This window comes from Rhinolophus sinicus, chromosome 14 (assembly GCF_057876585.1).
Source record: "Rhinolophus sinicus isolate RSI-liver-muscle chromosome 14, RSI-T2T, whole genome shotgun sequence".
Taxonomy (NCBI): domain Eukaryota; kingdom Metazoa; phylum Chordata; class Mammalia; order Chiroptera; family Rhinolophidae; genus Rhinolophus; species Rhinolophus sinicus.
The window spans coordinates 61,588,277-61,660,365 of record NC_142514.1 but is presented as its reverse complement, the minus strand read 5'-3'; the positions used below and the strand labels follow the sequence as shown (position 1 = coordinate 61,660,365).

Here is a 72,089-nt window from a genome sequence, read left to right as displayed (position 1 = left end):
AACAATATTTTTTTTCAGATTGTTTCATTCCATTTGTTGTATAATTTTTATTTTAAAGTGTTCATTACAGATATATCTCTCTTAATCAATCAGATAGATGTGAACTGTATTAATGAGCAAAAGACCCCAAACAGACTGTTCGTGACATTTTTACTTTGGCTGACTAATTGGGTAGCAGATAATTTACTTAATTGAATTAGGAAGGATTTGGAAATATATTTAGCAACACGAAATGCCAGAAAGAAGAGATGGCTAAATATAAATCATGGGCTTAGACTATGTCATAGTCTCATCTGCTCCCTAACATAAAATTAACTTAGTCTTAAATCATTTATACCATCCTCATCATATGTGATTGGCTAAGACTGTTATGAGCAAGCCACGTAAAATATTGGAATCCCCGGTTTAAACCCATTTTGAGAGGATAGTAAATATTGATGCCACCATGCTGTGTACACATGAAGAATGCCAAACACATGTGTACAGCATCCCCAAGGGTGTTGATAAAACTCCCTCAAAATATTCAGGAAAATAAAGCAACTTGTGCAGTACAAGATGAGACAGGCTTAAAGGTTCTGTGTAGTCTTCAGTACACCAACTGTGTCCCACTTATTAAGGCACATTTGAGACTGAGTGAGTGAGAGCATTGTAGGGATAAACGTGTTTCTCACGATTTGTTTTAAAAACTTATTTAGAAAATAAATAATAACGATTTATTTGTTGCATATGTAGTAACTAATACCATTAAATTTGTATATAGCAATTCCTTGGATGAAAAGTCAGGAAATGAAAGACACTCTAGAAAGATACTATGATATCGCTAAAATACAGTATTGTGTGAAGTCGGGATCAGGTCATGGAGACTGCTTAAAGAAGACGGTTCCTTTGCCCAAGGGATGAAGGAGTTGGGAATCACTGCTATTATGAAAAAGAGGAGGATTGAAAGAAAGAAGCTTTGTGGGAGTCAAAAATAGAAGAAATATTTCAAGATATAGGAAGAAAGGAGAAGCCAACATGTCAAACCATGGAAGAAGTTTTTGCAGGATGAAAATCGATAGGAATTCAGTGATTTATTAACCATATGATCAAAAAATACCTATTTTACTTATTGTTACTATTCTACTGACATTAATACTTAATTCCAACAGCTTTTATAATCATTAAACTTTTTTGTTTCCCATCCCTGCATACAGAATTATTCCCTTGTCTTTGGCACTCACTTTATTTTATCCTTTGCAATATTTCTCAAAGTCTGCCTTCACTTACATGATATTATATTTAGTGCATGAATGTCTCCTCCACTAAATAGAAACTCAGAACAGAAATCATGAGTTTGCCTATATCAGACATAGGTAGAACAAAAAATGTGGTCGGGTTGATTTCAGTTTTTTCACATTCTTCTTCACATTTACATGTATCCAGTTATTCCAACCAGATGAGAATGGCAATGAATGGAAGAGCAGAGAAAACATAATGGGGTGTGCAGTAGCGGCTGCAGAGCTGTGCATGAAGCTGTCTCACCTCCTCACTTCGAGTTCATAAATAGCTCACTCTGCCTTTGCTGTGGTTGCTGAAAAGCAATATAGACACATTGGAAATAACCAGGCAGCAATTATTTTTATGAATTTAGGATAGTCAGTTTGAGCTTAGGGGTTATGTTCATAATGCTTTATATGCTCAGGAATTGCAGAGAGCTGGAAATACAGGGACTTAAAATTTAGGCATTAGGAAACAGAAGGGAAGAAATTTTCAGCGCAGCACAGAGCATTTTATCAAGTAAAATGAGCTGCTTTATGAGGAGTGAGCTCCCCATTGTTTAGTTTTCAATAGGCAAATGAATAACCATTTCTCATAGTTACTATAAAGATAATTTTTAAACTGAGAAAATGTGTATCTTTTAAAATCTCTTCTCACACTAATATACTATTAGGATGTGCATTTTAAAATTGAACATAGTAATTATATTTAGAAAATTTCAGGGCAAAATTTGAGAAATTACCATGTACAGAGATTTGAGAAAGAAATTTTTTAACCAATTTACCATTTATTTACTCATTCATTCAACAATGACATAATACCTCCTTGGTGTCAGGCATTAGTTTATTCCTGGAAATACAATAGTACACGAGGGAAAAAAAAAAAAAGTCCCTGTCCTCAAGGGGCTCACAGTTAAGACAGAAAATGTATTTCACATTTTATTGATAGTTCCTATTAGAAGTAAAGTTTTGGAGATATATATTTTTGTGGCAGACACGTAAGGGCTATGTCAACCTCTGCCAGTTGGAAGACACAAATGCAAAGAGAAAATGTGGCTAAAGAAATTGCAAAATAATTATTGCATTTTAGAAGAAACACAGAAATAATATGAATCAATGAAATTATCTTTCATCATCATCATCATTATTATTATTATTTATCTTACCAATAACTATGATCTTGGTAGTCATTGAAACTAACTGACTTTCTGAGATCATATCCCTAACCAATTTCAAAAATAAATGTAACTCAGTTTTTTTTTTCCTTCCAGCATAATCTACTCTACAATCTTTAAATGATTACATGCATGCATATGTCTATATATATATGTTCTATTTTCACTGCTAAATCCACAGTTTACAAAAACCAAAAGGATAAAAATAAAAAAAAGTCATCTCTCCTTATATTTAATTCATTTTGTTGTTTTGTTTTGTTTTTGTTTGTTTTGTTGTTTTGTTTTTGTTTGTTATTTTTTTATTAAAGTTTATTGGGGTGACAATTGTTAGTAAAGTTACATAGATTTCAGGTGTATAATTCTGTATTACATCATCTATAAATCATATTGTGTGTTCACCACCCAGAGTCAGTTTTCCTTCCACACCACGTATTTGATCCCCTTTACCTTCATCTACTACCCCAAGATAATCGTACATTATTTTGGTTTAGGAACTCAAAATAGAGGATAACATGCTAAGAATAGAATCTTTGACATCTTCAGGTGCAGTGTTTCTTAGGACCGTTGGGGTTGCATTGATCATTCCAGAGGATCTGTAAAGTCCAAATATTTTTATAATAATAAGAGCATGTTATTTGCCAGTTTTATTCTCATTTCCTTACAAGTGTGGAGTAAAATTTTCCAGAAGCTACATGCATGTGATATTGCAATAGATTGCATGCAGAAACAGGTATGAGAATTCAGCTGCCTTCTATCAAGCAAGATAGTAAAGAAATTTGCTAAAATGTGAAGCCATGCCATTTTTCTTACTAATTAAAAAATATATATATATACGTATTATTTCAAAAATATTATTTATATTTATTATTGTTGTTTACATTAATGAATAAATATATAATTTATTTGTTTTCATTTTATTTTGTAATATAGTAAATGTCAGTAGATATAACCCACATAAACAAACGTTCTTTGGAATCTTTAGAAATATTTAATACTAATTTAAATGGTCCTGAGATGAAAAAAGTTAAACACCATGGTTGGAGTAAAATTTCTTGCCTATCTGATGCAGTCTGAATATCATACATCAAGCTGTTTTTTTCTTTTAATGAATGAATCTCATCCCTTCTCAAATCAGATCTATCACTTTTCAGGAATAGTAATCAGCATTTTCCTATATTGAATCAAAATCTCTTCCCCATCGTTTTCAACCATTGATCCAGGCCTTATCACTTGGGGAGGAAAACATTTACTGAATTAATTAATTCATAACTATTAATAGGATGAAACTTTATTTTGGTAGATGTATTACATTTCAGGCTACTATTAACCATTGGACCACTTTTCTCCACTCCATTCATTTATTTATGCAATTGGAGATTTGAAATCATGCAGATTTCTGCATTTTATTGTCTAAAATTAGTTCATTGTATAGATTCTTTCATTCTTTCACGAAGCATCTGTGTCTAAATTTACAGTAAGCATGATTACAACATTTCTTAAATTTTATCTCAATGTGACTTAAAAAATCAAATATATATATATACACACACACACATATGTATGTATGTATGTATGTATGTATGTATGTAATCTACAAATTTAAAGCAATTTGACATTCTTGATGGGGATTAAGTTGTGACAGGTCAAATGCCAAGTAGTTTTCAAATGAATATTGTCAGTGAATAAAATTGAAATCTCTTGCTATTTCTGCTCTTATCTCTGAACATAAGTATTATAATTCTTTTCTCAGCTAAATGCACATAACATAGGAAAAAAGCATTATTTTGTAGGACAGAAACGATGGATCATCCAACCATTAAAACAATTCTTTATTAAAAAACACAACAGTTTTCTAATTTGAACTTCAGTCATTAATTATTCATGGATTAATTACCTAACTTTTTCTCTAAAAATTGTTTCCAAAAACGGCAAGAGTTTTCTTAAACTATACTGCTTTATTTTTCTGACATTAGATGTCTGCAGATGTTATTGTGAGCTAAAAAAAATATATATATATGTGTATATATATATATATATATATATATATATATATATATATATGACTTTCAAGGCCAAGTATTAGAAAAAGGACGTATAACATGACATTACTTTCCTATTTCAGTGTGAGTTCCCTGGCAATTCAAAGTGGAAACCCACAGGGTAACCACAGGAGGTAACACCTTCCTGGATCAATATTTGTGCATCAGATGTTATAAGAATGTTTTGTAAAGTTCATAAATAAAGAGCTTTCCTTTTTTCCCCCCAGAGTCAGAAAATAAAATTAAAAGGTATTTGGCTGTCAAGGAACTTGCCTTTTCTGGAGCAAATAACTAACCCAAGGAAGGCTTTAAATTAGTCAATTAAAGGCAAATGTTAGTGAAAAAAAATGCCAGAAATATTCCTTATTTGAAGGGCACTTTCTTCCCAGTCAATTGGTGGTTTCTTAAAAGCTGTGTTATTTCAAATAAAGTCAAATCCACAGACCTTTACTAAGAGTAAAGTTTAACACAATTCCATTCAACAAATATTTATTAAGTACGTTCTATTTATGCATCAGAATTATACTAGGCTCTGGATTTGAATCCATAAATAAAACACAGGCCTGGCCCTCTAGAATCTTAGAATCAGAGGGAGCCAGAAAACAGCAAAAAATGTTTTCATAATTTGGTAATCTGTGCATATAAAAGAGGCAATAATGACTGGACTGAGTGTGGCAGAATGTGTAAGTGTCAATGAGGTGAAGCAAGAAGGGAAGGGCGTTCTAGAGAGAGGTATTAACCTAAGCAAAACATATTGTTGTGACCAGTATGACACTCTTGGAAGACTATGAGAAGCTAGACCTGGTAACAATGGGAGAAGAGACTGAGGAGGTAGTAAAAAGCCCATTTTAGATAGCTTCATAAGGCAAGCTGAGCAGCCAAGTTCAATAAGACTTATGAGCTATAAAAGAGTTTTGAGCAGAGAGTGATATGATTAGGTTGAGTCTCAATAACACCTAATATTAAGATTGCCCCTACCACTCTCACTTGGTCCCTACATAAGATGTCATGTATGCCACATCAGTAACTTGAGGGATGAGTGAGAGTTCCACAATGAGGAGGGATTGACAATGGAACAGAGATTTATTCATTGGCTTATTACGTACTCTGAAGTAGTGCTTTGTTAAGTGGATTTACAAATTACATTACTTAAATAATAGAATCATAGTAGTTTCTAATGAAATGAGGACTGACTGAAAATTTACTGTACCCAAAAAAAGGTTTTGTGGTTATCTCATGGCAAAGTACTTAAAAAGAGCTATTGACTCATGACTCATTGAATTTTATTCCAGGGAGGCAAAGGTGGTTCAATATTAGGATAGCTATTAAAACAATTCATTATTTAATAGAGCAAGGGGAAAAAAAATATTATCTCCAAAGATGCCAAAACCACATTTGAGAAATCATCATAGTAACTTTACATTGGAAAAACCTGGAAGGTACTACCTTAAATACTATGTGATCAAGATTGATCTAACCAGAAATAAGATATATCACATATCCACTAATATGATCTGCTAAGAATTGCACAGCATCTCTCTGGTATCCCTCACTCAATCTATAACCTCAATCTATTCATGAGTAAACATCAGAAGAATACAAATGGAGTGACAATCTACAAAATAACTGACTCATTCTCTTCAAAAGTGTCAAGGTCATGAAAGACAAGGCAAGACTCAAGAAATGTTATAGATTACAGGAGACTAAAGAGACATGGCCACTAAATGAGACATGGGATCTTGGGTTAGATCCTGGAGCAGAATAAGGACATTAGTAGAAAAACCAGTGAAATCTGAATAAAGACTGTGGCTTAGTTAATAACATTATACCAATGTCAAACACCTATTTTTGAAAAATGTACTGAGGTTATATGAGATGCTACCATTAAAGAAAGCTGGATAAAGAATATAAGAGAATTCTCTGTACTATCCGGAAATTCTTCTGTAAGTCTAAAATCAATTCAAAATGACATTTTTAAAAAAACTTATTAAACTGTGTACTTAAAAATGATGAATTTGATTGTGTGCAAAATATAGCTCAGTGAGACTAATTTTGCTAAAAGAAATTGTTAATTTGTTACGTATAATGTGGTTATCTTAAAAAAATAATTGTCTACTAAATATACATCCTTAAGTATTTATAGGTAAATAACAAGACATTTGGGATCTACTTTAAAAATATTTTGTTCAAAATAAGGGCAAAATAAGCAAAACAAAAATTGTTGAAGTTGGGTGATTGACTCACTAGTGTCATTTATACTATTTTCTTTACTTTTGTGAAAGTTTATTATTTTCCATACTCAAAATTTTAGTCATTGAATGTTATTATTTTTCAAAAAGGCAAGAGTTCCAAATTCATGACTTTTATTATAATAAATAGTTGTCAAGAGCATGTATCCTAGCAAATATTTTTGGGGAAAAAATACATTTTGCTCAAGGTAAATATGATATTTTAATGAGTCAGAAACTGTTTTTCAAATGAAACTTGTGGTATGGAAAGTGGATGAGAATGTTTAGAAATGTTTCCATTGTTGTATGATGTTGTAAATGAAAATGTTGTCTGTCTTCCACAAAAATTTCAGTATCTAAATGCATTAAAAAGTTGGAAATGGAATTTTTAAGCTGTTTTTAAAAAAATCTTCTAACTGAAAGGTTTTGTTGGTATTATCAAACCATTTTCAAGAACTGTTTTGTATCAGAGAAGCTAGATACTCACAATAAAATTATAAACATAAATTTAAGAACCATTTTTGATAAAGAATGAAAAATGATTTAACACAAGTGTATTTCTTCCATTTTGATCTATAAATTTTAACAAGTATTTTTTTCCAGCTATAACAGACATTTAAACAAGGATTGAAACAAACTGTGTTTCTAACTAGGTCTTTCAATGATTGCTTCACAAAGATTTAAACCAAAATTAAAAAAAAAAAAATCAAGCACATTAACTACATTTAAAATTTTTTTTAAAAAGAATTTTAGGCAGAGCAAAAATATTTTTGACATGAATAATAAACCAGTTATTGCATCTTTTTCTAATATCTCATTTCATGCATAGTTTATAAGATATACAATATATTAGCCCAGTAGTGCCTGCATGTAATTTTTGAACATGGATTTCTGTTTCTGCAAATGTGATAGGTTAGATAACCTGAAAAGACTATTTCTATAGGATGCCTAGAAGAGGTAGATGTTTTATAACAAATATCCTTTTAAATGCATAGCTCTATTCCCTGGAAAATAAGGAAAACATTTGAGGTAAAAAATGAGGAGAGACTGCAAAAGCAGGGCGGAGAGCAGGTAAGGAGCTGCTGTGCCAGTTTTTTGTAAACTTGGAGCTTTTGCCTTAATGTATGTATAAGAATAGGAATGGAGACACAATCTATGAAAGTCAGACCCCTTGGAGGGTAAACAGGGAAAAATATGACCAGCATCTCAAAAAGACAGTAAGAAATCTTGTGTGTCTCAGCTTAGAAAGTGTGTATAGGAAGAAAAAAAGAAAGTTGTCCCTGAGAATTTCTAACCACAGGCCTACCAAAACACAGGTCTGTGATCTGACTTTGTGCTGACTCTTTTACTACTTAGTAATCCTAGAATACCTCAAGAAAAGAAATCAGCATAAAAATTGCCTAGGCAAGTTTTACGTGAGTGCTTGGAACTCTGGCAGAAATGAAAGCCATGTTTTGGAGAGACATGCCCTCCACTTATACTTTACAGGACTCTATAGAAAAAGTCTCATTGCAGATATGCAAAAATATCAAAGTGAAACAACATATGAAAAGTATTCAATCATGACAGAAAGTCAGCAGACAGGATAAGCAGAAGGTTTAGACCACTGAAAAATTTCAGATAATAGAACAATTCGAAACTCTGTAAGACATCATTAAAATCACACAAAAAAGTAAAACAAATCATGACGTTATAAAATTCATAAAACAGAAGAAAATAAAAAGTGAAATATAAATATGCAAGACAACAAAATATGAAGATATGTCAAAGAATACAATAGAACTTCTAGAAATTGAAAATATAGTATTGGAATATAATTTATATGTAAAAATATCACATATGAGGGAATGCTGAAATATTTTGCTGTACAGTATATTGCATAGTCTAAATGTTTAGTTATCTGGTTTATAGGATGAAGGCAAATAATGTAAAGTGTGGAGTAGGTTGGCTGCAGGTCAAAATTAATAAGAAATGGATACTGCATGACTTGTGTAAAGTGAAAGTATTTATTCTGCCAATTTATTCTGCCAATTTTTGGCATGGGAGTATATGGACACAGTGTTACTACCATACATTCTGATTTCTCAAGAGAAATAGTAAATTCCAAATTTTTCTGTGAAATTTAAATATTTTAAAATATTGGTAATGATTTTAAATCCTTTTTAAACACTATGTGAGCCTAAAGAAACATGTTGCATTTTTTATTTGAAGGGTTGGTCAGAGAAATGACCTATTAAAAAAGACTGAGAAAGAATGGTCAGAAGTTCAAGAATAATTGAAGCTAAGAGAACAGAGTTTTTCAGGTAGGAGTGAGTGGTAAACAATGTTCAACGTGGTAGGAAGAGACTAGAATAATGACTGATTTTATTTCATTTGATTTGAAATGTATGCTTTAGTGATATTTAGAGAAAAGTTTCAGTGGAGTGTTGATAACTAAAACCATATGCCAGTAAATTGAAAAATAACTATTAATCAGGAAAATTGAGTTGGCATGTATCATCTACTTTTGGCTTAGAAAAGAGTTACTGACTCAGGTCAGAAGAGGATTATTTGTTAGTCTTATATATATATATATATTTAGGAAGGAAGAGACTGGAGCATGCCTGTAGTGTAAGGGCGAAGATCCAATGGGGAGAGAGAGAGAAAGGAAGTAGTTTATGAGGTAGCTCAGATCTAAAGTATTGGCCTTGAGCAGGGGAAGGCCTTCTGTCCTCTAAGATTAAAGAAAAAGATGGGTGGTCTTTTATATACCTATGAGAGGTGGGGATAGCATTTAAGGTAAACCCATTTGAGCCCTGATTACCTCTTTTTTCTTGCTGAACTAGGAGACAAAATCAACAGCCAACGAAGAGGTTAGGGACTGGCCTTGAAGAGAGTGGTGAACACTAGAAATATTTGCTGCATTGAATGAGAGCTCTAAAGACCAAAGAAGAATTGAAGAAAATGGGTACAGATGTCTATAAATCTGTTGTGAAGTCTGAAGGAATTAAAATGAACAAACTATTGCAAGGTTTAAAACAAAAACAAAAACAGAAGAGAGTAGTAAAACATTTTTTAAAAAGATAAAAATTACTCACGGCACAAATCATCAATTATTAAAAAAAATGCCTCTTTGCACACCCATAGTGTCTTACCTCAAAAAGTAACCATAAAAAAAATAGAGTAATCATAAAATAATTTCTTGAGCTTCATTTTATTAAAAGATATTTTTGCCTGTATAATTAATACACATACACATTTACTATTAAAAATGACACAAGCAGTATCATAATATACATACTTTCATCTTCTCCAAGACTTTCCATAGAAACATACTGATATCTTCTACCTAGTATTTAAATGGAAAATCAGTATATGAATACATAATAATCATGTACCCGGTTATTTGTTGATGGACATTTAAATTGTTCACATTGTTTTTGACACTCAAAAGAAGCTTGCAAAGTCCTTTACGCTGATCTTGTTTTACTTATGTAAATATGCTTGAAGAATAAAATTTCCCAGTGGAATCTAAAACAATATTTTCATTTTAAATTTTGATTGAAAATCCCAACTTATCTTCCACAAATATTACACTAATTTACACTCTCATGTACAGTGTTTCAGAATTTATTTCTATGCATCCTCACCAGCACTGAGCAATATAAAACGCTATTTGTTTTGCCACTGGGAGAGAAGAAAATGATAATATTGTTTTAATTTGTTTCTTTTATAATGAGCTGAAAAAGTGATGATGAATAAGACATGGTCCTTGATCTGCCTGAGACTTCTACTGAAACAGGAAGATAATTAAATACGAAATTACATTAAAGCAAGTCTAAGAATGGGGGCAGTCCAGGGTTCTACAAAAATACAAAAACATCTAATTAAAGCATAGTAGAACATGAAAAGACTGTAAGAATTGATGACTCAGCTGGGACCCAAATTATTAATATAATCCATCAAGATGAGGTTTGGATAAATTTTTTTTTTTTTTTTTAAATTAAATTTATTGGGGTGACAATTGTTAGTAAAATTACATAGATTTCAGGTGTACAATTCTGTATTACATCATCTATAAATCCCATTGTGTGTTCATCACCCAGAGTCAGTGACAACAAAAGAACAAGACAAACAAATGAGAAACAGAAACTCATAGGTTTGGATAAATTTACTTTTTTAATTAGAAGACAGAAGGCTTGCAAATCCTATTGGCAAGAGAAAGTATGTTTTTAATGGTCAGATTCAGATATTGCTAAAATATCGAGTATTAGTTATCTTCAATGTATATGTTAATGATTCCTTCATTCTGTTTCCAACAAAATTTTTGTTGACTATCAACCCTGCATTAAGCACTTTTTTGAGAACTAGGAACATTTTGGTGTGTGAGACTGGCATAATACCTCTCTTCACAGAAGTTAGAGCTGAATAGTGAGCAATTGAATACATAAGCAATTATGTAAAAACATAGGCTTATGAATACAGAAGCGATTATAATCATACATCTTAACTTCATAGTGTATCTCCTCAGCTACAGTGACCATTTCCTCTACTCTAATTTATCCATTCAAACTCATAACCACTGCCTTAGATCCCGAAATTGTTCTTGTCAGACATTTGCATCATTATTTTTCAGTTCTTTGACATCTATTCACCTTTCTCATTCTATGATGCCAACCAACATTCTCTTAGATTCATAGAAACAGTCTATTGATTGCTTCATTCACTCCAAGTTACTCTGGTCTTGGCCTCTTCTACTTCTCTATTCATCTTAGACTGCATGGATTATCATCTAAATCACCCTCTCACTAACACTCTTAATAACCATGAATACTTATACTTAGGCCTAATTATCCAGAAAAACCTGAATCCTCATTCATCCTGAACTCTGTCATCTCCTGTAGGAAGCTGAGTGCTGGAAGAAGAGTTCATACAACCATGAAGATTTTTGTTAGCACAAATTCATGTTCTTCAACCTCAGCTGGACTCATGGCACAATTCACCAACCATAGTGTAGTGACACTGACTATTGAAATAAATTAATATTCTCTCGTTCTTAGAGTCCCTTTGCCATCATGTGCTCCTAATGAGCCGGAACCACCCATGAGTGCTGTAATAACTATTTTGCAAAGATAAAAAAATAAATATATTTAGCCTTTTACCTTAAAATTAGGCTCTTGAAGCTCATTTCAAAAAGAATATACAGTTATGGAAATGAAGAGTCATGATGTGTAAAAGCAAGGATTTTTTTGTAAGAAGACAACCACTAAAAGCATTTTGCAAATGAAAAAGCATAATTCAGTAAGAGCCTGTCCTATTATTTAAAGATAATTAGCCAATTAGGAAGAAAGCTGATGAAGAGTTGGGCTACAAAGTAACAAGAGAGCACAGTGTGAGCAGAGCTCTTCCTTGCACTGAGGAGATGCGTAGGGTCCCGTGGCTCTCTGGTGAAGGCACATGGCAACAGCCAACTGCGTATCACCTCTCTAGTGTTTCACAGTTAACCATGCCTCAAAACTTTCACAGCTCATCCAAATACTCCCAGGCCCACCCACTTCCAAAGCTCCTGATACCTGTGAGCACTGAGAATCACTAAGAGGGACATTAGATGGCCAAAGAGGGCAGTAGAGGTACCTCAGGGAAAGCTTCCAGAACCTGTCCTTGATTGGATTAAATAGAAATAGCTCAAGAATTCCTCTCAGACCCCGGAGAATAGGGAAATCCAGGACCTCATAACTCAATCACAGGATATGATACATAATAAGTATTCAACAAATAGTTATCCAATAAATGCATGTGTGAATGAATATACAAAAACATGATGAAGTTGATGGGATAGATATATGCTCAGGAGATGAACAGGCTGAGCAGAGATAGAGGGGTTATAACTAGACAGCATGATGTCAGAGGAAGCAAGTTTTACATAAAGGTGGAGGAGCTGATTTGGAAATTAATAGGTTCTTTTAGTGAGGGCAATTATTGGTTTAGAATGAACATACATAACGCACATCTCTATGTACATTGATGGATGCAATTTTGGACCAACAGTAAAGGATGCAGAAAAGGTAACAAAGAGAGAGGGTATAAAATGGGTATACATTCATTCAATAAACATATACAGGACACCTAACATACTCCAGGCACCAACTCAGGCTCTGGGAAATGGCAGCAAACAAAACAGATGTGGTTTCTGTCTTTTTGGGACTTACCATCTATTGAAGAAAACTGACATTAAGCAAATAAATTCAATTTATGTTTATGCAGAATATAAATTATGTGAAAACTTCTGTGAAGTAGGAGAACTGATGTCATTGGAAAGAAATTTAAGGGGGTTGGGGAAGTCTTCTCTAGGAAAATGACCAATGAGTTCAGGCTGAAGAAAGAAAGAGGAGTTAGCCAGGCACAGAATTCAGATCTATTCTTATTTCTCTCAATCCAGGTTAAAAAGATAATATTTTGGAAGGTAGAAAACAAGCTGAAGAACTTGCACCAAAGTAAATACCTCAGGTTCTCAAATAATGCCATTCTGTTCAAAGTCGTTTCATTAAAATGTTGATGAGATGGCGTAGGAAATTAACTCTTGTTTATATCAATTAGCCTATGATAAAATTGTTTTTTTTTATATGTTGTTTTGCTTAAAGTTGCAGATGATATCAATAACATTAAGTGAGGACTTATATATCTATACACACACATATATATACATACTCACAAATATACATACGATGTACATATATGTGTGACACATATATAAAACATAAGTGTATATTGTGTGTGCATGTATGTATCCCCATATATATATGAGTAGATATGGATATTGACCTATTAAGAGAATTCATTCACCCTTATGAAATTGTGGTAGCTCCTTGAACTGTCTATAAGAAGCTATTATCTGCATCTGGTACAAAGCAGGTGGTTCAGGATGGAAGATAGAGGTGAAGTAAGTGGCAGCAATGAGAAACTGTAACCCACTAAAGTCAACTAGAATCCATGTCTTTAGACTGGAACCTTTGTTCTCCTCACCTCCACCTTCCATCATGTTGATGTCCTGCAGAATAAGTTGGCTTACTTTCTCACAAACCTAAGTACACATCTGGCCCAAGATTCAGAGAAACTGAAGGATGGTCAAGAAAGAGCTAGAGAATCCACAGGCACAGCTGCATCCCCACATGGACAAGGTAAGCCAGGAGATATGTGAGCAAGTGCTTTGAGTTGCAAAACAGTTTCATGCCCTGCAACCCGTCTTCCCAAATGTGAAATGAATATGGCCACTGATTCACATTTCCCCTTCCAAATCCCATGCATACCCACAGGGAATTCTGAGAACTGTCATTCCAGGTTGGTTAAATTGACACAATATAAATCCACTACAGTAATGATCCTTATTATGTTTTCTTTAAAAACACTTTCGGAAGGTCTTTAAAGACAGGAGAGACAACTGAATGACTGTGATTGCTAGGAAGTGAAGGTAGCAAGATGAAAGACTTGGCCATGTGCCCTGGTGTTGTAATGAGAGCAGGCTCAGGTGTAAGACAAACAGAGGGAGAATATTAAAAAGTTTTAAGAATCCGAGTCTTACAACCAAGGATAGCCCTGTCAATTCAGGTCTCTTATCGGGAGGAGGTATTCAGTCAATATAGTCCCAACCAGGCTGTTCTCTAAAGGAAATGGGGGAAGAAAGGAAATAAAGACAACCATAATCACACCAATTTAATAGGGAGTTCACCTGGGGAATACCACAAAGAAATAAAAGAGTTTTATGCCTCCAGATAATGTTTCCTATAACCCAGCCAAAAAAATCCATTCCTTCACGAAGCATCTCCAAACTAACCCCACTTGGTTTCTTTGAGTTTCAGTCACCCTAAACTTCTTCCTGTGCACTTCCCTGAATACTGAACACTCACTAAACATCTCTTTACAGCTGTGGACTTCCATCTGGCAGATGTTTCTGTCACTTCAATTTATAATTTTATAGGTCTACCTTGTGTTTTCCTGGGGCCATAAGCTTCAGGGGAACAGCACTGGGATCCTTGATCCTTTTACAGTATTCTTTCAGATCTTGCTCTCCACATGTGGGTCTCTTATAAAATGCCGTTGATTGATTCAGTGATGGATTAAAGGATTGTCCTGTTTGGAGAATCTCAGTCCAGTCTGTGCAATCTGACAAGCTCTTGCTTACAAACTGCTGAAATAGTGTAATAAAAGTTAGACTTAAAATATATAAAAGGTATGTAAGGAGCTGTTTTCCTGGAAAAAATTGTATAATTTCAATGTGAGAAGTCCTTTACTTCCAAACTGATTTTTGGTTTGTTTGACTGATTGATTGATTTGTTACATCAGCATGTCCTTATCATCATATTCTATTCTTAAAAGGTTGCCCCCTCCCCAAAAACAGTTTCTGTGAACTTCACAAGAAGAAAACTCTGCCCATGTACTCTGTCTGAATTCCTCTTGGTAAATCTTACTTCCTGGTTATCACTGGCTTTTGAAATCTATGCAAATTTACTAACAATTGTCACCCCAATAAACTTGAATTAACAAAAAAAAAAAAGGAGCTACTGCCATTTTCTTCCCCATCAGAAGTCAGTTTCCCTTCCTGATAACATAGGATATGTTGTATATTTATGTGTCTATTGAACTTACTGCCCTATTCCGAATACGTGCTAGTATCCTTTGTACATGGTAAACAGGTCATTATGCTTGGTGCTTTGTGTCCTGAATGAAGGGACGTTTTAAACCACCCATAAACTGGTTTTATATGTTTTATCTCTATACAGAGCAATGAAATATATATATAAATGAATGAATACAATGAGGACAATCAAGTAAGCTATATCCTGGGAAAACAAATGTCCTCCCACAGACCAAACTAGTAATAAATTATATAATCCCAAATCCCTGGGAATGCCTGGAGCAGGCGTGAGACATGTGTGCTACTGGCCTCAGTCATATCTCCTTCCATTGTTTAGTAGGTGTTACCTACTTGAACATGTTAACTCATCTCTCTGAGCTTCATTCTCTATTTCTTTAGCATAGGTATATTGCTACTAAACCCATAATGATGTTAAAATGAATATATACGTTATCATATAAAATTCTTAGAATGTCACAAAGCACTTAAGGTCTCAAAATTTACAAATGCTATATCCATGTATGATGCCCCTTCATCTTTTCTGTTCCCAGACAAAAGCTAGTCACTTCTAAGGACCCACCTCAAATTTCATGTTCTCCTGGAAGTTATCCTCACATACATATGATTTCTCCTTTATTAATATTTCTAATATACTTGTAGCATTTCCCATTGTGTTCTGTTTTGAAAGGGACATCTTTTTAATGAAAAATAATTTTTTCCCCATATGATAATAGTTGTTTTAAGAATCCACTAATTAAGGCAATCCACATTGACAAACATATCTGCCATTCATTAATATCATCATTAGTTATAATGTCATTATACATAAAAGAAAAAATTATTTGCATATGTATGCATTTGTCTATTTAATCTCTAGGCACAACTAGAGCACATGAGGATTTATTGATTCTCTGAAAACTCTGAACAATTATGACCTGGCTCCATCTCCCAACCTCTATACTTGTTTCTATCCAATTAACCTTTTCCCACCTAAATCCATTCATACTCATATCACTGAGTCCAGAGTTTGTCAAGTCACTAGACTATATTTTCCCACCAGTTTCTACATATATATTGCATTTACATATGTGCCCCATCTGTTTTACCAATTATTAAAGAACAATTGAATGTGGCTTTCATGATGGCAGTGAATTTATATAATTTACTTCTTCATTTATTCACTATGAGTCACTTGTGTAGTGGTGTTTAATAAATAAATAATTCATTCATTAATTTCCAATATACTTTATCCTAAATATCAAAAATACAAGATTTGATTAGTTAAGATTGTTGGCATAGAGAAAGTGATGTTCTAGCTGGTGAGATGGGGTGGGAACTTGGGGAGCTAGATTAATTCAGATCCTTCAAAAACCTAATTTTGAAACAAATTTAAAACAAATACCAAGATGGGGTTAAATGATCAGGATTTTATTAGGGAAAATGTTTATGAGAGAAAACAGATAAGGAATCACAAAGAGCTCGGAGAGCTGTCAGACTAGGATGTAGGCTTACGTCCAAATGCAAGAACAAGGAAAGGGAGGTTGGGAGGGTACGTCCTAAATTGCCATACAGTGTAAGGACTGTTCAGCAAGGTCAGAAAGGGGCTCCTCAAGCCAAAGTCAGAGGACAAAGGAGTACTACATCTCCTGGGAGGGGACCTGCTTTAGTAGCCCCGTCAAGTGCAGTCACTGACTGACTCGCCTGAAGGAAGCATGGGTGGCCTCAGAGCAAATGTTGCAGATTTCCAAGTGGAGTCTCTGGGGCTCGTTGGTGAGGTGTAGTCTCATGTATGTCACAGGTGGTTCATAGAGGAACACATACTCAGTAAAATAAATAGAGCTCAGGTTAAATGGGTGGTTCACAAACATTTTCTTTGTACTTGCCACTGCCTAACATATGTGAATAGTACTATACACATAAGACATTTGTGTATATGTGTGGAGCCCTTCTTCCAAACACATATTTTTATTTTATTTTGACTCAACGGAACTTACCTCAACGACGACTTTTTTTAATTCCAGGCTATTCTTCTGATGTTTTCAGCAACCAACTTTTCTCTGAGAATAGTTCCTCTGTGAACAAAATTGAGTATAAATCTAGCTGATCTTTAAAATTCCCTCTTACTTCTAATGACGGAGACTAACATTTGTTGAGTGCCTACATTATATCAGTCAGGTTTTGTACCATCAAGATTCAAATACATTATTTTATTTTACTCTTTAAAAAATCATTCAAATAGATATTGCCAGTATTGTCATCTTCATTTGGACATATATGAATTCAGATAAGTTTGCCCAGGGTCACATAGCTAGTGGTAGATCTGTGATTCAAGCAAATCTGAATGAATTCTTTCATGTTTTTTGAGTCAAAAACAGAAAAAAAGCTTTAACCTCCAGATTTCTCCCATTAATCAAGAATAGTCATAGCTACCTCAGCAGAGGTTTTCAAATCTTAAATCACATGAGAACATGCAGGGAGCTTGTTAAAATTGTATATTAATAGAACTATCTCACTCTCACAGTGAATGTTGGATGGATCTTCAAATCTGCGTTTGAAGAAGTGCTCTAGAGATGTTGATGCAGCTGGTCAGATGGACCATGCCTTAGAAAATATGGGCACAATATACATTGTTGCTAAGTAAAGAAAAAAAACAACAACACAAGACAGAGTCATCAATTCAGTATAACAAAGAGCAGAACTGATAAGAATTATGAAGCTACCACAGGGCTGTATTCCCCACATTCACCCCACTCCCCCTGTACGTACTTTCAGTCTTTCTCCCCTAAAATTGCTTCCAGATATCTACCCTAGGGAAATAGAAACTGATTCATAGAAAAAATGTTTATATAAAAATTGTATTGTGATTGTGATATGATATATTACACTCATTTTCTATCATAATAATACTACGTGGTATTCAAATTCAATTTAACACTATATTTCATCTGTAGTAAAAAAAAATACTGGAAGAAAATGTGTCTGCTTATTAAAGTTGGTTACCCATAAGTGTTAGCATTTGGGGGGTTTTTATTTCCTTCTTTGTAACTTCCTATGAGTTCCAAATTCTCAATAATACAAACATATTACTTTGTATAAGAATAGTTCTTTTAAAAATTGCTAAACTTAAGTTTGATTATTTCCCTGAATATTTGAAATGTACAATCCTAAAACATCAGAGCAGAATATTTGATAGAAAGTTTCATTGGCACACAAAGGAATTGTTCTAATCTGTGGAGATAATCAAATAGTGACATTGATTTCTACAATGATTTTGAAAATAAATTCATTTTTCTTCGGCAATATGCTCTGATTTAATTAATATTTAACTAGGTGTAGTGAATACAACTAATTATAGTAGTTTTCCTATAAAGTTATTAAAATACTAACTGTAGTGTCTTGGGAAAATTCTCAGTACCCATTTCTACATCAAATACCTTTTTTCTATCATTGTTTTCCAAAGATCCAGGCCTGTTTTTGAGATCTAGTAGAGAATTTTCTCAGTGGAGAAAAAAATGGCAGATTTCATTATTTTGATGTTTCCTTTTTAATTTGCATCCTTAAAGAAGTGTTACTTCATTTCAATTCATGAGTTTACTCGTTTGCATTAAGTTCCATGTGTCTAGAATTTCATGACAGTGCATTTAAACTATTCAGTCACATCTACTTCTGGGAAATTTTGACATCTTTCTGTAGTGTGCTTGTAAATTTTTTGTGGTTTTTCCCTTTCAAATTCAGTAGTAGATCATCAAGCCTTTGACTATGGTAGCTCTGGCAGTTGTCAAAGCAAAAAGCCATATATGTTTCCAAATATAACTGATGCTCTTCCAGTGAAATGAAAGCTGTATTTAATGAAGAGTAAATTAATCAAATTATTTTTCTGTATTTCAGAGGATTAAATTACTACAATTAAATTATTCATGGACATTAGGTTTAAACAGCAATAGCTATACTATTCAGAAATATGGTAAGAAAACTATTTGAAAATTTAAATACTAGAAATAGAATAGAAAAGCATTTCCCCAGGAGAAAATACATGAACACTAAATGAAATTAGAGTACTTCTAACTAATGGATTTTCTAACAATTATTTCTCCAACCTGAATATTTCCAATATTAATAGTAATGTCCTGAAAAACTAGAGTTATTTTTTTCTTATTTCTGATCTTATATATGCATGAGTATCTTTCTTCATTACTTAACATTTATTAAGTACCCACACTAAGTTAGGCCTCTATCAATAATACATATAACGTAATCATGCCAGGGTATCAAGAGTCAAAACAATCCAGGTATCATATAAATACAAACTGGTAATATTGTGTATTTTTAGTAGCCATATAACTTCTATCTTCCCTTCTGTTTTTGTTTTATTTTGTTTTCTGAAAAGAAAAAGAAAGATTTCCCTTTTTGAATAGGAGAGCCTTGAGCCCATATTTATTTTTATTAAACATGTATATATGAAAAACTTATTTAACTTGATTGAACTATAATTTTCTTACCCAGAGAGGAAGATAATATGTAGCTTACTTTCTAAGTGAGTTATTGAGAGGATTAAGTAAAGAATTATGTACTCATGCAAAATGCATATGTACAAGGATATTTAACATATCATTTTTATATTAACAAAGATATGCACAGATCAAATGTCTATCAGTAGGAAATTAGTAAAATATATACAACGAAGTATTATGCAGCCATGAAAAAGAAAGAATATATTATGTGTTGATATAAAATGATCTCCAATATAAAACAGTGTATGAAAAAGTATTAAAAGAATATGTATATGATAAACAGAATTTTTTATGCAAAAATTTTGTCATTAGTCTACTTTTCATATATAAAATTTACATTGTTAAAATTTATTCATTTCTGTAAGATTGTTTCACTGTTACTAAAAATTGAAATGATTATCACAAGTCTATCCTGCATTAGAATAATCATTTACCATAAATACTGTTTATGCTCTTTCACAGTAATTTCAGTGTAACATTTAAATATTCTGCAAATATATAAAAATTAGCATTATCTGAGGACTTACAAAAATTACATTATCATATAATTGCAATTTTGACAATGTCTAAAATAGAACTCTACATAAGTACTTATTTAGGGACTTCTACAAGTTGTTTAATTGGCATAGTGGAGCCATTCTTATCATGTAAATTCAAGTTTAAGAAATTTGAAAGCATATGTTAAGAAGAATGTCCATTTCATTCTATTACAGAAGTATTAGTGTGAACTATGCAGATTAATTGTCCACACCAGGTATGAACTATGCAGAATAATTGTCCACACCAGGTAGTATACTCTTAAACTATTTAAATTGATTAGATAATTGCACCAACCTGGTTGAATTTCTAATTTTCCAGATACTAATGTATGCTATCTATGGAGTAAATTATGGGGGAATATTTCATGACAAGAAAGATAGTGAACAGGGCAATAAAGACAGTGGAGTTTACTGATCTCTTCTATTTTAGTTGGAGTGAGTGGGGATTTTTTCTAAAGTAGTTTAATATATAAAATTATTACTAAAATCTACAAACTTAGAGGCATATATGTGGGGACAGAGCCAGGAGTGCACTTTCCAGGCTCTCGGCCTCACATGGAAAGGTGCTAGCTCAGGTAGTAAATGACCATCAACTGTGCTTAGATGGCCATCAGCTGTGGCTTGTTGGCTATCAGCTGTAACCAGTGAGCCATTGGCCACTAATATAACTGCCGTGGCTATGCTAGCAGAAAATGGGGACTAGCAAGAAGATGGTGGCTGAGCTAGCAAGAGCAGCGGATTGCAGTTAGGGTGAATTACAGCTACCAAGTCAGGTTGGTTGGCAGTGACAAATGGGCGGTGGTTTGAGGATTGTGTGGCTCCTGTTTCCTGTGTCTCCAACCCAGCCACCAGCGAGACTATGGTGGTATGACTCCCTATTTATGGCTCCGTGGGTGTTCCTTTTTGGCCTCACCATATCCTGTGTTCTTGTGTGGGGAGTGGGAGCTGAGACCCCGCCTGCCGCCCTGCATGACAATATTTTCACTTTGTCACTTTTTAAAATGTAGAGATTGAATATTTTAAACAAAAGTAGAATGTACAACTTGTTTGCCATAGTAAATACAAAAGGAAAATATGTCTTCCAAAGTTTTATCGTTTTCTTCCCCATATGACAGCCTTTCCGGAAGTGCAGTAAATTAAATTTCTTTTGGAAAAATTATTGGAACGAGTCTGAATATTTTCAAATTCAAGTAGCACTCCTAAGTGAAATTACTTTAATATTTTTTCACACAGAAGTTCTTCACTCAACGCATTAAACATAAAATGGCAAAGTTACAAAAGAGATCATTCACAATATGACTTATTTAATACACAAGAGGACTTAGTATTATGCATGTATGTTTGCTATAAGATGACTTTAAATATTAAATTGCTACAGTATTTAAAATAACATTTAAGTCTTGATTTACACACTTATATGTATTAAATACATAAATGACCGTGACATTTATTTTAAAAAAGGAAATATTTTGCCCACCAATTATTCAACTCTATATTAATATTACATATATATGTATTTACACATTTGTTTTAAACATATGTGTAAATTTGAGGTACACTGGCCTTAATTAGTTATAAAGACCAGTACTGACCACTATGCCAACCTAAAAGAAAACAGCCAAATCAAATAAAAATCACTTAATGTTATAATGAGCTATTTAATTTTTGCTTAATGCACAATGTATGATTAAAGAATAAACTCTAAGTAGACTCCATTTTCATACATATATTGAACTGGAACTAATTTTTTTTTCAGACAATTTGAAATATTTCTAATTTTTACAAGCAAAATTGTTTTATTTTAGTATCTATAGCATTCTCAATTGTTTTATTCATTTGATAGTGAGTTTGTAGAAAGACATAGACCCTTAAGGAAAGCCTGTTCTCCCAAAATGTCCAAATGTCTTAATTAAGTTTACAAATAAAGCTAAAAAGAAAATAAAACAGTGATTTGAAAAATGGGTATTGATAACTGGGGAATGAAATATACATAAGTATTGAGGAACAAGTAAAACTAATTTAGAGGCCAAATAATATTCTGAGCGACTCCTTGAAAAATGAAACAAACACCTCTTTTACATATTTTAAATATATAATTTATATAGAGAGAAATGTGCTATAATTTAGCTCACTTCAAATTACCTTCCATTAGAACTATAGGATGTTTGATTAGGAATGCAAGTTCAGTTTAAGACAAGTCTAAGTGAACCATAATGAAAATAATACACTAGATTTTGGATTATCTACCACTCTACAGCAGACAACTAAAAATTTATGCCACAGCATACAGCACTGTATTTAGTTGTCTCACAGTTATAGAACCATCTCGAGCTCTCCTAATTGTGGCAACCAGGTGATTCCCTGGAGGAATTCTTAATTGTAGAGGTTCTATAGATAAGAGGGTGTATTTTATAAACTCATCCTTAGAGACCATCTATGGTGTCTTACAATATAATTGATTGTAATAAACTATGTTTCAAACATGTTGCAACATCCAAGGGAATGCTTTAGTAGTCATAACAGAAACATTATTCCAAGAAAAACGAGTCTTCAAACAAGTTTTATATAAAGGCACTACAAAATATATCCTTCTAATTTCTCAAATCTATAGAAATTCAAAATCCCATCAGGTTTCTTAGTCACAAAGAAAAGCTATTAACTTTTATTTCGTTTCGAAACTGCATATTTGTGTAGGTCACTTTTTAATTTAAACTGCTTACCTAACCTATAAAATGCAGTTAAACTAAGCGATTGTTATCAATCATGACTTTAGAAAGGTAACCTTTAATTTTATTTTTATTACTTGTTCAAAATGTAAAACTTTATTCAAATGTCACATTTTCCCTACCCTCATTTTCATGAAAAGTAAAGCTGTTTTAGTAAATAGTATGAAAACCATCTATCAATGCTCATTATTGCTGAAACTGTGGGAAACTACCCTGAATTTAAAAATTCACAGTAGGCTTCCCTTATCTGTTTATTTATAACATGTGGTGGGGTACATGTTATTTTGCCTCAGCGGTAATCATTGTCATCATAACTTATAACTGAACTCTAAAATAGTAATTAATAAGATATTTGCAGAGAAGATTTTTTAACACCTCAGAGTTTTCCTGAGGCAAATACATAAATTCATTAGAAATATGATTTTACCTTCTGAGGACAGATTTTTAAGTTCCATGATTTTAAAATGCCTGATAATTTAAAAATAATATATTATAATAAAGAAAACATAATTATATTTCTAAATCCAGAATCATTCACATGTGTTTTCTAATGAAATGCCCCAGAAATTAAAAAATATATATTCAAATAATATGAATATTGACTTTAATGTGGACAGGAACACAAACAGAATCTTCTAAGAGAAAAATAAAACTAGCAAAATTATTTTTTATGGTCCAGAACTAGAAAGGGGAAAAGCAACATTTTCAAAAAGATGCTTCAAAAAGATGTTTAAGAGTAAAAGTTATTGACTCTGTCGAAGATATCTAAATATAACAAGAAGCACAGTCTCCTTAGTACATAAAATTTTAAAGTTTCTTGTCAAGACAGAAACTTCACTGTAATAATATACGTTGTATAATCTAAAGAATCAGCTATATCTCCTTTATATAAAAATCCATTTGGGAATCAAAGATTTCCATCTTGTAGTTCCACCATGGAGGCTCCATCTACTCTAAAAAAATGTTCAGCTTCTGTTACTTACTAATTAATTATTCAAATAAGTTGACCAAATGGTGATTGTCAACTAGAGCTATTATTTGAGGGAATTCTTAGTTGTCCACTCTATAGATTAGTCAGTAAAATTCCTCTCCCTATTAAATCTCTTTTCATTTCACACATTTTTATTTAAAGTCTGCTATGTTCTAGGCACTCTCATGGAACACGGAAGTTCATAATAAACAAAACAGACTGAAGTTCCTACCTCAAGGATCTTATATTTTAGTGGAGAAAAGGGAATAGAAAATATTGAGAATGAGGTAGTTGAAACTTTAAATTGGGTCTCTAGAGCTGACATCACTGAGAAAGTCTTAATTGAATAAAGATCTGAAAGAAATAGGGAACCAACCATGTGAACATCTGGTCAGAAGAAACAGCAAGTGCAAAGGTCCTGAGGCAGAGATTTGATTGTATTGTTGGAGAAAGAGCAAAGAGGCCAGTGTGGCCAAAGGTGAGTGAGAGAGAAAGAGAGATGTAGGAGACAGAGTTAAGGGTGTCAGATAGCTCAGTGCTTTACCAGCGCTTGTAAGATTTGTGCTTTCACTTTGAGACAAGAAACTTGAAGAGTATTAGCAGAAAAGTAAGAGAATTTAACTTCATTTTTAAAGGATTATTTAGGCTGCTGGAATGAGAATAGACTGCAAAGGACCGAGTATTGAAGCAGAAAGATGACTTACGAGACAAGTGAACTAATCTAGGTGAGAGACAACAGAAACTTGGACCAGGGTGATATTAATCGAGTATTGTAAAATAGTTGAATTTTTAACATATTTTGGAATATGGGATCAATAGAATTTCCTGATGATCCAGATGTGGCATGTGAGACAAAGAAAAGTAAAGGGGATTTCAAACAAGGTTTTGTACTTGGACTACTGAAATAATGGGGTCGAGGTTTACCAAGATGGGGAAGGCTGCAAGAGGAACTGGTTTGGGGGAAATACCATTTGATGAATTTGTGATGTGTAAAGTTTAAAATACCCATAACACACCCAAGTAGAATGTCAATTAAGAAGTACAATACTTGGATCTGGATTGTAAGAGAGAGGTTTTGGGGGTTGGGGAGAGTCATCAGTATACAGATTATATTTAATGCCATGAGAATTGATGAAAGCACAAAATGAGATAGTGTGACAAAAAAATAAATTATCTAAGGACAAAGCCTTGCTTATTTCTTTGCAATTTCAAGAAGAGAAAAAAGGAAAGAGATAAATATGTTTAATCATTTCAGATCCTAATAGTATAGTTTATAATTTACATTAGCTAGTGAATGATGAATTATTACTTTTTGGTTGAGTTGATTAATTATTCAAATAAGTTGACCAAATGGAGAAATCTGTATATTAAAATGAAAAGCAATGTCAGTCTATTGGGGGAATATATAAACAAATTAATGACAATACAATTATAGTATGATGTTGAAAGAGCTATGATAGAATATTAAACAATGTGTGGTGAGTAAAGAGTGGCTTAGTATAATCAAACTGGGGATTCTGAGTAATCCATATATGATGAAATTGATTTGGACTATTTTAAAAGAGCTATCACTTGTTTAATGGGCACATGATATTTTAGGGGACTGTAACACTGTAAAAGTTTAGAAGCATGAAACATCTGTATCTTTGAAGTAACATATACATGAAGGAAGATGGTGGGAATGAGACTAAAATGTAGGTAGAAATGGAACCAGTAGGATATATATACATACAAATAAGAGATTTATTGTAAGAAATGGCTCATGTGGTTATGGAAGCTGAGAAGTCCCACCATCTGCAGTCTGCAAGTTGCTAGGATAGCTGGCACCATAATTGAGTATGAGCTGGAAGGCCTGAGAGCCAAAGGGAGGGAAGCAGCTGGTGTAACTCCTGGAGGTCCAAGAACTAGGAGCTCTGGTGTCTGAGGGCAGAAGAAGATGGATGTCCCAGCTCAAGAAGAGAGAATCTGCCATTCCTCTACCTTTTGTTTCCATCTGGGCCCTTACATGACCAAATGATACCCACACACATTGGTGATGGTGAATCATCTTTATTCAGCCTACTAATTCAAATGCTGATCTCTTCCAGAAACACACTCATAGACACACCAAGAAATTATGTTTTACCAGCGATCTGGGCATCACTTAGCTCAGTCAAATTGACACATAACCTTAACCATCATTATGAGAGATAGGAATCAAAAATTAGGCTTGCTGTAGGATGAACAGGTAAAACATTTTATAGTATTTCAGACAAGAAATGAAAAGTGTCTGGACTAAGAAAATAGAAACTGAGTTGGAAAAAATTGTACACATTTGAGATTTATTCAGAAGGCAGAATATACACCCATGAGAAATAATATGGTTTGGAAGAAAAGGAATACAGAGGAGTTCAGGAGAATAACCAGGTTTCTAACTGGATGGATAAAATATGGAATGGGCAGGGGATGTTTGGGGGAAAAAATATGAGTTTAGTTTTAAACATATGGAGCTAGAGTTTGCTTCGGTGACTTCTAATTAAAGTTGTGTGGTAAGCAGTGCATATTGGGTCTGGAGTACAGCAGAGAGTCTAAGGCTAGAAATATATTTGTTGGGTGTTTGCAAATAACTAGAGTTGAAACAATGGCTTTATATAGGATTGCCCAAGGTAAGAAGATAAAAAGAGAACAAAGGACAAAAGACTAAGAATGCACCAATATGACAGGGGCTTCTCAGCCAATAATATTTCTATTCTGTGATCAAACAAGTACCAAATCCCTCACAAATGGAAATGAGAGCTGTTTCCATTTTTCCATACATTCCCCTGCCTTTAGCACTTTCCCATTGTTCCTAAAATTGTCCATGTCCTTTTTTTATGTGTCAAAAATTATCTTTTAAAATTATACAATACAATTTCCAAATTTCTTTTTTTCCATGTTTTCATACCCTTTTTATTTTAGACACCGCAAAGATTGACTAGATGTCAACCAAATGCAGACGCATTTCTGCATGGTAATGTTAAGAAAGTATAGCATGCAGCATGACTACACAGGATAAGACCCTATGATGCTTCCTCCACTCAAACACACACATGGAAAAGGAAACCTGAAATGACACCAACTATGTCTTAGGTTATTCTTTCATTTGCTGGGAATAAGTTACCTCTTTCATGGAATCTACAGGTAACTTACCAGAGATTTTAATTTTTTCTATAAATCAAGTTTTGCAAAATTCAATAAAGCAACTAAGCCTAATATATATAGGAATCAAATAAAACAAAAAGAACACTATTTCCGTGCTAAACCAATCATGGTCAATTTAACGTTGCACCTTCAATATTTCATAGATAGACTCGGCTGGCCAATGGTTCATGGAATATAAATGGCTTACTTCATACTTCCCTGATCTTACTACAGTGGTTTTCAGCAATGAGGTTTGGTATTCTGGGCAATTCCCTGTAACAATTTTATTTGAAAGCTTACACTGACAGAACACTTCATCCCTGCTCCCACATTTACTTTGGGGTTTAGGATACAGTGACTCTATCCACACTAAATATTCAGACTTGACACTTTAAAATATGCTTGTGGAGGGTCTGCTTCTCTCCTGCTCTGAGACAGAAGCCTTTCAAAGGTCCATCGGAGGGGAAGCAGTGAAGAAGGCACATTTTTTTTTTTTTTGGAGAGTGACGTCATAGGAATGGCAGCAGCGGGGCGCACTTTTTGAGTTTTCCTCCAGATCTTATCACAAACGAGACATCTATAACCCATCAAAGGACTCTCTGCTCATCACGCAGAACAGCTAAGAGACTCGTGCAAGGATTACTTGAAGGTGGGCAAATTGGGTGAGCAGGGTAATAGGGAAGGGAGCGGAGTGGAAACGCGGCCCACATCTGCGGAGGTGGAAACGCCCACAGCATCCGCAGCTGCAGAGATGCAGGGGATCCAAGGACAGAACAGAGAACACAAAAGCCAGGAGGTAGGCTCTTTCCCTGTGTCGCACAGCTGATCTCTCCCAATGAGGGGGCAGCCAGTTGGGCCCTAGGTCGGACAAAGGACACAAACTCCATACCTGGGCCCCTCCCCCCAGCTCTTCCAACCCTACCCCCACCCTTCCAGAGATTTAAACTGGCCCCTGAACTGAGGCGTAGTGTCAGATTACAGAGGAGCCTTAGTGCTCAGGCTTTGGGAAGACCGGCCTGCAGCTCTGACACAGGGAAGAGGTTGGGAAGAATGTGATTTTTGCTGGGCTAGGAGAGAAGAGACTCCTTCACCCCAGACACCACTTTTCTGGCCTGCGGGAGGAGTGTGACACAGCTGGGCTGGGAGAGAGACGACCCCTCCATCCCCAGCCCCCACCCTTTCTGGCCTGCCTAGGGCAGGGCAATTACAACTGCGGAGGCATTCCCAGGGATCAGCAGTAGGTGGCAGAGGCAGCTCCGGGCTTTCAGCAGCTCAGAAATCTCCCGCCCGCCACACACACACACACACACACACACACACACACACACACACACACTCATACACACACAAAAGAAGTTCCCTAAGACTCAGGAGAACTGACACAGGGCTGGTGGTGCTACTCTCAGTGCGCATAGGTGCAGGCAAGGGCAGAAACTGCACTGACTTTGTAGAAACTACCATCCAGACCCCTCAGCCCCATGCATCTAAATCTGCAGTCTCAATGTCACTCTGGGTACCAGGTGACTGGCTCTGCCTGCACAATACACAGAGGACTCTTTGGTACAGCAGAGGACAACCTGGAGATTACTTGGTGGGCTTAAGCCAAGACTGGTACTGCTTTTGTTTGTTTGTTTGTTTGTTTGTTTGTTTTGTTTTGTCTTTATATCTTTGATATCTTTGCCTGTGTTGAGTGTGGGTGTCGGTTGTTTTTACATGTGAATGTATTTGATTTTTTATTTGTTGTTGTTGTTGTTGTTGTTGTGCTTGGTGATTAGCTTTGTTCTGAAATTGCCCTAACAGGGCCCAGCTTAAGAGGCACAAGATTCAACACACCCAGAGGCCAACTCCACACCAAACAAGAGTACTGTCGGGTTTGACCTAAAAGTGACACACCCAGAGGGAATTCTCTACAGGCACAAGAGCCCAAAGAGGCCAAACCACATTTAAGTGGTCAACCCTTACGCAACAGAACACCCCGCGGTGGGCAGAGCAAAGTCTCACAACTAGTCAGCCTAGGAGTTAACCCCACCTACTCACAAGCGAAAAGCAATTAAAGATCTTCTTTAACAGGACAATATTCACAATGCAAGAGTCACCTTTGGAGCACACGCAGAGGAGAAGAATGAAGTAGTGCAAGTCAAATATAAAGGACACATACTACATTAGATAACCCAGCAAGAACTAAGAACTCTAGGGGATCTACCTAATACATCGAAGCAAACACAGAGAGTCAGCCAGAATGGGGAAACAAAGAAACATGTCCCAAATAAAAGAACAGAAGAAATCTCCAGAAATGGAACCAAATGAAACAGAGGTAACCAAACTAGTAGAGAAAGAGTTCAGAACACTGATGATAAGAATGTTTAAGGAGCGTAGAGACAACATAAAGAAGGATAGAGAAAGCATAATGAACAACCAGTTATAAATAAAGAACACAATTACTGAAATAAAGAACTCACTTGAAGGAATTAACAGTAGGTTAGATGAAGCAGAGGATCGAATCAGCGACTTAGAAGACAAGTTAGCAGAGATCACCCAAACAGAACAACAGAAAGAAAAAAGAATAAAAAACAATGAAGACGGTTTAAGAGACCTCTGGGATAACATCAAGCGCAACAATATGTGCATCATAGAAATACCAGAAGGTGAAGAGAGGAAGCAAGGAATTGAGAACATATTTGAAGTAATAATGTCTGAAAACTTCCCGAACCTGATGAAGGAAACCAATATACAAGCCCAGGAAGTGCAGAAAGTTCCAACCAGGATAAATCCAAACAGGTCCAAACCAAGACACATTATAGTTAAAATGGCAAAGGTTAAAGACAAAGAGAGAATCCTAAAAGCAGCAAGAGAAAGACAGAGAGTTACATACAAGGGAACTCCCATAAGACTGTCAAATGACTTTTCTACAGAAACACTGAAGGCCAGGAGGGAGTGGCAGGAGATACTCAAAGTGATGGAAAACAAAGGCCTACAACCTAGATTGTTTTATCCAGCAAGGCTATCATTTAAAGTTGATGGAGAGATAAAGAGTTTCCCAGAAAAGAATAAACTAAAGGAATTTATTACCACCAAGTCAGCATTGCAAGAAATACGAAAAGTACTTCTGTAAATAGAAGAAAGATGAAAACAATCTAACTACAAATTTAAAAATCACAATATGTACCTATTAATAATCACTTTAAATGTTAACCGATTAAATGCTCCAATCAAGAGACATAGGGTGGCTGAGTGGATAAGAAAGCAAGACCCTTGTATATGCTGTATACAAGAGACTCACCTCAGATCAAAAGACACATACAGGCAGAAAGTGAAGGGTTGGAGTAAGATATTTCATGCAAATGGAAATGAGAAAAAAGCTGGAGTTGCAATACTTATATTATTATAAGTATTATATTATTATAAGTATTATATCTGACAAAATAGACTTTAAAATGAAGAACATATTAAAAGACAAAGATGGGCACTATATAATAATAAAGGCATCAATCCAATAAGAGGACATAACCCTAGTAAATATCTATGCACCCAACATAGGAGCACCTAAATATATAAAATAGATATTGACTGACATGAAGACCGAGATCAACAGTAACACTATCATAGTAGGGGACTTCAACACACCTCTGACAACAAGGGACAGGTCTTCCAGACAGAAAATCAATATGGAAACAACGGCCTTAAATGACACATTGGACCACTTGGATTTAATCGATATTTTCAGAGCATTTCACCCCAATGCTACAGAACACATGTTCTTCTCAAGCGCACATGGAACATTTTCCAAGACAGACCATATGTTAGGCTGCAAAACAAGTTTTGATAAAGTTAAGAAAATTGAAATCATAACAATTGTCTCCTCTGACCACAGTGCTATGAAATTAGAAATGAACTGCAGGAAAAAAACTGGAAGACACACCAATTCATGGAGGCTGAATAACATGTTACTAAATAATGAATGGGTCAACCAGGAGATCAAGGAAGAAATCAAAAGATATCTCGAGACAAACGAAAATGAAAACACAACAACCCAAAATCTATGGGATGCCGCAAAAGCAGTCTTAAGAGGGAAATTCATAGCATTGCAGGCCTACCTAAAGAAACAAGAAAAATTACTAATCAACGGTTTATCTTCACACTTAAGGGATCTGGAAAAAGAACAGCAAAACAAGCCCAAAGGGAGTACAAGGAAGGAGATAATAAAGATCAGAGCAGAAATAAATGAAATAGAAACCAGAAAAACAACACAAAAGATCAATGAATCCAAGACTTGTTTCTTAGAGAAGATAAACAAAATCGACAAACCTTTAGCTAGACTCATTAAAAAAAAGAGAGAGAGGACCAAAATTCATAAAATTAGAAATGAAAGAAGTGACAACAGACAACACAGAAATACAAAAAATTTAAGAAATTACTATGAGCAAATATATGCCCAAAAATTTGACAATCTGGAAGAAATGGACAATTTTCTAGAGGCGTACAACCTTCCAAGGCTAACTCAAGAAGAAACAGAAAACCTGAATAGACTGATTACCATCAAGGAAATTGAATCAGTAATCAACAATCTCCCAACAAACAAAAGCCCTGGGCCAGATGGCTTTACAGGTGAATTTTACATACCGTTCAAAAAAGAATTATCGCCTATTCTCCTCAAGCTCTTCCAAAAAATCCAGAAGGAGGGAAGGCTCCCAAACACTTTTTACGAAGCCACTATCACCCTGATCCCAAAATCAGACAAAGACACCACAAGAAAAGAAAACTACAGGCCGATATCTCTAATGACCATAGATGCAAAAATCCTCAACAAAATATTAGCGAACAGAATTCAGCAATACATTAAAAAGATCATACACCATGATCAAGTGGGATTCATCCCTGGTGTGCAAGGGTGGTTCAACATCCACAAATCAATTAATGTGATATACCACATTAACAAAATGAAAAATAAAAATCACATGATCATATCGATAGATGCAGTAAAAGCATTTGATAAAATCCAGCAGCCATTTATTATAAAAACCCTTAAGAAAGTGGGAATAGAAGGATCATATCTCAACATAGTAAAGGCCATATATTATGATAAACCCATAGCTAACATCATACTCAATGGGGAAAAGCTAAAACCATCCCCCTTAAGATCAGGAACAAGGCAAGCTTGCCCACTTTCTCCACTTCTATTCAACATAGTGCTGGAAGTTCTAGCCACAGCAATCAGACAAGAAAAAGAAAAAAAAGGCATCCAAATCGGTAAGGAGGAAGTCAAATTGTCATTATATGCAGATGACATGATACTATATATAGAGAACCCTAAAGACTCCACCAAGAAACTATTAGAGCTGATAGATGAATGTAGTAAAGTAGCAGGATACAAAATTAATTTTCAGAAATCAGTTGCATTTGTATATACCAATAATAAAACATCAGAAGGAGAAATTAAAAAAAAAAATCCCATTTACAATTGCTTCAAAGACTATAAAATACCTGGGAATAAATTTAACCAAAGAAGTAAAAGATTTGTACTCAGAAAATTATAAGACAAAGAAGAAAGAAATGAAAGAAGATACAAATAGATGGAAACACATACCATGTTCATGGATAGGAAGAATTAATATAGTTAAAATGTCCATACTGCTTAAGGCAATATACATATTCAATGCAATTCCTATCAAACTACCAACGATGTTTTTCACAGAAATAGAACATATAATCCTAAAATTTATATGGGACCATAAAAGACCCCAGATAGTGTCAGCAATCTTGAGAAATAAGAACAAAGTGGGAGGTATAACAATACCTGACATCAAATTATACTACAAGGCTACAGTGATCAAAACAGCATGGTCCTGGCATAAAAACAGACACATAGATCAATGGAACAGAATAGAGAGTTCAGAAATAAATCCATGCCTATATGGCCATTTAATCTATGACAATGGGAGCAAGAATGTATGGTGGGGTAAAGACAGTCTACTCAATAAATGGTGCTGGGAAACCTGGACATACATATGCAAAAAAATGAAGCTGGACCACCTCCTTACACCATATACAAAAATAAATTCAAAATGGCTTAAAGACTTAAATGTAAGATCTGAAACCATAAAATTCCTAGAAGAAAATATAGGAAGAAATTTCACAGACATTATCCAGAGTAAGATTTTGACTGATATATCTCCTTGTGGAAGGGAAGTAAGAGAAAAAAATAAACATGTGGGATTACATCACACTAAAATTTTTTTCACAGCAAACAAAACCATCAGTGAAACAAAAAGGTACCCTACTGAACAGGAAAAGAGATTTGCCAATGATATATCTGATAAGGGGTTAATATCACAAATTTATAAAAAACTCACTCAACTCAACTCCAAAAAAACAAACAACCCAATTAAAAAATGGGCAGAGGACATGAAGAGACATTTTTCTTAAAAGGACATATAGATGGCAAACAGAAATGCGAAAAAATGCTCAAACTCACTAATTATTAGAGAAATGCAAATAAAAACCACAATGAGATACCACCTCACCCCAGTCAAAATGGCTATCATCAATCAATCAACAAACAACAAGTGTTGGCGCGGATGTGGAGAAAAGGGAACCCTTGTAAACTGTTGGTGGGATTGCAGATTTGTGCAGCTACTATGGAAAACAGTATGGAGGTATCTCAACAATCTGAAAATGGAACTACCTTTGATCCAGCAATTCCACTCCTAGGTATCTATCTGGAGAAATCCAAAACTCTAATTCAAAACACTTTATGCACTCCTATGTTTATTGTAGGACTATACACAATAGCCAAGACGTGGAAACAACCGAAATGCCCATCGGTAGATGACTGGATAAGAAACTGTGGTACATTTATACAATGGAGTATTATACAGCCATAAAGAAGAAAGAAATCTTACCATTTGCAACAACATGGATGGACCTAGAGAACATTATGTTAAGTGAAATAAGTCAGACAGAGAAAGAGAAATACCATATGATCTCACTTATATGTGGAATCTAAAGAAAAGAATAAGTGAATGAACTAATCAGAAACAGTTTTGGAGACATAGAGGAAAAATTGAGGGTTGCTAGATGGGAGGGGAGTGGGGATAAGGGGTAAGGTGAGGTAATTGGAAAACTGTCAGTAACCACAAGATGGCCACTGGGTTCTGAAAATTAATTTGGGGACTGTAATCAAAATGTAAAGATTTTGTAGGGTATCCGATGGACACTTGTCTCATTAGGGAGACCACCTCAGGGATGATGTAGACGCTTGATCACTGCATTGTACACCTGAAGCTGAAGCTGAACAATAATGAATGTCAACTAAAAGTTTGTATGTATATGTATATATGTGTGTGTGTGTGCGTGTGTGTGTGTGTGTGTGTGTGTGTGTGTGTGTATATGCATATATGTATGTACTTACAGAAGCGGAGTACAGCATTAGGAATAGAGACAGTGGAAATGTAATGGCTCTGTGCGATGTCAGAGGGATAGTGGATGGGGGGACGGAGGTTCACACAGTGTGAGGGATATAAAAGATAAACGTCTAAGTATTACTTTATCTTGTGCACCTGAAACTAATAAAAAAAAAGGCACATTTTAAAATGAATAATAAAAAAAGAAAGAAAGCACATTTTAAAGTGACAAGTCTATATCCAAAATCTATGGTCTTAATTAAATATATATTTAAAGAACTGAACAATGTATCTCCGCTAGAACCACCGTGGTCTCTAGCCTTGCTGTCTTCATTTCTAAACCACGTTCCTGGGCAAGAGAAACATCTCCAGGATAGTCCTGAGATGAGGCTGAACTCAGCAGTGAGTGGAAGCAGTCACCTCTAAGCACCTTGAAGAACCTTTTCAAATATATTAGGCTTGCAATTTTGAAGATTCTCTTTGGGTTTCTGTTATTAGGAGGAAGAAAGCAGATTTGCTAATGGAAGTTTTCCAAGGCCCTTGCATTACGAAACCATAAAGAATATTCAGCATGGAGTCAGGTGAATATTTTTTCAATTCTTACATTTTGTCATGGGGCAATTAGTTTGGCAACATTTGTTTGTGAAAGAGCATGGTCGCTAACAGCCAAGGATTATAAGCCGACATTGTGAGTCACTGCCAAAACTGCCTGGACACTGCTCGCCTGAAGCTTGGAGCCAGTCCAGGTAGTTAGTCCCTAAAGAAGTTTATGTGAATAATGCTCATCCTCAAATTAACCTCAACGTTTTTACACTGTGGCAATGGAAATGGTTAATCCCAGACATTCCCTCTTGTCTGAACTTTTGCCAGTCGCTGACTGCAATGCTTTATCTTGACTCGCTTACAATTGATCACATGCATGAGCTGACCGGTGCATAGATGGCCAGATAACATTTGAAGTAGCAATCTAACATTTCTGTAGACGCTATAAAACTAATTCAAGTGCACAGACAGTTGGAATCACCGGAGCCAGGCGTTACAAAACAGTCAACTCACTGTCATAGCACAATCTTCTGAGTTTACTGTCCAGTACTGAGTCTAGCAACAGATGCTAGATTGTGGTTGGTGGGTTCAATAGCTAGAAGTGGGAGATAGAAACTGAATCACTAACAGATTGAGAAGGTCTCTAGACACCTTGACCCATCTTTGCTGCTTTGTATATTATTACTCTAATAATAATGTCTTTTTCATTGAAGGTAAGAACTCTTTTCTTGGTTATAGAAAGAGTATAGTGTGGATGTGAGGCATGTGATCAGTAGAGACAGACCACCACCAGTTGAATTTTAGTGCTCACCTTTCTAATTATATGATCATGACCAAGTTGCTCTCCGTGCCTCAGTTTTTTCATTTGTAAAATGGACTTGGTGTGTGGCACTAGGTATAAAGTATTTGGAATAGTATCTAGGACACTGTAAGTACCATGTACGTATTAGCTATTATTGTTACATCATTAAGGATCATTTTGTTGTTGTTTGATTCCTCAAATCCATAAGAGGAAAACAAACCAACATGGCCTAAAGGTAAAGAAATAGGTCACATGGTAAGGTTGGATCTGAGTGTCTCATCTGAATTATTTCATAACGTTGCTGTGAGACTTAGTGAATGTATATAAAGTACAGTGCTTGAACCTACTATTGACAAATAGTTTTATCAATAGTGCTATTATTATTGTTAACATTTTCTGCATAACCTATAAAGATCCACCCTGATTATTGGTGAAAAAATGGATTTAATTATAATGAAATTGCAAGAAAAAAAATCACAAAACATTAGCGTTAGTAGGAACCCTAGAGAAAATCCATGCCAACCTATAACCCAAAAGATGCTTTCCCTTTTCCCTTTTCTGCTTTTCCCTAACTCCCTACCCCTGTTCCAAAAAAAATACTGTCTTTAAATATTTCCAATGAAGATATAATCATTCTTTTTTGAAGCGGTCCATTAAAGTAGAAATCATTTTTAAATATTTTAAGTTATTTACTTTATTTACCTGTAATTACTATTTTTTAAAAAATTTGTTGTTTCAGCTTCTGCCCTAATGATTCGTTCAGAATCCTTTAATTCCTTTTCTATATCATGTCCCATAGTCTATTTTACAACTCATCAGGTGTTTCATTTCTTCTCCAGGCTAAAAATTTCTAGGTTCTTTTATTAACTCTCAGATAACCTTCCTTTGAGTTTCTTCTTCACTCTAATTGCCCTCCTATGAATATGTTCCACTTTGACTATTTTTCTCCTGAAATGCAAGGCCTAATGGAATATAATACTCTATATGTAATCCCTTTCAGTACATGGTAAAAAGAAAATATAACTTCTCTTCTTGGACATTGCATTCCCAGTATGTAGCCTGATACCAAATTAGCATTGTTGGCAGCTGAATCACAATCTTGACTTCTTGACAAGCTTATAGTCGAGATGCTCCTAAATATCTTTCTTACAGATTGCTCTTAGTTGCCCCCATCTTGCACTTTTATGTCTGAGTTTCAGAATCTAAAACTAGGGCTGTACATTTATCCCTAATAATTTCCAACCTGTTAAATTCAGCCCATAGTTCCATCCTGACTACATTACTTCTTGCAGATTTGTATCCAACTCTCCCAGCTTTTTACCATTCACATATTGTGAGAAGTTTATTATCAGTGATATCCTTGAAATGTCTAGAGCAGGGGTGTCCAAACTTTTTTCAACGTTTTTCACCAAGGGCCATATGCGGTAAAATACACAAACAGCCAGGCCACTCACTCGAGGTGAAGTACATATTGCCTCACCTGGTTTATTTAAGTAAACTAAATATATTTTTGGAATTTGCTGCTGGCCAACAAAAAATGGATTGCAGGTTGCAGTTGGCCCATGGGCAGCAGTTTGGACACCCCTGGTCTAGAGTATTGTAAGTGACAGAGCTAGTGGTTAATGTAAATTCTTCAAATAGTACTTTAGTGAATTAGTCATTCACTAATTATAAATTCTCTGAGTATTTTAACGCCCAACTCAGTTACACTCAATGATGCTATGGGAACACTAGTCAACTGCTTATGGTGGCATTCCTCTAATTTACTAATGGTAACCCTATTATTAACACAAATAAAACACAAAAATGAAAATATCTGTACTGGCAGTACCTGTACCATGAAGCCTCCATCTACAAACCTGGAGAAATGCATTATGAGCTGATTCAGTGCATCCACTTACCATCCCACTCATCTCTCTTGTTTGGCCTCATAGGAAAAAATGAAGACATTTCCTTGATTCTGTAGGAATATACATACACTCAAGTAAAAATGCCGTGTGAATTTTCACAAGACAACACATCACCTTACCTTCAGAATTAATTTGTATTGTGACCTATGAGGTGAGAAACTGAAACCTAGTCTGTGTTCTGGTCAAGGAATAGATAGCTCACCCTAGCTTAGATGTGTTCTAAATTTCTGAGAATGAAGTTGGGTATTCCTTTCCTAAGTGACCATGACCTTTCTGTTCATGAATTAGAAAGTCACTTTATGTATATATTTTTGTTTTACACTTGAAGGTATTTACTCATTTGGTAAGCACATATGGACTGTTCAATGTAGCACAATACTTTGGGCTAGGTATAAAGAATTTCAGTTTCTTTACAATAACTTTGTGGAGCTGATGATCTAACTAGGAAGACAAATACATTAACAACTGTACATAAGGCATTGTGGTAAATACTGTACAATAGAGCACCCATGAAGGAGTAAGCGAGCATGGCAAAACTTGAAGCACTAAGGTAGAACATCAGGGAAGACCACTGGAAAGATGATGTATCTTTGTCAAGGAGATATCCATGGTTTAAAAACAATATTTCTGGCCAAAGATGCACAAAAAAAACATATGTAGTCTTCTACCAACTGAGGCTACCGGTACACTATCAACTTTCTCCCAGATCTTTGCAATGGACTAATTGTTCTCCCAGCTTTTGTCCTTACCTCCTAAAGTCTATCCCAAACATGGTAGACAAAGAGGTCCTTATAAATATAAACCCAATCATGTCACTAAAGTGATCAAACTCTTCCAATGATTCCTACAATAAAATCAAAGAATAAATATGCTAGAGTAATATCCCAGAATAAAATCAAATTATAATAGTCACTGTTTAAAATCCCATAATAAAATCAAAGACCTGAAAATGTCCTTTCAGTCCCTACTAAATCTCCAGTCCTTCCCTTTACTAATAGTCTGACCGCTCTGTCCTAGAGGTGCTGACTACCTTGATGTTTTTTAAATACCGCAGACTTCTACCTCATGACCTTCTTCAGCCTGTAACACCCTTCTGACAGAGAGTCATATATCTCATTTCCTTCTTTCAGCCAGGTCTCTGATCAGTTGTCATGTAATCTAAGGGCCATCTCTGACCACGTTATAGAATACCCACCACCCATATTGGCATTCTCTATCCCTTTCAACCTACTTATGTTTTCTCTGCAGCACTTATCTTCGGTCAGTCTATGTATTTACTTACTTGGGCATTATCCACTTCCACCCTCTAGGATGTAAGCTCAAGAGGGCATGGATTTTGTCTGTTTTGTTCTATACTCTATCTCCAAGTAGTTTCACAGGACTGAAATGTCAAATACAGAATCAGAAAAGGAAAAGTTGTATTAGTGTCATTATATGAAGAATCAAGCAGTATATGCTAGGGAGAATGGACTTTATCTTTTAGGCAAAGAGATACTGTTGAACGATATGGAATCCTTTGGAAAACAGAAGTGACATCTTTGGATTTTATGGGCCCTCAGGGGTAAGGATTCCAGGTGGGAATTCCTTCCCATTCTCAGGAATTTTTTTCACTTTCCTGAGAAAAGTTGGTCAGGATATTGGGAAAATCAGCTCCTTGAACCCAGGCGGTTGGTAGTATCGGCTGTCACTTTGATGAATAGTGGAAATTATTCATGGTGGAGAACAGAAAATCTCGGGATTCGGGAACAGGAAAGCGAAAAAAATTCCTGAGAATGAGCGGGAATTCCTGCCTGAAAACCCTAACAAAAAGGAAGCTCTGCTGCAACTAATTGGTGTTATGAAGACTTTAATAGTCTATAATAATATCCAACATAGCCTGATTAAACTTACCAGCTCATTTTACTGGCTACTAAGAAAGCACTGAAGCATATGAAATTGGCATCATTGCTATTTACATATTTGAATCAAGAATGAGAAATTAAAAGAGTCATAAGTTAACATAATTTTAAAATTAAGTAAGCCTGTTTTTGTCAGTGCTGAACAACATGAAAAAGGAATTTACATATTACAAGGATAACAGGCCGGCTATACAGTAAACTGATGTCAACACAGAGAGTTTCAAATAAACAATAATGAGCACATAATTTGAGTTACAATGCTGACTTTGTTGTGCTTGTTACATAAAATATGTAAAACCGAAGTCTGCAAACAGGGATGTGTAGGGGTTTCTTGCAGCAACAAAAGAATTTGTCAAGGAGATTGCAAATAAATAGCAGTTGTAACTCAGCAGGTAACCTAAATTCAAGGGGAGATTCTAGGAAGAGATGAGACATTTGTCCTCTCTATGAGCTGAGAGCTATGAGTTACAAGAATTATAAAAATGTTAAATTGGTTTCAGAAAATACCAAAATTACAAAAAATACTCTTAAAGTATGTTGATAAACTTTCTCAGATATTTGATTCACTATTTTCAAGGTCAATATTTAGTCACCAGACGATCTCATCTCATTAATCACTCATTTAGTAGACATTCAGTCAGAAAGGTTCATCTCTTAGATTCTAAAGGAAAAGGTAAATGGGAGCTGTATACATGAAGAGCTACATTGTAATTTGCAGGACTAATTTTTTTTCATAAGTTTAGCCAACCATAAACTACAAGAATTGTGATTCTCACATTTCCTTCTACCCCTATCAAAATAGCAATCTAAATCTATTATTTCCTATTTAGGGATATGAATGCTATAAAAGGAAAAATAATTGATACAAAAGGAAAAGATATTGCAAAGGAATTTCATGTAAAGAACATTATGTTGAGGAAAAGTAGTACACATTTTGCTTTAGACAAACAAAAATAAATGATTATTTTGTAAAATACAGGTCTTTTTTCCATTTATTTGTAAGAGTTTGGACATAGTAAGGAAGTTAGGAACTATCTCATGTTATCCTCTGAATGGTTAAGCTCTAACGGTTAGGTTATCACGTCTTCTTTTACAGATGAGAAAAATAAGTAATTGGGAGAGCTTAGTGACTTGCTCAAGGTTACAAAGTTAAGTTAGAAGCAACATCGAGATATGAACCCAGGGCTGTCTGACTCTAACATTTTTTAGTTCTCCAGTAGTGCAGGTAATATTATGCAGTTGCAGTGTGTACTATGCTGAAAAACAGATTCATAATTTTCATCAGATTTTTACTGGCATAAATCATGTGAAAGACACAGTAGTCTTAGTTTTCCTTGGGATCACTGGGGCCAATGTAGTGCAGGTGGAGATGAGGCAGTCTGGCTTAATCTCACTGGCCTCAGGATGCCTCCAGCATCATGGAGTAAATGAAGTGAGCTTGGAAGCTTCCCTCTTAGCTGTAGGGTTGGTACTGCCCAATATGCTCCGGTATAGACAGAATTTGTTCTGGTTGGTTGGGTGTCTGACCTCATGGTTTAGGTATAGATTCTGATTAGTCAGTTGCCCCCGCCATGTTCATTGAGAAATATTTTGAAAATTTAAAAAGTTTTCCCAAATGTTAAACAATACAAACACCATTCCACATTAAAAACGTCATCTGCAATCAGCCCCACACTGGAGCCTCCTATCACCATCCAGAGAATCTTTTTCTTCATGGGCGTCTCATCTAAGAGTCTCCTAGCTCTCTTGTGGGATCAGTTGTTGCTTTAGCATTCATCTGAGAGACCATGAGGTAAGGGCAATTCCTGTATCTGTCCCAAATGATACTTCTCAGAAAAATGAGTGTACTCCCCAATACTCAACGTTATCTCTTTGAACACTGAGATTACATCTTAAATGAAAAAATGCAGGATAACTATTCCATTAAAAATATACCCTAATCTTTCAAGAATATTATAAAATTGTATGAGATAAAATGGAATAAAGAACATCACACAGTGAGATTATTTTGAGATATTCATACATGTAGACCCTCAGCCTGTTAAGAGTGGAGTTCCAACAATATCACTCACTCCATTTCACTTGAAACCATCATGTTTAAAAGCATTGTCACTGCATAATGGGAATGTTATTTATTTTCTCTCCTCTATCTTCCATTGTTGTAGAAATCAATCAGTCATTTTAGCTAAGTGGTAGGTGGAAAAAAGGAGGGTGGGAAATAGCAATATAGAGATAGAGCTCCTCTTAGATATAACTAGAATATGCAGCAGGTGTTCTGTACTGACAGCTTCTTATTAAAGCCTGAAAATCTAAAATTGTCAAGTCATCCTTTTTTGTTAAGTATTGCTTTCTTCAGCTAGTTTCTTTCCTCCCTCCCTCCCTTCCGCCCTCCTACCCTCTCTCTCTTTTCCTCTCGTCCTACTTTTATCTTTCCTTTCTTCTTTCCTCCCTCTCTCCTTTCTTCCCTCTCATCTTCCTTCCTTTCCTCCCCCCCCCACCCACACACATATAATGATGATTCAATCCCTAAAATATCTCACAAGTATGGAAGCCAACAGGATAAGTAACGTGGCCAAGACCATATATTTATTAAGTGGCAGAGCTGGGATTCAAACAGGTGGTCTTCCTTTAAAATAAAATTATTGCATGGCTATCATTGTGGAGGGAAAAAATACCTTTCTTTTTTGCACTAGATCTTCAACATGAATTGACCTTTTTTTTTTTTTTTCTTTTTTTTTAAAGATGATTGTAGCCTTGAAAAATGTAAGAGCACATATTGAAAAGAGTAAGGTCTGAGCTTTTACAAAATAAAAAATCTCACCAATTTTCCAGGGTCAAACCACAAAATGCCAGTGTGTTCAGAGTTACCTGATAGAAGATCATTATCGGGCTGTTTCCATCTTTGCCAAACAAGGTAGTAGTGCTATAACAGAAGTTTCCTTATTCAGAAATTAAAATTAGGGTTTACCACTGGGGAAAAAAAAAAATTCTGAGAGATCTGTTAGAATCTCTTTCCTTGAAAATTCTTGAAGCACTTATTCCCCAGAGATTATGTAGGTTTTTCTCTATACAAACAGGAATTCCAATATGGCTCTATTCCGAAGACTCTTGCTATTAGCTTCTAAGTTCTTTTGTAAATAGTCAAGTAATCTGATATATAAACAATAATAGCTTACATATATTAAGTAATTCACATGGGAAGTGCTTTCCATTCAATCTTCAAAATAATTCTGTGATGCAGATACAATAATACAATCATTACAGTGTTACAAGTGAGTTAACTGAGGCTTTTTGGCAGAAAGTAACTTACCCAATGTCATGAAGCAAAAGAATAAAGGAATAGGGACCTGACCTTGTTGATTTGACTCCTAAGCCCACCACTTTGCTCACCACTGCACTGTATTGCCAGAGACTGTTTAAATTAAAAAATAATAATAAAAAATCATTCTTTTAAAAAATCAAGCATTTTATTTCTTTAAAATATTTATATTGTTTCACTTATGACATTACTAAATCTCTTTATCCATGGGTTAAAAAATATTTGCTCTTACATTTCAGTGTAACTTTCCCCTTGAATGTGGTAATTTTTCAAAGTGTTAACCACATCGTTGATAGAAACCTATCAGTTTTATAAATTATTCCAAAGTCCAGCTGTTGTTTCAAAATTGAAAAAAGAACTTTTAGCGTGTTTTTATCTTAGGATATAAATCATAATAGATGGATAGATATTCCTTTGGTGTTTGTTTTTATGTAAGAATTGTTGGAAATACTTGGAAAATATGAATAAAACTGTTAAAAACTCAAAAAGAAAGATGGAATTACTGAAGAAATACATAATTCAGAAAGCAAAACCCCTGTGTACTAGTGTACGGAAATTTATGTGATCAAGCATTCTTATTTTAATTTCCAACAGGTTATTAATATAAAAATGTTACAAATTGCTAAGAGTACATCTTAATTTGGCATCAGAAAAGTTTATATTGGCATTAGACTATTAATATAAAACTTCTGGGATTAAGGTAAAACTGTGGTTTTATGGAAATAAATTAAAATCAGTGTGGAGTCCCTTTTCTTACCATCTACCAACTCCCAAAATTAGCAACCACAGCAATCGTGAGTGAAAATATTTATCTCTCTTCCATTTAGAATTTTTTTTTTTTGAGTGTCAGAATTTAGCATGGTCTTATTTTCTCATTTTTGTGTGCTATAAACCAGGATATGACAAATGCCTTTTAATTAAGGTAATTTAAAAAAAAATGACATCCTGAATGAGCTGAGTGATATAGTCTGCTACTTCTCATTTTCAGACATTCACTTTTCAAATATTCACTTTTTTATTTTTAATAATTAACTCACTCTAGCAAAGAATCTATCACAGGCAAACAAAGGGATAGTTCAGACCAATATGTATTATGTGAATGAGATGATCTGATTACATGATTGAGATTTAAAGATAGATAGATAGATAGATAGATAGATAGATAGATAGATAGATAGAGATATATAGATAGATCTATATCTATCTATCTATCTATCTATCTATCTATCTATCTATCTATCTATCTATCTATCTATCTACATATATTATTTAGCATTGGGAAGGGAATCCTATTCAAATTCACAGAAAAAATCCATTAAATACAAAATACTGAAGATCATGTGAAAAAGTTTGCTATCTCAGTAAGGTTTTAAATGGTGTTATGAACTTCATTTTGTCTTTTATCCCTAAAACCTAGTATCATATGATTTACCAGAATTTCTTTTCACTGTCTACCCTTCTTTGTGACACTTGCCAAGAGCAGTCTCAAACACTGTAGTGAAGGGCATTTTGTTTAATCCAATACCAATAAAACACAAGTAATTTCTAGAGCTTCACATAATGCTAGCCCTATGAGTGATATGAATATATAAAATTGATTTATTTATGAAAAAGAGCTTATATTTGCTTTGTTAGACCATCTCGGATTCTCTAGTGAGTGAATGTCCCAAAGTTCACTCTCAATCGCTCATCCCCTTTCATAAAGCATTATTTGGCCTTAATTTGACTTCTCTAAGCTGGGTTGCCTAAGACTGTGTCCTTGTGTGGAAACTGGGTTACTTTCTTCCTGGGTTTCTTTTCTTTTTTCTCCCAGATTTATTGAGATATAATTGACATCTAACATTGTGTAAATTTAAGGTGTATAATGTGTTGATTTGATACATGTATATGTTGCAAAATGATCACTAGCATAGCAGTAGCTAATACCTGTATCATGTCATATAATTACCATTTCTTGTCTGTGGTGAGACCATTTAAGATCTACTCTCTTGGTAGCATTCCAGTCTATAATACAGTATTATTAACTATAATCACTGTGCTGTACATTAGATCATCAGAGCTTATTCATCTTATAACTGCAAGTTTCTACTCTTTGACCAACAGGCCCTCCTTTCCTCTGCCCCATAGTCCCTGGAAACAGCCATGATAGTATCTGATTTTATGAGTTTGGTGTTTTTACATTCCACATATAAGGATTTCATACAGCATTTGTCTTTCTTTGTCTGACTTACTTGACTTAGCATAACACCCTCGAGTTCCATTTATGTTGTTTCCAATGGCAGGATATTCTTCTTTCTCATGGCTGAATAATATATCTCTCACATTTTCTTTGTCCATTCATCCATTGACAGACACAGGTTGTTTTTATATCTTGGCTATTGTGATTAATGCTGCAATAAACATGGGAGTACTGATAACTCTCTGAGATTCTGTTTATATTTCCTTTGGATATATACCCAGACGTGTGATTAGTGGATCACAATTTTATTTTTTTTTTGAGAAATCTCTATATTGTTTTCCATAGTACTGTACCGATTTGCAATCCCACCAACAGTGTGTGCAAGTGTATCCTTTTCTCCACATCCTCAGTAGCACTTGTTTTCTCTTATTTTTTTTCATAGTAGCCGTGCTAACATATGTGAAGTAATATCTCATTGTGGATTTGATTTGCATTTTACTGATGATTAGTGATGTTGAGCACCTTATCATGTCTGTTGGCCATTGGTATGTCTTCTTTGAAAAAGTGTCTCCTAAGTTCCTCTGCCCATTCTTTAATATGATTATTTATTTTTGCTGTTTAGTTGTATGAGTTCTTCATATACAAGTTGTGATCAGAAAACATGGTAAGTCTTTAAATTAAGAATAAAATTATTACAGTAAAAGACACATGGCCATTAATCCCACTCAAAATACTCCCCCTCGCTTCAAACACACTTATCCCATCATTCTTGCCACTTTCTAAAGCAGTTCTGGAAGTCCTCTTTCATGAGTGTCTTTAGTTGCGTTATTGTGGCTGCCTCGATATACTGAATCAATTCAAAACGTTTTTCTTTCATGGTCATTTTCACTTTGGGGAAGAGCCAGAAGTTGTACAATGCCAGACCCAATGACTAAGGTAAATGAGGACACACTGTAATATTTGTATTTGACAGAAATTGCCATACCAGAAGCAATGTGTGACATGAAGCGTTGTCATGATGGAGGATGAAGTAAAGACACTCCTGAAAGAAGACTTCCAGAACTGCTTCAGAAAGTGGCAAGAACAATGAATAAGTGTGTTTGAAGCAAGTGGGGGGAGGGTATTTGAGGGGAATTAATGGCAATATGTCTTTTACTGTAATATTTTTTCACTTAAACATTTACCATGTCTTTTGATCACACTTCATACTTCTGTCATCTCCTTTGTTAAATTTATTCTTAAATTTTTTATTACTTTTTGATACTAGCGTAAATTAGAGTGTTTTCTTAATTTTTCTTTCTTATAATTTGTTAGAATATTAAAATGAAATTAATTTATGTATGTTGATTTTGTATCCTGCAACTTTAATGAATTTCTTAGTTCTAACAGGTTTTTTTGGTGGAGTCTTTAGGGTTTTCTATATATAATACATGTGATCTGCAAATAGAGACAATTATTCTTCCTTTCTAAATTGGATGCATTTTATATATTTTTCTTGCATAATTGCTTTGGCTAGAATTTCCAGTGCTATGGTGAATAAAAGTGATGACAGTCAGCATCCTTGTCTTGTTCTTGACCTTAGAGGAAAAGCTTACAGCTTTTACCATTGACTATGATGTTAGCGGTGGGCTTGTTACATATAGCCTTTATTATATTCTATACCCAATGTACTGAGAATTCTTATCATAAAATCATGTTGAATATTATCAAATGCTTTTTCTGTATGTATTGATATGATCATACGCTTTACATCTTTCATTCCACTAATGTGGTGTGTCACATGTATTGAGTAGTGTTTTGATGAACCATCCTTGAATCCCATGTATAAATCCCACTTGACCATGGTGTATTAGCCTTTAAATGTGCTGCAGAAACTTTAGTCTGCTAATATTTTATTGAGAATGTTTGAATTTATGTTGTATATTTATCACAGATATTGACCTATAGTGTTCTCTCTTTTCGTGTTGTATCCTTACCTGACTTTGGTATAAGGATAATGCTGTACTTATAAAATGAGTTTTATAGTGTGTCTTCCTCTTCAATTTTTTAGAAAATTTGAGAAGAATTGTTATTAATTCTTCTTTAAATGTTTGATAGAATTCACCAGGGAAGCGATCTGTTCCCTAACATTTCTTTTTGGGACTTTTGTCTACTGATTCACTCTACTTACAATAATTAGTCTGTTCAGATTTCCTATTTCTTCATGATTAAGTCTTGGTAGGTTGCAAATTTATACGAATGTATCCATTTTTTGTAGGTTGTCCACTTTGTTGATTTATAATTGTTCATATTCGTCTCTTAAAATCCTTTCTATTTTCTGTGGTATCAGCTATAATGTCTCCTCTTTCATTCCGAATTTTACTTACTTATGTCCTCTCTTTTTTACTTGTTAAGTCTAAGTAAAGGTTTGTCTATTTTTTAAATATTTTTAATAACACACCTTTTAGTTTCATTGATCTTTTCTATTGTCTTTTTAGTCTCGATTTCATTTATTCATGCTCTGATCTTTGTTATATTCTTTCTTCTACTAATTTTGGTTAGTTTGTTCTTTTTCTAGTTTCTTGATATGTAAAGTTACGTTGTTTATTTAATATCTTTCTTCTTTCTTAATGTAAGCATTTATTGCTATAAACTTCTCGTTTGATGAACTTTTGCTGTATCTCATAAATTTAGATATGTTGTATTTTCATTTTAATTTTTCTCAAGATATTTTTGATTTTTCTTTTGAGTTTTTCTTTGACCCAGTAATTGTTCAGGAGCATCTTGTTGAATCTGCACATATTGTGAATTTTCCAGTTTTATTCTTGTAATTGATTTCTGGTTTCATAACATTATGGTTGGGAAAGATGCTTAATATGATTCCATTCTTCTTAAATTTATTAAGACTTATTTGTGGCCTAACATATGATCTCTCTTGGAGAATGTTCCATGTGCACTTGAGAATACATATTCTGCTACTTTGGATGGAATGTTCTGTAAACATCTGTTAGATTATTTGATTTAACATGTCACTTAAGTTGAGTGGGTCCTTAATGACTTTCAGTCTGTACAATCTATCTATTGTTCAAAGTGGGGTATTGAAATCTCCTACTATCATTATAGTGCTACATCTCTCTTCTGATCTGTAATATTTGCTTTATATATTTATTGATTTATTTTTTTCTTTATTAGTTTCAGGTGTACAAAGCAACGTAATATTTTGATATTTTCACCCCTCACAAAGTGATACCCCCCCGATCTACCACCCCTCTAACATCGTATATAGCTGTTGCAATACCATTGACTGTCTTCACTATGCTGTACTCCATATCCCAGGGAGATATATATATATATATATATATATATATATATATATATTTGCTACTTTATATATTTAGATGTTTCATGTTAGATTCATAAATATTAGCTACCATGTTTCCCCCAAAATAAGACCTAGCCAGACGATCAGCTCTAATGTGTCTTTTGGAGCAAAAATTAATATGAGACCTGGTCTTATACTATATTATATTATATAAGATATATATTATATATCTTATACTATATTATATTATGTAAGACCCCATCTTATTTTACTATAGTATAGTAATATACTATATATTATAGTATAGTAAAATATAGTATATATATTTTACTATATATAGTAAAATAAGATGGGGTCTTATATTAATTTTTGTTCCAAAAGACGCATTAGAGCTGATGGTCCAGCTAGGTCTTATTGTCAGGGAAACACAGTTAATAGCATATCTTCTTGATGAATTGACCCCTGCATAGTCCATATTGGGAAGTTTTTTTTAAGTAATGTATGCATGTAATTATGAACTTTTTATCCTCTCTCAAAGCATTAAATGACTTTTATACATTGATCAAATAAGAATATGGATACCATTCATCGCTCGCCCTTTGTATGCCAGGCACCATCATAGGCAGTTACGTGTTATCCTCACAATCATCTTAAATAGTAGTTACTGCTTTTCTTATATTTCAGAGGAGGTGAAACAATTTGCTTGAAGTCTCCCATCCAATAAATAGCAGGACAAAGGTTTGTACCTTGATTTAATTGATCCAAAAATAATTTGCTTTCCACCATAAACATATGTCTACAATCTTTGATTAGACATTACCATCATTTTCAAAATTCTCTGATTTTAAAATTGTCATTGAGTGAAGAATTGCTTCATCTGTTGATGCTCTCACTAATGGACTTAGGAAAAATAGAAGGCCTGGAGAACACAGCATGCCTGATCTCTCTTGTCTAAAGAGTGGGCCAAAATCTCCAGCCCTGGGTTTAGAGACATGCTATTCATAGTTTTATTTGGCTTAAAATCTACTTGAAAAATGTTCTACAGCCTTCTAAGAAAGTAGAACTGTTACTTAATCTCACTGAGAAAAATCCTTCAGAGTATGTAACAGAAAGAATACTCTAGAATTTCTTTGTTGGCATAGTTAGCATGATAAACACACACTTATCAAATAATATTCAAGGAAAAATATCATCATGCATAACCTTCTGAACAATAGATTAATTTAACATAAATTCCAACTTGAAAGTATTATTCCACGGAGAATTAGCTTTGTATTTGCTTGTCTTTTGATATATTGTTTCAATAACAAGACATGTTATAATTTGAGTTCCAAAAACTGATGGAATAAGGACATGTAGAAAATTAATTCTATTTTCAGAGGGAGGAAACACACTAAAAAGATAAAATTTCTTCCTACTATGTAGAGTTATGGAATGCTTTCAGTTTTTCAAAATGTATTGGATTTTATTTTCTTCAGGGTTATGTATGTATGTATGTATGTATGTATGTATGTGTTTAAGTTTCATTATCTGAGATTTAAACTTCTTGAAAGTATACAGTTTAATCTGTATCTCATAAGTTCTATTTAAAATAATAAGCATTTGCTGAAAACTTACAGAATTACTACTTAGTAATTGCTAGCTAGTAGTATTATTTAGATGCATATGTTTAAAATAATATCATTTAGGGGTCAAATTCTTAATGTAAAAATATGTGAAAGCTACTCAATTAATTAAAGAAAACACTGATGAACAAATAACTAAGTATGGTCATAGTTTTGTCAAGCAGTCACAAAGTATATGAGTTTAGGTCTAGTTATGGCTCGCAACCTAAACTTCTCAAATTCATCCAACACTGTAATCAACCATATGCTTAGTATAAGGAATATACAGAAGTTAAGGTCAGAGCACAACAATTGTAAATGCAATTTTTCACTTTTCTGAAAAATGACGAATTATAATACCATTCACCCTGAGCTACTGCTTATTAATCATAATATTTCAAAAATATTTTTAGAGGCACTAAGTTTCAAGACTAGAATCCTACCATTTAAATCTTTTTTTTTTTTCCTTTCCATGGAATTTGGCATCATATATATATATATATATATATATATATATATATATATATATGTTAAATCAATATGGAAAATTTATTTTAATATCTATAGATGCTTAAATATATTCAAACCAAATTGAATGAGAAAAGGAATTATGAGCATATTTCATAGCATACATTTGCAAACTGTGAAATATGTATGAATCACTTTCCTGGAAAAGATCCACAATTGAAATTATACTCCAGGAATTTTCTGAGTGACCCGAACAGCTTGATGTGAATAACAGTCTAAAGTCATCTTATTGATAAAACAAATCTTTGTTTTGAGGCAATAAATAGTTATGTTGCAGCATATTCTAAACTGTCCAAGAAAATGGTCACCAAATCTTTTTAATGAATATTTAATTAAATTTATCTGGTTAATAATGGTTCTTTGAAAAATCTAAAGCTGAAAATTAAGAGAAGCCATGCACCTGGGCGTCTGATTGACACCACTTTTATTTAATATAATAATACCTATTGAATTCAATTGAGAAATTCATAATGGCCTTTATTTACATTTAATTAGCACCTCTCTGGATTAATTCCTCATTTTATAAACCTAATACAACCTTAATACTGGAAGATGTGAATCGAATATGATAACAACATGAACCTGGTTGTTTTAATTAATCTGTCTAAACTGAATGTGCCACTTCAAATTCATAAAGATCAAGTTTTATGCTACCATTAGACTTCTCATCATGTTAATTGGATGCTCTTCTAGAAAATAACCTTTACATTATTCTGACTCTGTGGCAAATAGTACAATTCCAGTTGGTTATAATGAGCATGGAGAGTAAACGTACAATCTTTATTTCAGATATTTATTTATTTAGGTTAGAGGAACATAGAAGTAATAATGTTGGTTAATCCCAAGTGGTGAAAGCATAGATGATTAAAAAGAATTTTTATGTTTTCCATAATTTCCAACACTGAAAATTTGTTATTGTTGTGAAAAATAAAATTATATTATTACATATATGATTTATATATGTATATATATGCATATGTATGAACATATATAGTTTTAATCTGTCTTGGAAAATTAAGAAAACCATGCATCACACATATTTTTTGCTCATATTCTACTTGATTTCAACATTAATAAATGTAAAGGTGAAAAGCATATCAAAAAATATGATACCATGTGAACCTTAATGGTTTAGATAAAGGATAACAAGAATAATTTAAGTGTATTAATGAATGAATGCTGTCTTATGCCTCTTCCTTTTGGGAAAGCCGATGGCCAAATACAGAGTGGCAGTTATTGTCAAAATGTCTTTGTTGACTAAAGTGTTTGTTCATTTTAGTGTTCTCATTGGAGTGGACTCAAGACAACATATTTACCATCAGATTCTAAGATTAGAGTCTGTTGCCACTAATTAAATAAATAAGTGATTACCGGTTATATCAGAGGCATATTCCAATATTTTGTGATTATCAATTAGCCATATTCAGATGAAGGAGAGAAACACTCTAGTTAGAGAGACAAAAAATTTAAAATGTAAAACAATATGTTGACAAGTAGAAAGTAGAAATATTACATAGTTTAGAAATTCTATAAAATAGAGTTTATGATGTCATATCATAGTCAATTCTGTAAATTAAAATTGATGCCAAAGGCAACCAGAATTAGGTGCCAAAAATGTCTAACCTATTAACATAAACAATTTCTCCTATAATATTCTCTCTGCTCCAAGAACTTAAAGATGTTGAATGTTGAAATATTATAGAAGTAATTGTTGCTGTGTCGTATTTGATAATGGGATTTTTAAAAATTTCCGTGTTCTTACTAGAAAAAGCAGAGTCACATTTATATTTCAAAGTTAATTTTTTAAGTGATTTTTATTTTATATGTGTTTATATTACTTTTTTTAGTTTTTTATCATCTTGATTGCCCACTGATCTTTTCCCCCAATCTTTAACTGTCGCCTTTAATTACACTCTATCGCTAACATAAACTTCTATACTTTGGAGCTACAGACAGGGAGCCAGACACAAATCATTCTTTAGAGAAATAGGGAGGAACGCAATGATTAAATAAATATAAGACTGACTGGGACAAAATTAATAAACCTTAAAATGTTGACTAACCAAAATTCCTTTCCACTCCAACATTTGATAACAGTAGTTTTCCTTATTCATCAAGTGTAAATAAAGGCTGTATACCCACACTAAATGAGTGCTCTAAATCCAGTAGGATTAAATGTAACACAGCAGTACTGTGACTGAGCTGGGAAACAAGGAGACGTAGATTCTAGTTCTGGTTTTGTTTCTGCTTATTTCTAAGACTTTGAATAAAGCATAACTTTTTGAAACATCCCTTTTTTCACCTATAAAGACTTAATTGACCTATATGATTTTGGCATCGATTTGAATTCTTACATATAAAACATTGGCAGGTTATGAATGAGTAATTCCACCCAAAGGTAAACTTAAACTTAAACCAAATTGTTTACCAACTTGAAAGAGTGCATAATGTGATCTGTTGATTCATTTCTCATCATTCCTTATTTTGTTGATTGTCATTAGTTTGTATTGATAATGTGTTTTTTCACTTGAATTCAATATTATGATCTGTCTGTTTACAACCTACTCCATGAACACATTTCACAAATAACAAAGGAAAATCTATAAAGACATTTTAGAAATGAGTCTTATTTTATGGGTTGTCATATTTGAAAAGAAAGTAAAAAAATAGAGCACTGTGAATTAGCCTGACCGCATGCTTATCACACTTTTCATGTCAAAAAGTTGGAGCTAGCAAGCAAACCGTGTGTTAATATTGCAAATTTACTACATTCCAGCTAAAATCCCCTTTGTGGTATTTCCAATACCCTATTAATCTGGACTTTATAAATATCCCCAAGTAGGTTAGAAATTGTGTACAATACCCAAAGATTTTAACCCTTTATCGTCAGAAGCATTTAGATATCATATTTGATGGGAGGTGCGAGGAGGAAGTAGTACAGTCACAGTTAAGAAGAATTTGGCTGTGAGAATGAATGATGTACATTTGACTTGTGAGTTTAACCTTTTTCATTTTCTTTTATATCATCTACAAAGTAAGGATAGCATCATACTCATTTCATGGAGTTGCTATGGTTTTTAAGTGAGATTAAGTAAAAATATATATGTTAAGTGTTTATCATCAAAATGGCTCTTATAAATTTTTCTGTAAACGAGATCAACAAGAAAACATTTCAATGTTTGAGAGTCAAATGTTATTTTCCCAAGCGTTTATTGTTTGTTTGCTGTTAGAGTTTTATAATTAAAATACCTTAAAATTAACCTGTTTAAATGTACAAGTTTTTAATATATTCATGGACTTCTGCAACGATAATCACTACATAATTTTAGAACATTTTTGGCACTCCTCAAAAAATGGCATAGCTTAATCTCTTTTCTGTTTCTATGCTGGACATTTCAAATGAAGATAATATAGCACATTTTTTCTTTTTCTTTGTGTGTGTGTGTGTAACTGGCTTATTTCTTAGCATAAGATTTTCAAGTTCCATCTTTGTTGTAGCATGTATCAGTACTTCATCCCTTCTTATTGGTGAATAATATCACAATTTGTTTATCCATTCATCAGTTGATAGACATTTGGGATGTTTCTACTTTTCCACAATTATGAATAACTAAGAATATTCATGTATAAGGTTTTGTGTGGTTATGTGCTTTCATTTTTCTGGTGTATGTACATATGAATGGAAATGCTGGCGATCATATGGTAATTACTAATTCAAATTCACTATTATATTACAGTCTATTCAGATTTTCTGTTTCTTTTTAAATCACTTTTGATTGTATGGTCTTTCCAGGAATTTTTTTTTATTTTTTTATTTCATCTAAGTTATCTTTTTTATGGTATACATTTTAAAATAGTATTTCATTATAATCCTTTTCATTTCTATAATGCTGATAGTGAGTTCTCATCTTCATTTTTGATTGAAGTAATATGAGTCTCTCTTTCTCTCTCTCTCTTTTTTTTTTTTAATTGGCTATTCTTCCTAACGTATTGTCAATTTTTTGAACAAACAATAAGCTTTAATTTTATTGATTTTTTTTCTTTTGTATTTCTATTCTCTATTTCATTAATTCCTGATTTGACCTTTATTAGTTTCTTCATCCTGCTTACTTTAGGTTTACTTTCTTGTTTCTAAAATTTCCTTTTCTCTTTCTTTTTTAACTAAAGTTTATTTGAGGTGACAATTGTTAGCAAAGTTAGATAGATTTCAGGTGTACAATTCTATAATGCATCATCTATATATCACATGGTGTGTTCACCAAATTTCTTAAGGTAGAAGATTAGGTTATTGATTTGAGTTTTTTGTTTTGTTTTGATTTTTCTTAATAAAGGTATTTCTAGCTATAAATTATAATTTTAAGCCATGCTTTAGCTGGATCCCATAAGTGTCAATATGTTGTTTCTTCATTTTCATTCATCTCAATATATTTCCTAATGTCTCTTGTAATTCATCTTTGATTATTTAGAAGTCTGTTTTTTAATTTCACATATTTGTAAATTTCCTAAGTTTTCTCTTATTTTTTTCTGTAATTTCATTCTCTCATGGTCAGAGAATATACTTTGCATAATTTCAACCCTTTTAAATTTACTGAAGATTGTTTTATGGCCTAGCATATGGTCTATGCTAGAGAATCTTCCATATGTTCTTGAGATCAATGTACCTACAGGTGTTTTTGGATAGAGTGTTCTAGAGAGATCTATTAAGTCTAGTTGGTTTATAGTTGGATCAAGTCTTATGTATCTTTGTTTATCTTCTGCATGTTTTATCCTTTATTGAAAGTGAGGTACTGAAGTCTTCAACTATTATATTTGAATTATCTGTTTCTCCTTTTAATTCTGTCAGTTTTTGCTTCATGTATTTTAGGGCTCTGTTCATTGAAGTCTATTTCTTCAGCAGTGTACATCCTGTAATGTTTCTTCTCAGAGGGTTTAGCTTTGGGAAGCAGTCACCTTTATCTGCTCTCCCCATCCCAGGGATGACAGTGGTTTTATCTGAGCTCTTTAACTGTCCTTATCTCCCTGTAAGTTTCTGGCTGGTCTTTCTATATTGGTATCACACCCAAATGTCAGCCCTCACTAACTGCTAACTCATTGTTCTCTTGTATACAACAATGTCCTAAAGCATAAATTATTCCACAGTCTGATCAAATCAATGTCTATCTCCTTTGTGGGAGGAGTCTTTAACTCCAGTCTTTGAAGCTTGCTTAGACCTCAGGAAGGTTGTTCTCAGCTAAAGTCTTCATTTCTTTGACAGTGCCTTTAAGCTGAACTTCCCACACTTTTTTCCAAACAAAGTCAGACCCCTTAAGTACCCCATGTACTTTTCTTCACCTGCCCTGAGAAAGAATTCCATCAAACTGAGCTGGATGGGAGGAGGGAGGTGGTCATGGCTTAACTTCCATAGACCATCATTATTCTACCAAGATTTAGTAGATTTTCTTAAATAAATATATCTCAATTTTCTTTAAAGATTTTTTGTTTGTTTCTATTTTTTACCTGTTGTAGTTGTTTTTCTAAGGAGATAGTTTACAGAGCTCCTCATGCCACTATTCTGGATTGCTTCTCCTCCCCTATATGTTTTTAAGTGGTTCACCCTTCAGTGCAAGTATATGGAAAGGACACTATGTGATATAATTTTTGTCTTTCACAAGCATTTTCTGGCTGCATCAGGCTGTGAGACTACTCCAGTCAGCAGCCCAATGACCTCAAACCCCAGATAAACCCTGGAGATGTGAATATAGATGAGGGTAGACTTTGGGAATCTGCTTGCTCAGGGCTTCCTCAGCAGATGACTCTCACTTTATGTCCTGATTTTTATTTTGTGGGAGAAGTAAGGTAAGAATAGTATTGTATTTAGGTTTTAGTTTGGTTCATGACCTAAACAGATTGCATAGAATTTTAGGGGAGTCATGGGAAACCCTCAAATAAATATATACTGCTCATTGGTTATCTAGTTCAACATGAATGAGTGTGGACTTTCAGTTTTGCAGCCCCAAAACTATTTAATGAGATGGGACTTAATGCCTTATGTGCTAGGCCATTTTTTCTGTGCTTTTAACGAAATTTCTGTCTTTATGTGTTCTGTTCTGTATTCTCATAGCTGGAAACTCACAGATTATAGTTTCCAGACATTCTTAACAACTAACTTTTGTTTGAGTTATGCCAATAAGAGGCCCTGGTAAGACTTGAAAGAAAGGAGTGACTTCCTTCATCTTTCCTGTTTCTCATGGCATCAGCCACAGCAGTGGAGCAGGATCAGCAGAATGACTGCAGATGCAGTAGCAGAGGCATTGGAGGGCAGCTCCTACCTACCATGTTTCCCAGAAAATAAGACCTAGCTGGACAATCAGCTCTAATGCATCGTTTGGAGTAAAATTTAATATAAGAACCGGTATTATACTATGTTGTATTATATTATATTATATTATATTATATTATATTATATTATATTATACTCCGTATTATATGATGATATGATATGATGTGATATGATATGATAAAGATCCGGTCTTACAGTAAAATAAGACCAGGTCTTATATTAATTTTTGCTCCAAAAGATGCATTAGAGCTGATTGTCTGGCTAGGTCTTATTTTGGGGGAAACATGGTGGTTCTTTTTCTCTAAGGACAAGAGCTTTCCAGAGATCTCAGGTGCTAAGAATTTTCTGCTTTCCTTTTGCTTCTCCAACTCTGGTTTCCCGTCACTAACCTTCGGGTAAACTTACTTTCTCCTGTTTTGTTCCTCCAGCCATTCCAACATCCTCATAACCAATTCTGAATTAAATTATCTCTGTCTGAAATACTAAAGGTGGTTTCTTCTTTCTTTCTAGATTCTAACTCATCCAAAGTATTTATCTTAATCTCTCCTCTCACCTAGGAAGGTGAGAGGAAAAAATGGAGTCAAGTTATTGCAAAAGAGTTAAAGGTACTAATGTTCATTAATAATATATTCATCAATAATAACATGAAAATGACATCCATCGTGAATCCATACAACCAATAGCAAAGTGTAACATTATATTTAGGAAAAAAATAAGGAAAAGCTAAAGTTATAAAGTTTTTATAATACAACTTAAGGAGACTATCTTTGCAATCTGTGAGTTCATTACACATACTGTGAGTAGGCAAAGATTTTGTATACAGTACACAGAAAGTAATAATTATAAAAAATAAGATAAAGTAGACTATATTAAAATTGAAAATTCCTCCTTATCAAAATACATTAAGAAAATGAATAAGCAAGCCACAGGCCTGGAGAAAATATTTGTAAAATACACATATCTGACAAAAAGCTTATACCTAGCATATATAAAGAACTTCCATAATAATAAAACAACACAATTAGAGAAAAAAGTACAAATGACTAAAATAGACAGTTTGAGAAGATATACAGTGGGTCAATAAGCATACAAAAAGTCTCCAACATAATCAATCACCAGGGAAATGCAAATTAAAATCACAATTAAATACCACCAAATACCTACTAGAATGGCTCAAATTAAAAGACCCCAAGTGCTAAAAAGCATGTGTAATGACCAGAACACGCATACACAGCCACTAGGAATCTAAAACATTTCAGTAGTTTCTTATAAAGATGCACGAACACCTACCCTGTGACCCAACAATTCCACGTCTAAGTATTTATCCAAGACAAATGAAAACATATTTTCTCTAAATGTTAAATGTTCATATAAGCTTTATTTTTAATAGTTCCAAATTCAGAACAATTCAGATTGCAATATCAGGAAAATGAAAAACAAATCGTGATGCACATACAGTGGAATGTTATTTAACAATAAAAGTAAAGGAACTACTGCTATAAGCAACACCATGAATGAATTTTACAGATATTATGCTACATGAAGCAAGCCAGACACAGAGGACTACTTACTGTGGGATTGTATTTATTTAATATCTAGAAAAATAAAACTATATTTAAAAAAAATTAGCAATATTTTTACTTTTAGGGTTTGGGGAGGATTAATGGAGAAGGAACATGGAGGAACTTTCCAGGGTGATAGATATATCTTAATAGGGGTGTGGATTATATGTGTGTGTATATTTGTCATAACTCTCCTTGAAGTTTACTTAAGGATTTGTGCATTCTACTTTATGTAAACTTCTCAGGTATTTTTTTTTAAATGATGGGTATAAAAAATATCAGAAATCCACTCTTTCACTCTTGTGTACTCATTACGGCAGAATTAAGAATATTATTTATTTGCTAGTTGATCTTGAGCAAGAAATAAATGCAAAATATAGTCTCCTTTAAAGTTATATAATTTGAAGGTAGAATAATTATTAGCATAATCTAGATTCAGTATTTGACAGGAAGGGGCAGACTATGTAAATTCATAGCAGGTCAGGCCTTGTTGAGAAGCCATGTAGATATGGAAACTTGACCTGGGAAATTATATTTTAGAAAGAGACACAAGAAGATATCAATCTGAAAATTATTTATATTAAATTAAAGAAAAAGAATAGAAGTAGATGAAGTATAATTAATAAGAAGCCAGACTATAGTCAGACTAGAAGACAGAAAAAAGAAATAAATTGAAAAATAACTAACATGTCTTGTATTTGCCTTAGTGTTCACACTCCCTTGCCCCCAACCCCCACCCCAACCCCCAGATTTACTCTCTCTAATGTTCCAAGCTTTAGTGCAATCTCTTGCCATCTTTGGAAATTATTCATTGTGGTTCCAAATCCACTGATACAAAACCCATTTCCTGTCAAGCTATTTCAACTAGTTCAATCTCTTTGTATACTTCCTTTCATGTTATTTACTTTTAAAAAGTGATAAAAATAAAGGAAAGTCACACAGATAAAACCTTGATTTGCTGAGCAGACTCTGGAAATGAGTATGGAAGATTCAGTCTTTCTGACACATAGAAAAAAATGCCATTTGGATACATTTTATAATATCTTGACTAAGCTGATAAAGTAATAAAAGCAGGCCTGTACCAGTTATGCTGTGTCTAGTATAGCATGAGGCTGAGAACATGAGGTTTGAAATAACCTACAGCTGGGTTCAAATTGCAGGTCTGCTCCTTAACAGCTGTGTAACTTTAGACAAATTATTTAGCTTCTTTGAACTTCAGTGTCTTCGTCTTCAAAATTCAAGTAATACTTACCTCAGAGGGTTAATAGGATTAAGTGAGAAAATAAATGAAATTGCTCAGTACCTGACATTAATATTAAGCATCATTACTTTCGAAGATATGACTAACGAGGTGGCTCTACACAGTTCAGCTGCCTCTTTTTATTGTAACTAAAGTTTATTTGAATCAGAGTTCAACAGTCACCAAGACATATTTGTTTAAAAGAAACAAGGCAACGTAAGGACAAACTACGTACAGACTCTTCTAATCTAATTTATTATGGGCATAATTCTAGTGCAGGACTTTTCAACCTCAGAGTATTTCACTAATAGTCTGGTAAACTCCTAGCATTGGACAGACTGGTGGAGTTTCTATTTAATTCTCCACTGAGGCTCTTTTTTCCCTTTCTCTCCTGTCCCAGGTGATGGATTTTTCTGATCCCCATCTATTGTTGCTGCTCAGGCTTTTAGTCTTAGACTGAAGATTTTTAAGTCTGTCTGATTATTATTCATTCAATCATTCAACAAACACTTATTAATTTCTCATCATATGCATGCTGCCATGCTTAACACTGACGGTATAAGCATGGAATATGATAAAGTCTCTCTCCTAAAAAAAAGTAAGTTAAGAAATTTTAAATCACTAACTAGACAGTTAGTCTTTTAACTATGTTACTATTACTGACGAGGAAAAGTACAGGGCTATAAGATAGTGTTTTGGCAAGGGTTAGGGGTTTGGGCAGATAATTCCCAAAGAGAGTAACATTAAACTGTGATCTGATGGTGTGTAGGTATTTGAAAGTGCAACAAAAACAAAAGCCATAAGTAGAAGACTTGTGATACTTCAAATTACTTAACTAGAGCCTATCTGATTGGCGCTCAGAGAGAAAGATGGTGATGGTTCAAGGTGAACATTAGTAAGGTGTGCTGGAGCTAGGTGATAGTTCTTTTAGGCCATGTTAGATATTTTTATTTCTTCATAAAAGCTTATTTTTCCTAGTAGAGACAGATTTCCTGCTAACTCTGCTGCATACTGCCTTTGCTTGTCCTCATCAATTTGTATAAACTATCAGCCTTGGAGCTCCCTGGTGATATGTACTCAGTTTGCTCCAAAGGCTGGACTTTCTCTTTGGCAGCCTGTGCCCTAGACTATAACTCATGTTTCCTGGGCCGTGAAGACCTCTCATCATTGGCTTTCCAGGAACAAGTTAGTGACACCTTTGGATGTAGTCCTTGACCCCAGGTCAGTGCCTTCTGCCAGTCTATTTTCCCAGCCAGGACCAGGATTGCACCAATGATCAACTCTTTCTGATTTGACTGAGTGTATGAGCCTGTGATGAAGATCCCACCCTCAAGCTCATCTCAGCCCTCACTTGGGTATCCGTCCTGCATAGTGGCTGTGCCAGCCATGTAGTTCCCTTGTGTTCGACTTGAGGATGTTTCTAGCACAAACTATATCTTACTTCACTTTCTTCCGATATCTTTGCAAGATGAGTATTCTTAGCTTCTACTCACCAATGAGATATGTGAGCATTAAGGATATTTGCTCACTTACCCAAAGTTACACAATGAGTACAAAGTACTAAGATCTAAACCCAAGTCTCTTTGGTTCAAGAGCAAAATAACAGCAGTAAGAACAAAAAGGCAAAGCTAATTATTTTGCCCCTTGATATAGAAGAAGAAAAGCCCTATTTCAGGGCTATGAACACTAGGTAGAATAAAAACCACACACACACTGCCCCAAAAGCACTATTACTTAAGACATGAAAACTTTTTTCTCAATTTTATTATTTTTATTTAGCCATTTAATTTTCAATCTGTTTAAGGATTAATTCCCACCTCTACTCGTTTCAAAAGTCTTTCAATACTTTCAAAATTCTTTAGCTCTTTTCTTTCTCCTACTCAGCACTACAAGTTGGTCCCAAACACATGATAACTTTTTCAAAATAAACCATCAGAGCTTCTGATCAAAGTTTTAATTCTATATTGGACTGGTCCTGCCTTTTGCTGATATATTTCTCTGGTACTTTTTCAAATTTCTTTCAGCAAGGCTAGCTAAATTAAGTGAGGTAGAAGAAAAAAACCTATTTTTTTCACTTTTAAGATGGAAAAACACATTTTATTTTGATCCTCTTTTTCTGATTACTGATGTAGACCCTCACACTGTAAAGAAAATGGACTATGCGAAGGAGAAAGGCACAAACAGTATCAGATAACCTAAGATAAAGTCAAAACAAGAAAAGAGATTACCAGTGTCTCTAAAATAAATACACATTAGCACAGGAAAACTGTCCACACTAAAGCTGTAAACAAACTCTAGAATCACCATAATTTTCAGCAGATGTCCTTTAACCTGACTCTATTTTTTTAAATCAAAAAATGTTTCAGAAAATTTCCCTATAAAAGATTACTAAGTACTTGACCTTAATTTTTACTTTTTTAAAACCTGTAGTCCTTGAACTAATCACTATATAATATATATTGCCAAGTGCAAAATGTTTATAATAAAACAGAGTTGTATAAAATATAGGAATAGTCATGTTACATAAAGTAATATCTCACTAATGTTAACACATCAAAAATATATGACAATTGGGATTAGACCTTAGAGAAAAACATATGGATTTTAATTTCAGACTATGAGATAGATAACTGTTGAATGGCTTGTGAAATATGTGTTGGTTTTGATGAGCCACTGTAATTTATATTGTAGCTCATTTAGGGCTTCTCAATATTCAGAATTGACTCCTTATTGAAGCTTTTTGTATGTGTGACATCCTTTCTGGAGTATCTCTTCTCTAACATTTAATTAATGTGTCCTTTTGGCACTTAAAATGTCATCTAAATAGGTTTTTGTGGGGGGATGGATAAATAGTTTAAAGCAAAGAGAAACAAAAGTAAACACTGGACTCATTTTCATCATATTGCCAAGAGACAAAACTATAGACAAACACCCAGTCTTATAATAAGCAAGAAATGCATCTCAAATCCCATTCTGGCTGCTGAAAATTCCACCCTTAATATATTTGTAAACACATTGTCATAAAATCAAACTCCTTGCCTGATGTTGATGCTACATCACTTTCAAATTGAGCAGTGGACCTGATTCTCGAAAATGTAATTTCCCTGTTGCTTACCTTGTGAAATGCCCTATTTTTAATATCAACTGGATATGAACTAGAATGATTGTGACAATCTCATCTCTAATGCAACAAGATTTGTGGTTGTTTTATAGTGCTTTGCTTATAAAAAAAAAAACAACAACACACACAGAAATATCATATGGAGAAACACATACTTTATGGGTCTAATGCTAATGAGCTTGAGTAGACAATCACTGTTCTGTCTATAGATTTTCCAGTTAAGATGGCAGAATCAGTAAATGTTGTGCTTGTCTCTTCTCAACCACCTCAAAATTACAAATAAACTACAGAACAATTCAATGACAATCACCTGAAGTGGAGCTGAATGGAAATCGTATAACTAACGACATACAGAAGAAGCCACGTTGAGACTGGTACGAGGGACAGAGATGTGGAACCAGCTAGTCCCACATCCATATGTTGGCAAAATCAGGAAGGATATCTTGGCTATGAAGATTCCCCCAGAGTATCAAGGGGTCCCAGCCCCACACCAGGCTACCCAGCCCAGGGTTCCAGTTCTGGGAAGAGAATTCCTCACAACTCTTGTCTGTAAAAACCAGCAGAGATTGTGCCTGAGTGAGACAGAGAGTGGCTGCAGTCTCAGGCACTCTTCTTACAGTTTTTGGGCATAGACATACTCCCTGATGGACTCACTCTCTGAACTCCAGCACTGGGATAGCAGCTCCAAAGGTGCCAGGGACATATGAGGAGAAACTGAATTGTCTGGCTTCAGGGCGAGGGATGGAGGGGCAGCTTTCTCCCACATGGAAATGCTGGTAGAAACCATTGTTTCTTTGTTGAGGCCTCCCACATTCCCAGCGTGCAGATACAGGTGACTGCCATATCTGAATCTCCATCAACCTGGCTGACACTGCTGGCCCCGCCCTCATGATTACCTGAGCCCCCAACACATCCAACTTGTGGGCCCATCCAAGCCAATTCCAGTGGCTTTTCCATACAAATGGACTGTTTTGGCTCATGCAATGTAATTTCCTAAAATCTCTCAGAGGTTCACAAACCTCAAACAAGCAGCAATGGTCTCAGTGTGCCCTGTACCTAATGCTGAGCAGCCCCAAGCCAGGCGCTAGCAGCAACCAGACTCAGTTTGCCACGTGGTTTTCCCAGACACCACCAAGCCCAGTGCAGGTGGCTAACATCTGTGGATTGCTATGTGGCCCATGCCATGTGGCTTCGGACTGAACTTTGCCTGTGGTGGGGCCCCTCCCAGGATCTAGTGGACCCAGCTGGAGTATCACACAGCTGCCTCTATGGACAACACACATAAAGGGCAGAATAAGTAGACACCAGAGCCCTGCTAAAGTGAATCCTGCTGCATAGGGTCGGACCCTGCACAACAGCTCCTCCACTGTAGTCACAGCCAGTCCTTACAACCAGTCCGAGAGTCAATTCCTCCCACAGCAACCACGGTTCAATTACAATCAGAGAGCACACATAACCCACACAAGAGACCCACCTGAAGCACCCAGCTGAGGTGACTAGGGGACTGTGCCACTGGGCCCCAATGGACAGTTACTACATAAGGCCTCTCTACTATGACCAGGAGACATAGTAGCTATACCTAATACATAGAAACAAACACAGGAGGCAGCCAAAATGGGGAGTCAAAGAAACATGTCCCAAATAAAAGAACAGAACATAGCTCCAGAAAAAGAACTAAACAAAATAAAGATGAGCAATCAACCAGATGCAGAGTTCAAAGCACTAGTTACAAGGATACTCAATGAACTCAGGGGAAGAGTAGATGAACTCAGTGAGAACTTTAACAAAGAGATAGAAAATATAAAACTGGAGATAGAAAACAAAAAAGAACCAGTCAGAAATGTAGACTACAATAGCTGAAATAAAGAATACCTAGTGTATACAAATTCTTCTTATCCAATTATTCATTTTAATAAATTTATTGAGTATTTTCCATATGTAAGGTATTACATGATTTACAAGTTCCTAATTCTCTCTCTTTAAGCATAGTAATATATAGTGTTGAAGTACATTGTATATGTAGGTAGAAATATTACAATTCAAATAAAAAATAATTTGTCTTGTGTATTATTGTTATTGTCTCCTTTAAAAAAACAAAACTTATGAGTGCCCTGTGTATTATATGTTCTATCTTAAACCACCCCCCAAAATTAAGATAACTTACTACTACGTAAGACATAATCCATTTAAACATATTTATTAGCATCCACTATGGAAAAGAGACTATTTTAAACTGATCAATGACAATATTTGTCTCTCTAATATCTTTTTAATATTTTCACCCTCTCATGTATTTAATTTAAAAATTACTTATAAATTTACATTAATCTGACACTTTGAAAATTACTAATTTAACAAGATTAACTGATTTCTTCAGTACATTATTAAAAAAATTCTGTTTAAGAAGAGTTTGGTCTTAATGTTGAAGGGTTTTAATGTTAACAAATCATTAATAACAAGGTGTTAGCAAATGACATTATGTATTCTTCCTTTCAATAAATCTTTAGTTTTTTATAGGTAAAAATTTTGATATTGAATGCCCATTTGCTATGTGTAGGAAATCTTTTCACAGACAGCTATACTCTTTGGTTCCTTCTGGCTGAACTAGGACCTCAACTCACATCTTCTTACTGATTGAGTGCTATTTCCAAACATTTCCCACTCTGCTACTAATGCCTTATATCCCAGGACACTGCACAGTGTCTGGCATTTAATCATGCTTGTTAGAGCCTAGCAGAATTGCCATTCTCTTTACCCACCACAAGCAGTTTTAGTTTTTGTTTTGTTTTTTCCCCTCAGGAGTTAAAACTAGACATCTGCCCTCCAGGAGTAATATTCTACTATACAGCTTGTTGGCTATTTCCTAGTACACTCTCCTCTACCCAGAAGATTAGCTAAAATTTCTAGTAAGCAGTCATGAATTTCTTAGAGGCCCTGGCATTCAAGGCTTTCCAGGATGCAAGGACAGTTTTATAGAGTCTCATGGAGTCTCACCAAATTAGGCTCCAAGGCTGTTGTTTACTAAATTAAAAATAGATTGCTCCTTTGAGGAACAAATGGAGATATCTAAAAAGAAAGAAAGAAAACCAAGAGGAAAAGGGGGTAAAAAGGAGTAAAGTTGAAACGTAAGAATTCCTGGCATATTTCCGCCTTTTACCAACCAAGAATAACAGATCATCAAAAACCCAACTTTACTATGCTCAGACTGAATGGTATGAGAAAGTAATTTTAGCTTCAAGTTTTAAAACAAAAAAAAATTGGATAGTTTAAATTCTCTGAAGATGGGTATGAAATACTGGAAGTAGTTACCATAAAGTTCTCAAAACATTTATTTTTAAACAAAAATAATGCAAGTTTCTGTCGGTTTAATGTATTTGTTTATTTCTGTATGTCTAGTATCTATGACACTGTCAGGCACATAGATTTTGCTCAGCAAATATCAGCTATTTGAATATTAAACAAACAAATGAATGTCAATGGAATGCTATGGGGCTATCTGCCTGATACCCTTCTTCTAGCAACAGTTGTCTTTCACTATCACATGACTGGGATGAGAGCAAACAAGTTAGTGGCAACTCAGCCCCCTGACCACCGCTGATTGGTTCAGGAGTAGATAACTCATCCAAATAGCACTGATCTTAATACTCTACTCCTTTCCTTTACCCCCAGTCAGAGTGAGTGGCACTGAAATACTGAAGTGCCAGTCTGACTGAACCTGGAACAGTGAGTCCCTTCGCTGGAAATTGTGGCCTTGGATAATGAAGGCTATGTGGTCAATCTTCTTTGGACAATTGATTCTAAGATGTAAAATTCAAATTTTTGATGGCATTTCTGCACTTGTCCTAATTGTCTTCAAGACCTGAATGCATTTGTGTTCTTCAGTTGTGTGAGAGACTTGAGCATTTACAAAATAAAATTTTCAATTGTCTTAAACTAACTCAGGGTTTTTCTCTACGTGTTAATTCTAACTAAAAAGAGTTTTTAAATGTGTTCTCCCTCCCTCTATCTTTTCTTTAATTCCTTCCTTCCCCCGTTTAAAATTAGCCATTGATCCATCTATTTCCTGTCTAAATTGAATATTCTTCAAAAGAGAGCTATTATTTTATAATAAATAACCGATAATAAATTGTCAGTTCTCTGAAGACTGCTGTCTCTGTTATGGGCAAGAAGTGAACAGTTATGGATTGAGGGGAAATTTTAGTACCTCAGTTATGATTACCTATTTGTGTTGATACATGCTCAAGGTCTTAATGTAGAAGATAAACATTATTAAAAGAATTTTCTGTTTTAATAAGTTGTTTTCATCCCGTTATGTCTAACTACTAACTCTATGTTTCTTGAAAGCATGACTGGTGTAACTATTATCCTTACACACCAATTATTGAAATAAGTGGATACTTTATGCTTAGTCTAAAACTGCCAGGATGCTTATAGGTCAAATGTCTAAAAAAATCTGTAAGTTCAAAACACACTCAGGATTTATAGCACTGACACTCTTTTCTAAATTCCAAACCCAGAGATTATTTAATCTTAATAAATAGAATATTTTCTATTGAGAATCTCAAACTTTAAAATGATATTGTGAAGACCTTTGAAAGAAATGGAAGTTTATTTAAATGTATGTGATAAAAAAAATCTTGAACTAAATGAAGCCCCAGTTAAAAAAAAATGTTATCATTGTATCTATTAATAATAGTTAATAATGGCTAATGCTGATAGTGCTTACTATGTGCCATTAAAAAGTTTTATATTATTGATTTATTTAATTATCATACAATTATCTGAGGTAAACTGTAATCCTTATTTTATAGTTAAAAAAACTAGAAATCAGAGAAAATAAATAACTTATCAGTTTCACTGATAATATATTTGTCACAATTTGTTGGGGTGCTAGTGAACTCAGATACTAGGCTTCTACATACACATACTTGGTTATAAGAGACTGAACTGACTGCATTAAATCCCCAAATATACTTCTAGAATCAACAATTCTTCCTTCAGGTAATTTGATTTTTTTGGTATATCATAAGAAGTGTTCAAATTATAAAATAAAATGAAGCATGGATCTGAAGGATTCACAGAAAAAAATAAAATAATATCCTAGCCTTAGATAAGAAGGCAAGTCAAGAAAAATGTCCTTTGGTTCTTCATTTGATAAACAATTATTTCACTTACCTTTAGGGGAATGTGTGTGCCCTAATGCAACAAAGATGAATTTTGGAATCAGAAAGCTTAGGTTCTGGTTCCTGTCTATCCCGCTCCCTATCTGTGAGCTTGAGCATGGCACATTGTATTTCCAACATTAGATGACTCATCTTCAAAATGAAAGTAATGATTCATGCCTTACTGCCCTTAAGTGATTTTTTTTTTTTTAGGAACAAAAAGACCATTCATGTAACATACTTTATAAATTCTGAAGCACAAAAGTGCATTACAAAAATAGGCATTTTTTAAATCGAATGCATAGGCTTTGAAATGTTAAATATCACAATTGCCAATTACCCCACCCAAACCCACAATGTAATGCTGTCTTTATGTACGTTGACATCATATTATTTGCTTGAAAAGATTCCATTCAAATGTGTCATGTTAGATTTAAAATATATCTTATTACTCACATAGTTATTCTAGTAGTCATAAAATCTTAAGTGTATATTAAGATTCAAGTCTAAATAAGTCTAAATCAGCTTACTGGTATTCTGAAAATTTCCTCTGATTTTAATCATAAATAATATTAATAGAATCACATGTATTGTTGTCACATTAGACTGATAAAAAATAGTATCATCAGGCAACTGGCTTTCCTATTTCCCATTTAATGCAGGGCAATGGTGAAAACAAAGTCCTTAAGAATTTTTTAATTCACCTGAGTTGTATTACCTATCAGAAGCTTATGTAGTGAAAGGTAGTCTTTCTTCAGAAATTTATACAGGTTTTCTTAAGAATATTGATATTCATTAATGAATTTATAAATCTCTCATTTATGACTTCCTAGAAGTATTTTCAAACAGATTCAGGTAAGAGAGAGCCAAGATCGCAGAGTAGCTAAACACTGTGCCTGTGAACACATTAAAATTACAACTAAATTATAGCACAATCAAACTGGAGAATTATCTGAAGTCTAGTTGAACAACAGTTCCATAACAAAAAATACAAAAATGAAGCCACATTGAGACTGGTAGGAGGGGCAGAGATGCAGAACAGGCCCCAAACCTCCCTGTAGTAGTTGAGAACCGGGAGGGATATCTTGGTCATGAGGTTCCCCTGGAGAAGCGAGGGACCCCAGCCCTCACACCAGGCTCCCCAGCCCGGAGTACTGGTGCCAGGAAGAGGAGCCTCCACAACATCTGGCTGTGAAAAACAGTGGGAATTCCGACCATTTGGGCGAGGCGGAAGGCTGCGGGAAACCCAGCCATCCATCCTCTTAAACTGTGTGCTCACAGGCTTACTCATTCGCGGCACTCACCTTGGGCTCCAGCGGAGGGGTGGTGACTTGGAGGGCCTCAGAGACATACAGGGGGCAGACTGAAGTGTGTGGCTGTGGGGGAAGGATGAGAACAGTCAGCATTTTCCCAGTTAGAGATCCTCCTTATGTGCAGGGCGCCATATTGCCTGTGTTGAGCCCTACCCCAACAAGCCAAATCTGAATCTGTTTGGTCTGGTGAACTCTGCTGCTCTGCCTCGCTGACTCAGCAGGGACTCCACACATGCAACTCGTGCACTTCTGGGGGCACTTTCTTATGAGCTGCCAGCCCCACCCACATTGCACTCTTTCTTGGAAAACTATCAGAGTTTGGCAGGCCCCAGGAAGGCAGCCACTGGCCTCTGTGTGCTCTGAGACTTTTGCTGAGTCACTCTAGGCTCAGCACTAGCACAAAACAAAACCAGAATCTACATTAACCTGGTGACCACAACTCTTACCACTTTAGTGACTACTTGAGATCCTGCCTCATCCGACTTGCATACCACATGAGTCTTTACCTGCGGCTGAACCTTAAGGGAGCTGGCAGGCAGCAGCACGCCTCAGGTGTCCTGACTTTTTGCAGAGCTACCCCAGGCCCAGTACTGGTTGCAGCTGACATCAGTTCACAGTGAGGCCTCTCCCAGGTTCCTCCAGGTCTGGCACAGGCCGCGAACAACAGATAGCTTTATAGTTCCTACCAGGTTTTCCCCAGCCAGTCACAGGCAGTGGGTGACCTGGTCCTGCACCCAAATCTTTCTCAAGAGGCCCCAGAACTAACATTGGCTTCAGGCCACAGCAGAGCACCGCCTAATTACTCCCACAAGCGGCACACACAAAGCATGGTCTCAACAGGCACAAGAGCCCAATGGAGTGAATCCCGCTCCATTTGATAAGCCTCCCTCATGGCAGCCCATAAGCTGTGGACATGGCCAAACCCCACAGTCAATCAGCCTGAGGGTCAATCCCACCCACCAATGTGCCAATAGCAATCGAGGCACACAGAACCCACATAAGGAATACTCCTAGAGCACCCGGCTCAGGGACCAGTGAGACTGTGTCACTGGGCCCCACAGGGCATCTACTACATAAGACCACCTGGCAAGACTGGGAGACATAGTAGATATACCTAATACATAGAAACAAATAGAGAGGCAGCCAAGAGGAAGAAACAAAGAAATACATGCCAAATGTATGCTGTATACCTGAAATTAATATAAAATAATACTAAATGTCAAAAAAGAAAGATTCAGTTATACCCAAAATATTGAAACTTACTTGGTTTTAAAAGTTATATAAGTGCAGCTCTAATGAGATCTTCAACTTTAGTTAATTAGTAAATATTCAATACTTTCATTCCCAGAGTTTGCCTCTCAGAATGAAAGATTAGGAAAATTAAATTTTGTTATACTTTTACATTTGAATAGGACTTTTCAAAGTCTTATTATTTTGTCTTTGATGATGCTATAAGGTACCATGGGACGATGCCCATTTTTCAGAAATGTGAGGTGAGGACTACTACAAACAAGAGAGTAAAGGAAGGAAACAAGTTCAAAACACCCTTCTTATCAGTGTTTAGTTACATAAATATACAGGTATTCCCCACTTTTCAAAAGTTCACATTACTCTATCTTGCTTTTAGGAAAGACCTATATTAGCTCCTGTTTCCACTAACCAAAAGAAAATCAAAGAAAATTGAGACTTTTATGAGAAAAATAAAAAAACAACAACAACAAAAACAAAAATAGTGTCCAGCATTTGTTTTGCCCCAAGCCATTATAGAGGCCTCTCAAACCAGGAGCAGCAAGAATGGCCCTTCCAGCTCCTTCTGGGAACTGCACTGAGCACCTCAGCATCAAGGCACCAGCTTTGAACTGTGTCTGTGAACATCTGTGACCACAACTTGATTGATTTTTGTGTAAACGTTAGCAAGATGTGTCCTAAGGAATCAGAGAAGCCTAAGAGAGCTCTCAAGAGAGTGATGCTTAGAGTAAAACTGGGTGTAATTAAGTATGTTTGGTATGATTTGGTAAGTTAGTTTTTGGGTCTTAGAATGTCCAAAAGTTTTTTCATATAAATTAATGGTAATCTCACTTTTACTTTAGGCAATTCTGGCTTACAAAACTTTTATAGGAATGCTCTACTTTTGGACAGCTGGTGAGACGTGTTATGTGTAAATCCTATGAGGAGGTAAACTGAAGGGGAGAGAAAAAGTTGAGATGGCAAGCATATTTAAAAGCAACTCTTCTTAATGTGGTGAAATTTGAGCTTGAGAAACAATAATATCAACTAACTCAGGAAGGGCCTTTAAAATCTCTTAAGGCAACAAAATTTCTCCATGGAGTATCCACGCTGCCTGTACCACCCACTCTCAATTTAGTCATCTTGTTTCTGGCTTTAACTCCTATGTCAGATGTTTCAAAGAATTTAATCATTTGACTTCAGAAAGTATACCATGTTCTCTGCAAGTTCATGGACTCCATGGAAACTAAATACAAGCATGTTTAGATGAGCTTTTTAAATAGATAGATAGATAGATAGATAGATAGATAGATAGATAGATAGATAGATAAGTATATATGCATAAACAATAAATTTGATATAGGAAAACTCCATTTTATATTATATTAACCTTAGCCAATTTTCTTCAGCTGCCTTCTCAGTAAATTAATTTGGAAATTTCCACTGC

The 72,089-nt window shown here is 34.6% G+C and overlaps 1 long non-coding RNA gene across 1 annotated transcript; it reads right to left on the bottom strand.

The window, feature by feature from the left end:
* Window positions 1-14,664: 14,664 nt before the first annotated feature.
* LOC148755699 (uncharacterized) lies at window positions 14,665-69,588 on the bottom strand. The gene is made up of 3 exons (XR_016018472.1): window positions 69,407-69,588; window positions 17,304-17,381; window positions 14,665-14,862 (listed from the first exon to the last, which is right to left on the bottom strand). It is a non-coding gene; the product is annotated as an uncharacterized LOC148755699 (long non-coding RNA).
* Between the last annotated feature and the right edge of the window lie 2,501 nt (window positions 69,589-72,089).